General features: G+C 39.1%; 1 protein-coding gene across 2 annotated transcripts; it reads right to left on the bottom strand.

The window, feature by feature from the left end:
- Nucleotides 1-11,525: 11,525 nt before the first annotated feature.
- Nucleotides 11,526-51,736, bottom strand: PDE4B (phosphodiesterase 4B, cAMP-specific). Of its 2 annotated transcripts, none has more exons than XM_012653776.1 (10): nt 51,221-51,736; nt 28,340-28,433; nt 22,633-22,811; nt 21,236-21,334; nt 20,926-21,090; nt 18,981-19,080; nt 17,836-17,990; nt 17,618-17,740; nt 16,710-16,892; nt 11,526-13,830 (listed from the first exon to the last, which is right to left on the bottom strand). In XM_012653776.1, exons 1-10 carry the CDS (start codon nt 51,458-51,460, stop codon nt 13,465-13,467), a joined length of 1,704 nt encoding a protein of 567 aa, XP_012509230.1. In that variant the 5' UTR covers nt 51,461-51,736; the 3' UTR covers nt 11,526-13,464. The 2 variants fall into 2 exon arrangements, with proteins under 2 accessions (XP_012509230.1, XP_012509231.1); XM_012653777.1 differs by lacking the exon at nt 51,221-51,736 and adding an exon at nt 49,697-49,733.
- Between the last annotated feature and the right edge of the window lie 17,912 nt (nt 51,737-69,648).

Here is a 69,648-nt window from a genome sequence, read left to right as displayed (position 1 = left end):
CTGGAGACCATAAAGGGGGAAAAAACCCTCAAGAATACTAATCCTATCTTTATTTTCAAATTTTATATTTTATTCATCGACTTTTTCCATTAATTTTGATTTTTCAAAAAATATATTGCATTAAAATATTCTTTCTCTTGATTAATGATGGCATTCCTTTAAATTTTATATCTGATGCAAGTACCTCATTCTTCTCACCATAGTCCTGACCCTGCTGGAAATGCCCCTGTAGTGGGCTGAATTGCAGTTCCCCAAAAGATATGCCCACATCCTAGGCCCTAGAACCTGTCAATATGACCTTATTTGAAAAAAGGGTCTTTGCAGATGAAATTAAGGATCTCAAGATGAAGTCATCCTGAATAATTTAATGGGCCCTAAATCCAATAACAAGCATCCTTATAAGAGATAGAAGAGGAAAAGACAGGCACGCAGAGGAGAGGGCTGTGTGAGGACAGATGCAGAATTTGTTATGCAACCAGAAGCCAAGGAGTGCCTATAAGTCCCAGAAGTTGGAAGAGGCAAGGAAGGATTTTCTCTGGAGCCTTGAGAGACTACATGGCTTTGCCCGCACCTTAGAACTGTGTGATAATAAATTTCTGTTGTCATAAGCCACCAAGTTTGTGGTCATTCGTTAAGGCAGCTTTAATCAACTAATACAGTCCCCAAGGCAGGTGGGGTAAGAAATCTATAAGTCAGATTGGGTAGAAATTTCAATCCTTAGGTCTAAACCAGGGCAGCTGTAGATGTCCCAAAGTACTTAGAAAGAAAAACAAGCACAAAATTAAAATTTAAAGACAGCTTCTGGTAGGGTAAATGTGTGTGTGTGCGCGTGTGTGTGTGTGTGTGTATGTGTAAATTTTTGTTGATGTACCAAATGTTGGTTTATTGAGTACTTTCTATTTGCCAACCCTTGCGTTAGGCAGTGTGTGGGATGCACACACATTTGCACATGATTGCCCAAGCATAGATGTGCATGATTTAAATCAAATCTTAAAAGAACAAACTAAATTGTGAAGCAACCACAGGATTCTAATCAGCTTTCCCAGAATACTTTCCACATCCTTCTATCTCCTTAAGAAGATCTAGCAAAACCTTTTCTCTGTTATTTCTTATGCCCTCTGTTCACTGCTGTTAATAGCATTTTACTTTCCCCACTGCATTGTAATGAAAGATTCCCTTACATTCCCATTTCTCCCACAAGATAAGTTCAATGAAGCTAAGTGAAGTCAGAGATTGTCTTTTTTTTTTTTTTTTTGAGACAGAGTCTCACTCTGTTGCCATGGCTAGAGTGAGTGCCATGGCATTAGCCTAGCTCACAGCAACCTCAAACTCCTGGGCTCAAGTGATCCTACTGCCTCAGCCTCCTGAGTAGCTGGGACTACAGGCATGCGCCACCATGCCTGGCTAATTTTTTCTATATATTTTTAGTTGTCCAGATAATTTCTTTCTATTTTTAGTAGAGACGGGGTCTCACTCTTGTTCAGGCTGGTCTCGAACTCTTGACCTCTAGTGATCCTCCTGCCTCGGCCTCCCAGAGTGCTAGGATTACAGGCATGGGCCACTGCGCCCAGCCAGAGATTGTTTTTTTAAATCTCTGTTACTCTAGCAACAACTATATATAGTTGTTGAAAAACTAAATGAAACCATTTTTTAAGAACAGAACTGAAATAACATTTTGAGAAAAACTATCAAAGCCAACAATGTCAGATATATTAAACAAGAAACAAGGCCACAATAATTTTAACCTAGAAGATTTTAGCAAGCAGAATTTACTAGAAAACCGAAAGACAGAGAAAGCAGTGTGTGCAGTGACTGAACTTGCAAACTCTGGGACTAAAGTTCGGGGTTGTCTCTACTTTTTATTAGTTTGTCCCACGGTTCTCACATATAGAAAATCAGGCTCATAAAAGTATCTGCCTTACACATCTATGGTTGTATTTGGATGGATTATATATAAAGCATCAATAATTTTTAACTATTATTGTTCATTGAACATATAACTTTGAATAATATAATATCCTTATGTATCCTCCAAAATAGATCAGTAGCAAAATGTAATTCTAGAAAAATTAAGGAGTGAAATGATATAAAAAGTTGTTAGCTTTAAGCTGAATGAATGTTAAAGCTTTCCTGATAAAAAACAATCATGACATTGGTTTTGAACTTACTGTTCTGAAGATGCTCATTTTCTTTTTAGAGATAGAGTCTCACTATGTTGCCCAGGCTATACTTGAACTCTTGAACTCGAACAATCCTCCTGCCTCAGCCTCCCAAGTAGCTGAGATGACAGGTGCACACCACCATACCCAGTTCCTTCCAATTCTAAGGTTCTATGTGGCTGTGAAATGAGTAAGGTAGTTTTCTAAGAGAGCAAGGTATGTTGTAGAACAGTTGTAGTATGTTACGGATGTAAGTTTCTAGGGTAGGTTTGTCATATTAGCTGCAAAAGATCTAACAACAGGAAAAAGTAAAGAGCTAACAGAGCGAAAATGACAACTACTAAGCACACTTACATTTATTTTTGCAATCATTTGATTAATGTCTTTATAAATGGTCGATGTATTTTGTTTGTTTTTCATCATTTTATCCTAAGAGTCTAGATAGTGCTTGGCAGGTCTCAGGTACTTACCAAATCATTTTTGATTAACTGACTGACCAATAGATTGAATGATTGGGTACACTGTCAAGGTTGGCATCGATATGTGTCTAAGAGAAACAATGTAGACAGAAAGAACTCAAAAGAGACAGAATAATTTGACTCGGAGCTAGCTCAGAGTACCTAAGAAACATTAGTATTCAAGAGAACTTGGTAAAAGGAGGTCTTGGAAAGTTCACTTAATAATTAAATAATCATTTTTTATAATTGAGGAAGTAACTAAGGGAACTGCAATTCCATGTAATTACAACCAAAGGGGAAGAGTTTGTTGTTGAAGAGGAAATAACAGCCAGCCTTGGAGAAAGTGACCATGCCAACTCCGAATTTACAATAACCTGATAGTCTGGGGCAGCAGCTTAACACGTACAAAGAGTCTGGACTTCAGGGTCACGCAGATCTCTACTTTTCAGCTCTTTAGTGGAATAACTTGAAGCACTTCCCTATCTTCCCCTGACTTCAGTTTCTTATCTTTAAAATGGAGTTGGTGGAGATAATTATGACAGTGAGGATGGTAGTGGTGATGCTGTTAGAGCTAGTGGTACATTCCTTGCATCTCATGGAGTCTTTGTGATAATCACGTGCAGTGATGCCTGTGAATTGATACTGTAGAGCCTATAAAGTGCTATACAAAAGACCAATATTCTTGGATTTTAGGAAGAAAATGAGAAAAACTCATGTGACTGCACAAGAATCCTCTCTAAAGAGCTCAGGTTGTAATTAATAAGTATTAAAATGGTAGGAGGAGGACCATCTTTACCAGAATAGAAACAAAAGATTGGGGCCAGAAGAGAAGAGTCAAGAAGTTCACTTGATGAACATGAGTATGTGCTTAGTAAAAAACAAAGAAACAAACAAAAAACAATGAAAATAAGCAGGATGAAAAATTACTGAAGACAATAAAGAGGATATTCAAAACTCTGGTGAAAAACAAGCCAAACAAAACACACACACACACACACACACACACACACAAAAGCAAACACCACAGGGAGTCTTACAGCTCCGGCTGGTAGTGCAGAGATAATGTGATTCACAGAAAAACTCTGGCCTGATAACTCTTACTTCCTGTCTTCTTAAGAATGAACTTCATGTGGAAGAGACGACAAACAGTCTTCACACTCTAAAGGGAGAAAAAACAGTCAAGGAAATAGAAACTCCCAACATCCAGCCTCCCACCTTGTGCCTTTTAACATCTGAGGTTTCACCACGTCTAAAATTTTATGTTCCTTTTTGGTTAAGAAGAGTCACAAAATTCTATTTGTCTTACTTCTGAGTCCAACCAAATGTTCCCATGGCTTTCATTAGCTGGGTCCCATCCTTAGTGCAATCAAGAACAAACTAATTTTCTTTTTACATAAAAAAAATTGTTTGCGTCTTCAAATATTGCTACCATTTCTCTTCTCCAACTAGAATTATCCCTTCTTCAGGCTCAACACTATCATTTTCCTCCAACAATGAGATGGTTGAGTTCATTTAGCATCCTCTGAGAGTGTTTTAAGTCGATTTTAACTAAATATTCCTCTTGGATAAAAGAAATGGCAAGTGAGAAAAGGCCAATGCCCTTTCTTCAGAAGAAAATGTATCTGACATCAGAAGGAAGAAACTCTTTCAAGTGGACCCTCTAGTGAACACAAATACACTTATATCTGTGCCCTTCTTTTTCTGGTGTATTGGGGAAAATGACCTTTCTTCTAAGACTCATCCCTCTACCAGTGCTTTGGACACCATCACTTCTGTTTCCCAGGCAGACATTATCAATGATCCCATCTCTCTCCTGTATTATTTTATTTATTTATATTTAAAAATATTAAGGGGGTACAAAGGTTTTTGTTACATGGAGACCCTGTATAATGTTAAAGTTGGGACTTCTAGTGTGCCCATCACCTGAATAGTGTTCATTGTCCCTATTAGGATTTTACCCCTCCCCTTCTCTCCCTTCCCCTTCTTGATTTCCAGTGATTTTTAATTTTTTCTGTGCCCATGTGCACCCATCAATTAGTTCCAAATTTCTAGAGAATAAATTTGGTGTTTGCTTTTCCGTTCTTGAGATACTTCACTTAAGATAATGGTCTCTAGTTCCATCCAAATTGCTGCAAAGGACGTTAATCCATTTCTTTTTATGGCTGGGTAGTACTCCATGATATATGTATACCACATTTTGTTAATCCACTCATCAAGTGATGGGCACTTGGGTTGATTCCACATCTTTGCAATTGTGAATTGACAAGGGTGCCCACTGTGACAACTTCTATTCGACATACTACTGGAAGTTCTAGCCAAAGCTATCAAACAAAAGAAAGAAATAAAGGGTGTCCAAATTGGAAAAAATGAAGTCCAAGTATTGCTTTTTGCTGATAATGTGATCTTGTATCTAGAAAATCCCAAAGACTTCACCAGAGACTCCTGGAATTGATAAATAAATTCAGCAAAGTCTCAGGTTACAGAATCAATGCACACAAATCAGTAGCATTTCTATATGCCAATAACAGTCAAGCAGAGAGTCAAATCAGAGACTCAATACCATTCACAATAGCTACAAAGAAAATAAAATACTTACAAATATACTTAACCGAGGAGGTGAAAGATATCTACATGGAGAACAACAAACAAATGGAAAAACATATTATGCTCATGGATTGGTAGAATCAACGTTGTTAAAATGTCCATACTGCCCAAAGTGATTTACAGATTTAAGGCAATCTCCTGTATTTTCAATTGCTTTCTCTTAGCAGGATACTTTCCATTTTTATTAAAACATACTTACGTTTCCCTTATACTTTCAAAATAAAAGTTTCCCTTGCCTGTCATTGTCCTCTAGCTATCATTCTATCTCAAACTTCCTCTTCATAGCTGAGCTTCTCATCTGTTCTTACTCCCTATATGTACAGGCAGTATGTATAGGCAGTAGCTAGCTGTCACTCACTGACAGCTAGCTACTGGGCCATCACTCCACTAAAAATGCTCTAAGTTCATTAGTGATCTATATATTTCTAAATAAAATGTATGTGTTCCTTCATTTTTCTTTTAATTTTATCTCTCAGCAGGATTTGATACCGTGGACCACTTCCTTCTTAAAACATTCTTTTCTTTAGGCTTTTTAGACACCAGATTCTCTTGGTAAATGCCCTAGCTCTTTAGTTGTTCTTTCTCAATCTCCTTTTTAGGCCCACCTTTATATTCTCTGATGAAACACCAGAGTACCTCAAAGATTAATCTTATTCTCCCCATCTCATCTCATGACATACTCTTTCCATAGGACCTCCCACGGCTTCAGGTACCTTATGTATGATCTACAATCTATCTGTATGGTAACTCCCCACCTGGACTTCTTTGAATTCCAGACTGTCATATTCAACTGTCTAGTTCACATGCACTTGGATGTCACAAAGATAAACAAAAATCAACACACCAAAACTGGAGTCACACTTCCCTGCCAACTAGTACTTCCCTAGTGGCTCTATTTCCAGAGAATGATTTCATCACCTTTCCAGTCACAAAAGGCAACAGCGTGGGATTTATTCTTGAGTCTTTTTCTTCTCTAATAAAATCCATCACTGAGATCTATAAATGCAATGCTTGAATAACTGCATAGCCATCCATTTCCTTCCATCCCTCGGCCCTACTCTAGTCCAAGATATCATCCCATCTTGGTGGCACTAGTGTAGCCCCCTTCTAACTGATCCCTTACATTCTTTACTGTTCTTCCGGGATTTGTCCCCACTCTCTAATTAGGACGATCATTGGAATAGTCCTAATGGAAGTCTGATTGTATCACTTCCCTATTTAAACTTTTTGGTGGATTCCCGTTGTGTTAAAGCAAGAGTAAAATTCTCATAATGGCTCACCAGGTCCTGTGGGGTCTGGCCTGTGCCTCCTCACCAGCATCATTTCTGACCACTCCACCACCTCAAGGCCAGCCAGTCTTCTCTCACTTCCTCCTAGGTGCTGTGGTTCCTGCTGCTACAGGATGTTAGTACAAGTTGTTTTTGCAGTCATAAAATTCTCCCTCCCCTTTTCCTTATAGACTGGCCAAGGTGATTTCTTTTAATTGCTCTCATATATGTTCATCCTTTGGAGAAACTGTATCAGTTCATAATAACACATTCACTTTAAAAATTGTTATTAATATCTATCACACTGACTGCAACTTTAATGAGTAGACTTTTTTCTCTGTTTGTATATCTGTATATCCCCAATGTCTAGGAGAGTGCTTGGCCCATAGTGTGTACTCAGTAAATATTTTGGAAATAAGTGAATGTAAGAATAAGCCTCAAAAATACTCTTTCATGTCCTCTGCTCTTTTCACATACTATTCCTTCCTTCTAGAATATAGGCCTTCCTGCCCTTCCTCTCCCAACCCATTTGGTCTATTGACTGCTTCCCCCTCATCCTCGAAGACTCAACCTTGTTCTCCTATCAGAAATGCTCCATGATTATCCCCCATAAGAGTTAGGTGCTCCTACATTTGTGTTCTTTACGTGTAACTCTACTTTAGCACTTTTTAACTTTTTTAATTTTTAAATTTTTTATTTTTTTTATTTCAGCATTTAGGGGGTACAAGCGTTTAGGTTACATATATTGCCTTTGCCTCACCTGTGTCAGAGCTTCAAGCATGTCCATCCCCAGACGGTGATCATACTATAGCACTTTTTATAATGCACATCTATTTTCCTATATACTCTGAAAGGTGAGGAGCAGGGACAACATCTTATAACAGTGCCTGAAAAATATTAGGGACTCAATACATGTTTACTGAATTAATCAATTGTAAGTGCTGAAGAATCCATTTAAATTAGCAAATAGATTACCCCGTCCTCCTTCACTGCTCCATGGGCATTGTTTCTGAAACTGTATATTTAGTGGAGAGGACAGTTTTCCTCAGTTAAAAGGATATAAGCTGTTACTTAAGAGTACACAAGCACTACGCTCTTCTGTTAGACCTGCCAAGTAAAGCAAAGAGGTGTTAAGAGAACATCTATTTTCTCTAAGTAGTTTTGTGTTTCCAGGCACATGATTTCCCAGAATATTGAAAGGTCTTGCCAATGCGTTTTTGGTGCATAATTGGTGATCTTCGAGAAATCAGAGAAAACACAGAATAGAGCAGAAACCTGTGGGTGTGTGATAGGCAAATATTATCCCACTCTTCATAAAGAAAGGTAGAGTCCAGCACTAAGATTGTTGGGCATGAAATCAATGTGTGAAAAATTCTAGAACGGATTGTTATCTGTTTTTGTTATCCGGTTTTTAGGCTATTTGAGAGGGAAGTAACTAGCATTAGTTCCCTAAGGACAAGTCATGCTATCATAGACTCTTTTCTTCGTTAGTGAGGGTTAATAGATTGTACCAAGAAGGGAAATGCTTTGGCTATGGTATACCCGAATTTCAGAAAGGACTTCGATCACATTTCTCCTGACATGTTTTTGGCCAGATTGGCCTATGTGATGGTGTACATAGGTGAATATATAATTGACTCAGGGCCATTACGCATGGATCACTGACTAATGGATCAATGCTGATCTGGAAGACTGCTGGCAGCTTAACACACATCCATTCCTTGTCCTATCTTGGTTAACATTTTACTAAAGTGTAAATAAAAATATGCATTATTATCAAAAATGTGGATTACAAATATTGGTGGAGGCACAGTTAACAAATTTTCAGAATCAGAATTCATAATGATTTCTTAGGTCAAAATTAAAAATCAAAACTAATAATATGAAGACTTTTTTCATGCACATATTATCTCATTTAATTACCACCTCATGATATTATTAATAATAATATTACTAATAACTCTCATTTATTGTATGTCTGGAATGTGCCAGACTCTTCGTTTAGTCTATCTAAATAATTTTTTGATATGGGTAACATTCCCTAGTTTTACAGAAAAGGAGCTAAAGATGAAACAAGTTGAATACTTTCTCCAAGGTCATAAAAGTGGTGCTGGAGCTACGATGTAAAAATCAGTCTGACGCTCAAATTGAAAACCCTCTTTCCTATATTCTAGTGGTTTTTCAGATAAAAGTACAAATTCTCCACAAAAATTCAGAAACTTAATTGTACAAGTACAAAATGAAGAAGATTTGGTCTAGCAGTGGTTCATGCGAAAAGGTGTGAAGGGGTTTTTTTTGCCTGTAACCACCTTATGAATCATCCAGGCGAGTCACTGACATCCCCCAAACAAATACAATCGTGGGCTATGGAGCAGTGCCCAGAACAAAGAAGGGCAAGAGTCACACTGTGCCCTACCGTGACTGACGCTTGGTTCTGGAACACTCATCCTAAGAGAAGCACTGTCTATTTGAGCAAGCCCAGAATAATTTGACCAGAATGGTGAACTTAAGTTATATGAAAAATGGTTGATGTCTGCGGCCACCCCGCCCTGACCGCGCCGATCCCGTGCGCCCTCGAAAAATGGTTGAAGGAGCTACAGTATAGAAAACGTTACCTCTAGCTATGTATAGTTAACATCTGTTAAATGCATAAATGATTAAATGCCAGATGCTATTTTTAATATTTTACAACTTTAATTCATTTAATCCTAATGATAATCTTAAGCATAGGTACTGTTACTATTGCCTCTATTTTACAGATGAGGAAATTGAGGCACAGATAGGTCATATAATTTTTCCCAAGGTCACATAGTCAAAAACTCTGAAAGTCTGGCTCCTATCTCTTATTAGAACAGTAAATTAGAGGAGGAATTATATGCATAATGTGGCTGCAGAGGAAAACAAAAATCAGAGAAGGGGCTCTCTAAGAGTAAAATTTGATTTCATCTCAGAAACCTAACAATTTACATTATTTTGAAAGGATATTGCTGAGTTCCCTGTTACTGGATGTTTTCAGTCAAACATGTTTTTGGAAAATTTAGGTTCAGAAAATGTAAGTGATTTGCCCAAATTCCCACAGCTAAAAAGGTTCAGGAAAAGCCCTGGGACACAGGTTTGTCAAACCACGCTTTCCCCGGTGTACTCTACTCTTGCCCCAAGAAAATCAAGTGTATGGATATTTTTTACAAGTAATTTCAACAAAAGGGATTTTGACTGGATTTCTTGGATCATTAGCTCAACAAATATCACTGGGCACTCTTTTTGCTTAAGACCAGCATAGTACTTGGTGGCAAAAAGTGCAAAGATTTAAAAAGAGACCAAGCAAAAAACATTGTGCTATCGTGGAGGGGTTCATTGTTGAGTGGGGAGACAGATCTGAAGAAAGATCTTCGCAACTGAGTGCAAGAAACTGAGAGTTAAATTGCCTAGAATGTACATTCTTCTTGTCTTCCTATGAACTGAAGTTTTACTGTCATCAACATCCACATTTATTCAAGAAATGCTTGAACACCAACTTTGTGTCAAGTACAACACCAGGCATTGTGGACACAGGAGAAAGCACTAGGCATGGTTGGTCTCTGCCCTCATAGATGTTACAGTTGCCTTGGACCCCTGACTTCTGGCCTGGTTCTTCTTGAGATTTCCATGTAGGAAAGTAGTGAAACTGTGCAGATCCATCTTACCTGGATAGATTAGGTTAGAAGTCAGTGAGAAAGATAAACCTAGGCTGCAACAAAAATCACCATTGAAAATAGCTACATTGGGCATGACTTGTTGGCCATGGTGGGTGCACAATGAATGTCTGAAGACAGTTGGGGTGAAAAATGCCTCAGCTACAAAAATCATTCTCTGTTCTGGAGCAGTGATCCTTTGCTCCATTTGCACGTTATAATTACCTGGGGAAAATTTTACAAATCTGTTGCCAGAGGTTCCACTCATGACCAATTCAATCCGAAATCTGAGAGGAGGATGGGGCCTGAATATAAGCATTTTAAAAAATTATTCTTTCCCTCATGACTTTTATTTGCAGCAAAGGATCACTTCTTAGTGGAAAATAGACCTGCCCATGTTTAGAGCTCTAGGCATCATAAAAGTCACACCTGTAAGTATTGTAACCAATTCTCTTTTGTCACTCACCTCAGAGATGGTGAGGTGCAATCGGAAATCAGAGATGGCGGAAAGTGCTGAAGATATTAGCTTGGCAACCAGCAGGCAAGCTGGTTCTGCAATGTTAGCTCATCTTCACTTGTCTTTATAAAGAAATACAGTAATTTCAGCTTATTGAATGAAGTTCTTTTAGAGCAGACCCTCATACGGGGTTCACAGACCACTTACCTGTGGTTAAATTATCATGGTTCACCACTGATTCTTGTTTGCAACCTTCCCCACCCGCCCCCACACACCCCTCAAGATAAAATATTTTTAAATGCTGACTTTAAGATTTTGACAAAGCATTTAAATATTTGTCTTATGATATTTAAACAGTTCTTTCCAGAAAGGAAATCATAACCATATGATCATTAAGAGACTCCATGGATCACTGAGACCATGAGTGTCTACCCGTGTTCTGTGGATTGCGGTTTAAGATGACTCTTTGGACCTCAGATTCTTCGTGTGTCAAATGAATCAACAGGAGGACCTGATAACATTACGCTAATGTTCTATAATCTATGATTCATTTTTCTAGAGGACCCAGCCAAGTTGGGGATTCCCTTTATTTATCTAGTAGATTAAACGCTTCAAATTCTTAAAGAGGTAGAAGGAAACAGTTTGAGATGAACAAAGTGGTTTTGTTTGTTTTCCTTCACCAACCCCCTTCCTGCACCATCGAGCCGGGTGAACGGTTGCTAAGAAAAAAGTGAACCGTTCCAAGCTAGGGGACTTTTTGGACACAGATTTTGAAACTTCAGCTGTGATGCTGGCCGGATAAAGTGGTTGGCTTTCTCTGTGGGGAATGGTAGGAGAGAAGAGAAAGAAAAGATGTGCTTTTAATACGTCAGAACTAACCACGAAATAATTGGGCCTACAGTCTAATCTAATCATGCTCTTGTTTATTCACCTCATATAAAAGTCTCTTAAGAATGCATTTGAACAGAATATATAATAATAATACTATAACATACATCGTGAGAAACTTCTGAAAATGATAAAATGTCCACCTGAAACAATGCAGTGTTCATAGACATACAACCCATTGGTCATGCACGTTTGTGCCATTTTTCTTTAGCTATTGAGTCACAATGCTGAACTGAAAGCATGAAACATTTTTTACAAACTGAAAACTGACACCAATAAGAGGCCTCACAAGTGTTATCAGAAGAAGCTTCACATTCGCATAATTTACTACATCAGTTCACATTTTATTATAAAAATTCACATTGTTTTATTGTTTTCTTTTGTAATGAATTGGAACATGACATTCCTGCTCAATGGCAGGCAGGAGGCTAGCTCTTCAAAGTCAGTAGTTTGGGAACACTCAGAAGAATTATCTGTGAGCAAATGTAGTGTTGCTTTTTAAACCGAAGCCACAATTATAGTAGAACCCAGTTAGAACCCAACTCATGTGTACACAGATTTGGATAGAACATGGGTTAAAAACTACATCCCGTTGCCCCCTGCCCCTATCAAACTATACAAAAGTAAAAGCTCAGTATAAACCATTTAGTATCTAATGTGAGAATCCTGTTTCCAAAACCGGTTCTTAAAGGGGTTGTGCAGTGTTAGCAACTCAGACAGGGAAAGAGCAAATCCTCTGAACAGAAGCCCACCCCCGTCCTCACTGCCAAGGGGGCCGTATGTCTGTCTTAAGCCATGTTAGGGTTACATGATACACAATACAAAACATTACAAGGAAAAGTTGCAACTCTTAGGCAGAGTTCTCTACACAAATTTAACACCACCATTGGCAGGCAATGTTAGATATATAAATTAATAACTTACAAAACATTACATTATATACATTGAGTAATAAATACATGGTTATAAACAGGAATGGAGGTGTTAACGCAGAAGACAGTGCAAGAGAAAGACGGCAGCATTAAGTTGAAAACAGCATATGTAATCAGGTGGAGAGAGGAGGGAGAACAGGATGGGACAGTGGGACTGCAGCGGCAGAGGGGGTCTGGGACACGGCAGGGTACGCTGCATTATTAAGCTGATTTCTACTCAGACTCTCATGGTGAACAACACAACTACCCCTTCCTGCTCCCGAGTTTGTTCAACTTTATTCTGCTTACAGCAAAAGAGTGAAACTCCAGAGGAGAAAAAATACTGTTCGAAGCAGGCAAACAGAGATAAGTTGTAAGAACTGTGGAGCTGGACTGGAGAAGAGGGGAAGGAAGTAGAATGTGGTTAGAGGTGCATCCTTTCTGTTTGCCAGAGTAACTGTAGTAAAGTGAAAGATATTGCCCAAGAAAGAAGGAAGACGGTTTTCTTTCCTTTTTTTTTTTCCAGAAAGAGTCAAAAAAGTTATGTCAACTTTGAACGCTTATCTGTGTAGAAGTTGACACTAAACTCTAAGTATTCAACAAGCATTTTAAAGACGCGAAAATGTTTTACAAAAAAGGCACACAGGTTGGCAGACAAGGGACAGGTGAGCAGATTCATAAATGAAGTTATTAGTCAGTCAGTCAGTTCAGTCACTTGTGGGGACAGGTTCCCAAAACTTAGTGCAGAATGATCTCTCAGTTTTGTGTCTTCCGTTTTCAAGCCATTTTGTCGTGATCAGAACCGGCCTCTAGTAACACGTGAAGCTTCAGCCCTCTGCCACACTTGCAAGCAAGGCAAGTCAACCGTGGGATTTCCTGAGCTGCTATTTGCTTCATGGTCTTGCATTCTGGCTCCAAACTCAAGTAACTGGAAAGGCCAGGTGGCCCTTGTCCCGTGCAGGCCTCGGCCCCCATGGCGGGCTGGCGCTACCACACAGCTGGCATGCTCATCAAGGGTGGAATGTTCGTCTTCACACAGAGAGGGCGATTATGTGTCGACTGGGGACTTGTCTTCTGTTGCAATGTCTATGTCAGTCTCTCCCAGGGAATCCCTATTCTCTGGATCGATCACGCAAAGTGTCTTTGTGCTGCTGAAATAGCTATGTCCCTCTCCCTCCTTCTCAGGTCCTTCCGAATCCTCCTCTTCGAGGGTCAGTTCAAACTGAAACTTCTCCATCAGACCCTGGCAGTCCCTGTTCTGCTCGTCCAGCGGTGGGGAGGGACTCTGGGGTATCATGCTCTGATACCAGTTCCTGTTATCTTCCAATGTATCCAAAATGTCCTGAGCATCGGGCTGTACCAGATCTGCCCAGGTCTCCCACAGTGGATGGACAATGTAGTCAATGAAACCAACCTGGAGAGAAATAAGATTACACATCTGTTATTGTGATAGGCCTTTGAAAAACAAACAAGCTGTCCTAGTTTCCATGCAAAGAAGGAGCAATAACCATCCCAGAGAGATCAATAACAATGGATTCCATGATTCGAACACTCATTATATGGTTGGCCCTGCCCCGGATACAATAGATGTGCTGTCTCTCTGAATCCTGCAAAGTAGGATTGCCGTCAACTATTTACAAAGGAGGAAACTAAGACTCATTGAGATTAAATATCTTGTCACAGGTCACTTACTAGTAAGTGACTCCAAAGCTGTGTTCATCTCACTACAACAGACTGCTTTTCCTTTTACGAGTGCCAGATAAAAAGTCTGGATGTCATCCCGGCTGGGAATGACTTTGTCACTACTCAGATTCTATGAGTCATTCTCTGAAGAAGGAAGCCCCAGCTCTAATGTGTTCTGACTCAATATTTTTTCCCTGATAACTTTAAAATATGCCACTGCTTCAGAATGATGGGGAGCTGGCCTGTGACTACTCTGGAATTTCTCAAGTTTGGTGGGATGCTTTTGACCCATAGAGGTGCTTGATAAAACACTGGAAAATACTTCAAGCCCTGAAACAAACACGTATCCCCTCTGCGGACATGTCTGCCATTGTTTTGGATCCATAGAGCACACAGTCATTTCCATCAGGAGAAAGAAGGGAAAATAAAAACAATTAAGCAGTTCCTTTTGCTGGTGTTCCTGTGAATAAATACGAGGCTTATGGCTCTGTTATGGTTTACCCAGGGGCTATGCATCCTGCATGAGCTAGCTAGGTGGCCTTATGCTGACCTCCACATTGTCAGACAAACAGGAAACACTGGGGGTGGGGGCAGGTAGAGACAGAGAATAGGCACCAGCTGAATGAGGGAATGGAATTCCCCTGCCATGGGCTGGGGAGCTAGAGAGGTGCTGGGCTGGGATGCAGGGGAAGATGGGCAAGGGCACCCATGGGACATTACATAGGTATCTTTCCACGTTACTGGGAACTTTCCTTTGTTAACATTCTGGTGTTCGGCCAGTCATTTAATACATTCAAGTTGTGCTATATATAGTACTATATATAAGAACTTCAGTTGTATGTGACTCTTTCATTCATACATTTGTACGCACATATTCTTCTTTCTGGTGCTTTCCTAGCCTGAACAAACAAGATTTCACACCAAAGTCAGGGCATCTCTGATCTGCATTGGTTATAAGAACTTGACTGTGGATGATTCAGATAGTTCTCTTGCTTCCACCCACTCCTTTTTCCTCCCATTTACTTCTTTATGTGTGTTTCATGGATTTTAGAGACTATTTTCAAGGTGTTTTCCAGGGATCCAAAATAACAAGCTCAAGGCTATGGAGAAAATTGAATAAGCTGAACACAGTGCAGTCATTTCCTTTTTTCATTTGTTTTGCTTCTGCTAAGAAATGTTTAGGACTTTTTTGAAAGGTTGCTACTAGTTGTTTATTTCCTAGGTCATGGGATGAGAGAGCTCCATGATCGTAAGAGCACCCGGTCAAGAGAGAGCTTTACTGCTAGACTAATCAGACAATGTTCAGCAGAGCTCATCTGTGGGAAACACCAGAGCGCATGATGATGTCATGGCAACAAGGAGAATTGTCCATGGGATAGAGAGTAAAGAGCTTTGGGTGGAGGGAACTGCTGAACTGGACCAAGAGGACAGCTCTGCATCTGACACACCAGGGAAACGCCTGCTTTATCCATCTCACAAGGCTGTTTAGGGGTTCAAATGGGATAATGTAAGGAAAATAACACAGAACATCACATAAATAGAAAACAGCACTGCTGCTAATAAAAGGGTACTACTTCTCTTAATTTATTTATTTCTTGTTCCAGTTAAGGCTTTGAGGCATTTGAATTGGCCCTGTTAATGTTATCTTACATTCTTATAGCATATTAGACTTCAGCACTTTCATTGATTTTAAACTCATTTAGGTGGGTTTCTCTAAGAAGCAACAAAATAATAATTGCAAAGGAACTGTACATTAATATTATAAGTATATGCAGATTTGAGGTTTGCAGGCAGTGGGGCAGAGAGGATAGACACAAACAAAAAACACTCTGAAGGTTTTTGTAATAAAGACCTGGACAGTCTATGAAGCCATTCTCACTCACAGCCACCTGGCTCAGCCCATTTGTTATCCTGAAAGAAATGACATTTCACCAGCCCTGAAGCCTCAGTGGGGATACTTATATCTTCTAGTGCTACATATTCTGTATCTATTGGCATCTGGGACATTTCTGTACCCCCTCCTGCCTCCCAAGTATTGTCCCCTGTCCTCAGCACACAGAGAATGTGTAGCTATGGACAGACACAGCCAGAAAATGTCAGCATGTTCTTCAATGCATGGAAACAACCTTGGAAGGGTATGCCAGACAGGGCTTTGACTATGGGGTAAAAGAGAGTGACACTGTCTGGTGATGGTGACAATGGGAAATCATGGAGAGAGAGCAAAAGCAGGGGGTGGGAAACAAGGATGAGGAGCAGAGCTCCTGGATGAAGACAGAGGTAGGAGAAACCTAGAGAGATGGGGTGGGGGAGATGGCAGCATTCCATCAATCAGCTGGATTTGCTAAGGTCCTAGACAGCTATCTGAACAATTTGGAGATACACAGTCCAAAGTTTGATGGGTTTCCGATGACTGCTTTGTCCCCACCCATGAAATTGAGTGTAGTGGAAAAGTCAAATGAGTCATGAGTATAATGGAGCTAAATGCATAGTTGCTTCCTTATCATTTCATGTATATATTCTGTCAAAAGAAAAGAACTAGATAGAACACCCCCCCGCCAGTTCTACAATTATCAGAACTCACAAAAACTTCGAAAATTTCATATTAAATACCTGGGATTTTTCCACAGAAGCTGTGTGTTTATCACACATTGGGCTAATTTCCATTCCCCTCTCCCGCTCTTTGTCTCCCTGCTGGAAAAATTCCTCCATGATGCGATCTGTCCATTGCCGATACAATTCCAAGGACTTGGTGGGGTTGCTCAGGTCTGCACAGTGTACCATGTTGCGAAGGACCTGAAATCATCAAGTTTTGGAAATCCCATAAAATTAGGTGTAAATACTGCCAGAACATCTAACATCTCATCCCTCTCATACTAGTACACTTGGTACCAAACCTGAGAATATTTTAGTTGCATTATAATTACGATGCATGCACCAAAAAAAGCAGTATTACAACGGTGCTGGCCAGGATTGGTTATTTACCATTATAGAGTCCCCAAAGGGAAAATGTGTGTCTTCTTAGACTGACAATCATTGAAGTTAAAAACTGGAAGGGACATTAGAGGTCAGATGTTGCTATCATTTCCTTTCCTCAGTTTGGAAAGAATGCAAAAAATTATTCAAAGTAGATAACTTCATATTTTCCACTTGTGGAAAGAAGAGACCAGCTGATGGCAATTTGTATATCCAAAACAGACCTAACAAATTTCAAGTCAATGGAGTTTAAATCCAAACATGAGTTTTTGGGACTGACAGTCACGTATCCCCTATTACAAATAGATTTTGCAATTTATTTTTAGAACTAAGCATTTCAATAAATAGGACTATGTTTTTCCTCATAAATTAGAGGATAAACTTGAAAGTCCATTTTCTTTAGCTTGTTCTTAAAATAAGCCTAAATCTGTAGTAGTAGCCTAGGATATACAACTAACTGAATTTATGTTTATTTTCCTTTTCTAATTGTTGTTTGCTTTAGTTTGGTTTGGCTTTGTGTTAAAGCAAAGGCTGTCATCAAATACCTGAATACGATCAGTATAGTTGTCCAGGAGAAGAACACCTGAACTTGTAACTTTCTTGGTTTCTACCATCGTCTTCAGGTCTGCCAACAGGCTCATATGTTTAGACATATCAGTTGCTAACACCTTGGGTAAAAAGAAAATGAAAACTCTTAAGAAATTCCATCTATCAGAGAGAATAGCCAATAGAAGCGAGGAATGTGGGGAGGCTGAGGTCTTACCATGTCAATAACCATCTTTCTGAGTGTCTGACGCTGCTTCTTGGTGAGATTTGAAAAGATGTCACAATGTTCTTCTTGTAGCAGTTTGAAACCCACGGCAAGGTGATGATTTTCCAGCACGGATTCATCATTATACATCAAAGCAAGTTCCGAATCTAATAAACAAAACAAAACGATGACTTAATACAAAGGGATATAATTCAAACATTGGCATTATCTCAGTGTGAAATCAGCTCTAATTCCCTAGAGGTTAAAAAAAATGGTATACCTCAAACTTAGATCATTCATATATTCTGATAATAAAGAACAAGGACTGATGAAAAAGACTCCTTTATAGCAGGTAGCTCAAATCACGTTTCTATAAAACCATCAACGCTTGATGTTAATCATGACCACAACAGGATAATCAATATTCTCAGGAAAAAAAAATACTTAGATTTTTTTTAGCACTTAGAGATAGTGCATTAATTGAGAGAATGAATGAATTTTCATTAACATGTAAATCAAACATTTTGAGCATGACAAAAGCTGTGAGCATGGCTTGGGATCCTAAGGCTGGACCACCCTGATAGCCACTGAGGTCACCTCACTCTGCTACTCTCCATCCATAATCAAACAAACCTATGCAGCCAGAAGACAGTGTGTGCAACTTTTAATGATCCTTCTTTCTGAGTGGTGGAATCCCATTCCAGTGCTTTTTATGGAATCTCATTTCTGTTTGGAGGTTCTCATGCTCAGATCCAACATTTGTGGCTGTTTCCCAGCAGAGAGGGACAGTCGTGGGTTACCATGCTTTGTGCAAGAACCCTAACACTGAAAATCATTATCACAGGATCCCTAAGCCTTTCCTTGTCCTTACTGGATAATTCCACATCTATTATTCTTTCCTTACATATTATATTTTCCAAACTTTGAATACTTTTTATGGCTTCCCTCTGACCCTCTCCAAGTTCTCCATGTAGCTCAAATATTGTGTTGCCAGATTGGACACAGTATCCAGGAAAGGCCTGACCAGTTTGAGAGGAGTGGAAGGATTACCTCATTATTACCCTTGTTATTATCCATAATGAAAACATTAGAAGGAAAAAAAATTAAGCAGTGAATCATACGATTATCTCGCATGACTGCTCTAGTGGTGAACTCACTTGTGTTGATGAGAAACTGATTGGAGACTCCAGGATGATCAACGTCATGGATGGCAGCTGCAAAAATGGCCGCCAAGATTTCCAGGTCTGTGAAGACAGCCTGTGGGGCAACAGGAGCACATTTAACTCCATATCCAATTTGCCTGTCCTGCTTGTTCAGTTTCATTTTAAAGTATCTCATTTTATTCTTATTGCGAGAGAGATTGTTGATTTGTATGACATCTCAATACACTAATTTAATTAAAGGTAGAGTCTGTTCATCATTATAAAGTCTCTGATGAGGAAGGGATGATGGCCAGACCTCATTCCTATATCAAGCCTGCAGGCTGAGGCTGGGGAAGGCATTAGCACAATGCTCATGGTGTGTGTAAACACCTGATGTTTGTTTCTTGGATTGGTGGGATGGCAGCATGGTGCTTATGTAATATAAGCACACCCAAGTCAAAGAAGCAAGTCAGACTGGCTCTGCTCTGAGAAAAAACAAGCTTCATCTGCTTTTAGGCTAAGTAACAGAGAAAACTGACCAAATTCCAGATTCGTAAGATAAGCAATAAATTTTTTCCCAAAGCTAAATTTATAGTGTGGTCATGAGTTTTACACATTCATTCATTCAATACATATCAACCAAATGTTTACTATGGGCAAGATTTGAGAACATTCCTAAGAACTGAAACCTAATGTCCCACTTCTCAACTCCTTCATGCCATGTCAAGAAGGCTTCTCTGCCCCTACCCATGTACGATGATTTAAACCGAGTGTTTATTAAGTATATATTACTGCTGATTCTGGGACTGAAATGTCTTTCCTTATCCTCTGTGACTACTTAAATCTTCTGGTCCTTCAAATCCCAGCTCAGTTTCCATCTCTTCCATAAAGACCCATCTCATTACTCCAGGATACACTGAACTCTCCCTTCTGTAAAAGTTTGTGGCATTCATGGCCAATTTCTGGCTACACAGTAGGTGTACTATCAATAATAATGGATAGTTGATAAATAGTGTTGCCCCACTCTGATATTATACAGACCATAAAAACAATACTGTTTCTTTCCTTCAAGAGGATCAGATACTCTTAGTTCCATCCCTCTTTCCCAAGTCTTCTTGGATTTCTTTTCTTAGAAACTATGGAACCCAAGCAGTAGAACTGTGGTTAGTTTAAAATTTCTTCACCTTCCAAATTGATCTGCAGAGAAGGGGCTGGATAGGGTTTGGCCAGTTCCTTCCTGCAGTGGGCCAGCATGTTTTGGAATTACCTGACCACCAAGTAAGAGTCTGGCCTGCTGTACACATTGCTGATTATACTGGTATAAATAAACACATCAATCTGTGAGGGAAGGAGTCACAGACACCTCCTCAGATCTTGTCTGGCAAGATGGAACACTGTTCTTCTTTGCTTTAGCATTATTAATTCCTCTGCTCTAGATTTTCAGTTACTTTTTCCTTAACCCATAGAATCAGTTTGATGAATTCTTAGGAGAATAAGACTATAGATACTTATGCCTAATAGGAACTATATACAGCATTTTATATTCTATTTCTGTGATATCCCCCACAGTGCCTGGGGTGGTGTTGAGCAGTTCAGACCAGTACATGCATATTGAGGGTATACAATGTATCAGATACTGAACGAGACACTTTGAGATATATTGTATTCCTTACTAGGAATACATTGAATACAGGCATGATCCCTGCCCTGATGATCCTGTTAATTGCTTGATAATTACATAATTTTCCATTGCAAAGGCAAGGTTACTCTAATATTAGGAAGTAAAGCAAGTAGAAATGTCATCCATTTTTACAAATAACCCAATAGATGGATGCTATACATAATAAAGAACCAGTTCAAGCATGCATCCAATTATACTGTTTTTGTAAATATATTGCATATTGTACGGTACTTTTAAAAGAGGATGGGTAGGTATGCTAAACAGATCATAGCCACTCACATCTAATGCTGGTGTAGAAAGAAGCACGTGGGTTGACTGGGCCACATCAGCGGCGTGGAGGCTGTTATGATAGGCCACATCAGAATGGTAATGGTCTTCTAAAGTCATCATGTAGGTTACAAAGGTGTCAGATGAGATTTTGAACGTCTTTAGGAGGTCTCTTTCCTATGTGGTAAAATTGATTAGAACATAAGTAAGTGGATGTCCAAAAAGGGAGGAGGGTTAAATCAGAAAAGTGAAATGGGATGGGAAAAAAAAATCACCAAGAGCCATCCAATTGGAAAGCCAACATTTACTGCTGTTTACTCACCTGGAATATAGCATACATGATGCATGTTAGGGGCCGATTGTGTGAATATCCAGCCACATTGAAGATGTTAAGGCCCCATTTGTTCAGGTCTTCTAGCTCCTATAATCAAAAATTAGAGGAATTTAGGAATAAGGACAGTTTTGTTAGCATGTCCCATTCTTTTAATTTATGTTTTGGATGCTGGCTGCTTGGGTCTTTAGAGTACCTATTTAAGAGTGCTCTAGTGGTATGAAAATCTGAAGATGAAATGGCCTAGGAGGTTGGGTGTCCTCTTCATGATAGCTATGAGTTGTTTTTTTCAGAAAAGGGAGAATGTGTATCTATTTATAAATTCAGTTCCTGACCTATTGCTGCCATGCATCAGTCTTCAACCAATGTTGCTTTAAAGGTAGCTGCAAGTGAACAGAGATCACTCTAGCCCCATTTCCCTGCCTCTCCCCTTGCTGCCCACTGGCCTATTAGTAATTGCTAGAAAATAGTCTCAGGGAAACTCCTCTGCCCTTTGGTTATTATCACCGAGGGCCAGGTCAGAAAGACGCAGCTGCCAGAATGTGCCTAAGTCAACCCAATTTAATGTTAAAGGTCATGATGAATGCCAGTCATGAATTATATCCTAGGCTCCTGGGCCACAGAGGGACCTGGAAAAAACATCATTCAGGCTTGTGTTGTGGGATTATTCCAAGATTATCTGATTTAAGGCGTAATTTATTCCATTCCTAATAACTGCCCAGAGTGAGAGATCCAGACTCTCCCCAGAGACTTGGCCTAATGTTTAATCAACCTTACTCTAATGACAGCTTTCAGAAAGCCTCACTGACAGCATTCAGTAAGGCCTTTCAGAAGCTTTACTGCCCACAGTAAACTCATTTCATATTCTCACAAGGCTGAAAGGACCTCAGCAGTCACTTTGTGCAGCCTCCTGGAGGAAGTATAAATTCTTTCTATGTCTTCCTGCATTACTGGAGTTTGGGCTTAAGAGTCAGTGCTGTCAGTTTCTCTTTATTTCTTCTCCAGTCCTGACAATCAGTGCAGATTTTCCCATTGGTCCTTGGCATACAGTCCCCCAAATGTCCTCTGGGATAAATTTAGACCTGCCTACTGGCATTCCCTTGAATTTTTCCGGTGCTCTTTCAGAAGGATTCTCTATTCATGAGATACTGTCCATTAACAAACCCAACTGAGGACCAAAAAGAAAAAAAAAATGGTTCTTTGATATGGTGTGAAAAAAGGATCTTCAATCAGGTACCCCAGCAATGGAAAAAGAGGCTACATTAGCTTCCTTATCATAAAATTTAATGATAAAGCAAAAGTGATCCTCGCTATTTTCTAAAAGGTATATGGGCATCTGTCTGTTGTAAAACAGTGAGCTACATCACACAAACCCAGCTCATACACACCTTGGCCAGGTGATCTTCATTTTCTGTGTTGACTCCAAAGCGTGAGATGCTTGTGTTGTTTAAGCTTGAACTATGCATCAGCTTTTTCACTCCGCTTATCTGGGTCATGAGCTGCTGCTTCTTCTTTTTCTCCCTGTCTTTCTGGGTGGGAGATGGGATCTCCACATCATTCTGCTTGTCTGCAACGAACAGAGGAATGTGTTTTTCAGCACTTCTGTGACAATGAGAATCTACTGCAATATTTAAAACAACTCTAACCATCTACGATGGCTTTGAACCTTATAAAGGACTCACATAGCATTATCTCACTGGACCTCCAGGACAATCCTGTGAAGTATGCAGGGAAATATGATGATTTGTTGCTCCATGTTATTGCTAAGCAAACTGAGGCCCAGAGCAGGGAAGGAAATTGTCCAAGAACTGGCAGAGATAGGACTGAAGCCCACATCTTCTGTTTTCAGTATAATTTAGGAGAATTACACTTACACATTTTCAAGGTGAGGCATCAATATTTATATGTACTTTTTTTTATTAAAGTGAGTAACTTCTATGTTTGCATAATAAAAAATGCTCATCAATCAAACCCAAGGTAATAAAAATAGGCTTCGTGGTCTGTTCATTTTATTTTCAATTTTAAAAATCCATATGACTTTAGTAAGGTTCAATTTAAATGAGGAGTATATATATTAGAAGAATAAGTGGTTCATGATTTTCAAATAATTATTTTAAAACCTTGCTTTATTACCATGTAAGGTTTAGAGGAAGACTATAATTTCAGTTTTATTTCATGCCTTATAGCTATTAATTCTACTAATAAATAATAACAAGACCTCTTATGTGTAATAGGCATAACACTTATTAACATATTTATGATTATGAAATATTTATATTTCATTTAATATTTTTAAAAATTATAATAAGGTAACTGCAGAGCTAGGATTAGTGAAAAAAAGTGTCTACCTGCTTGTAGAAGCTCTTCCCTTTGTGTTATGCTATTAAAATATCAGCAATCAAGTATTCTATTTCACTTCACAGGGGGATGTATCCTGAGTACTTTTGAAAAATGCATTAACTCTTTCAGGCCACCAGGATGCCTGTGAGTGCACCAAGGCAATAATATATCAAATTGCTTAACCACTGCTTCACTGAACTAAATGACGCCCTGTGGCTGAAAGAGTTAATACAGCTTTCAAAAGTGCCTTACATTTATCTCTGCTTGTTACAGTGAAAATTAGTAGAAAGACAACGTCTCCATTTGAAAATGACATGCTCCCAGATGGCATGCTGTGATCTACACTATTTGCTTTCAGACTCTTGCAGATGATAGCATAGTCACATGTTTTCCCTCGAGACCTCTGCCCGCTCACAGGCCCCTGTGGACACTCCATCAAACAAAGCAAGCGCAGCAAGACAGTATAAGCGTCATGTACACCTTGCCACCTGTCTGCAGGGCCAGACCAAGGGAATTCTTGATCCCTAGCATACAAGTACTGTCTCTAGCTATCCACAAGCTCCTAGAATCACAAGCCTATGACTTTTGCTTGAGGAGGAATTTTAGTGGTCATCTCAATCAGTTTAGGGGTTTCCAACCTAGTCTAGCATCAGAAGCACCCAGGAAACTTTTGAAAAATACAGATTTATGAGCCCCACCCTACTGAATCAGTATTTTTTAAAAGACTCCCAAGTCCCTTGGATGATCAGAGCCAGGTTTGGGAACCAACAACAATCCCACACTCTCATTTTTCAGATGAAGTCAGCAACTTGCCCAAGCTAAAAGGGCAATTTATTTAACAGATATTTATTTTGCAATTACTTTGTTCCAGACACAGTGATTTAATAGCATAGAACCCAGGCCTTGAGATTCCTGTTAAAAATCTCTTTCCAGCCGTGCAATCTCTGGCATAAAAACTGTGTATTATATTATTTTTGAAATTACTTTTCTCCCTGTCACTTCATTCCTAATAATTACTACTTTTTTGCTAAAATAAAGGGCCACAATGGCTCCTGCCTTTCCGGAATACCTTTCTTCACTTCTGGTTAAACAGACTCAGATGTTCCTGTGCCACTGCACATATAACCATTTCTAGTGGGACTAGCAGCTTTTCACCTTTGTTTAATTAAAGATTCCCTGCAGCAGTGAGTAATTGAGCTGAACCACTACTGTGTCTGGAACACTGCAATAAAGAAGAAGACCATTATTCACAAAGAGTGTCAATTTGACATTAATGGGTGTTTCCCTATGCAGGCATTGGAACAACTGATAGGTTTCCCTATTCTGAATTTCCTCTGTTAAATGCTTAGCCAGCTCAATGTGGAAATAACCTGAAACACAGACTCAACAAATCATGATAAACACTCAGTGAATTTACATTTACAGAATGGTCAGAATATAATAGGGAAACAGTTGGCCAGTCTATGACAAGAAAAAAACAGATACAAAAAATGGTCTCATCCAAGCTCTGTTAATGGTATAATTTGATGTGCTTTTCTCGCAAGATCATACATTCAATCATGCAAAATTCCTAAGCTCTTGTCCTTGAATCTTGAAAATTCTAAGCTCTAGCTTTTGAGATGGTAAGTAGGGGGTCTGTGAAAATATTAACTAAACTATAACTATAACATCTGAAAATCTTGTTTTATTTATGCACCCTCTACCTAGGTCCTGCTTTATTTCCCCTGAAGCTAGATACTTCTATTTCCCCTTGTATCAGTAACCCGGAGCCAATTATCTGACAGTATCAGCAAGTGTCTTGACTGGTAAATGGTCTACTGTCCACCTTTCTTTCTGCCCACCAGGACATCATCTTTTTAGATGAGAAGAACACAAGTCCACAGATCTCCGGATTAAGGGATTTCCCTCCTCCCTGGATGACACATTTTAGCATTCGGTGGCTCTTGCTCAGATAGTGCTCTTTAGGTTTAACTTAAATTGCTAAGGTCTTCTCATTTTGTGTTCACTGAGATGGTTGTCATGTTCTTATAGGAGCCTATTGTATTACTGGAAACTGTTAATAAATATATTTTATTTTTAGGTGCAACAATCCTGATTTCCAAATACTTGTTTCTGAAATAATATACATATTACATAAATGCCCTTAAATATGATTTTCTTCTATTTGTTCTGAGTTCCTAACAGCCTTCTTTCCTAGTTAAAGGAGTGACAGGGTATTTAGGTCTAGAAGACAACAGAGCTAAGTCCTAGTCCTGGCACAGGAACACATCAGCCTAGTGACCTTGGTCAAGTTACTTCATCCCTCTAGGCCTCCATGTTTTCTCCTGTAAAACAAGGGAATTGGATAAGGCCATTAAGGTCCCTTGCAGATCTGGCAGTTTATGAAGAAGGCCTCACAGTCCTCCAGGAACACTCACTATGCTCACAAGATAGGACTAGGAGTTCCATGGCCTGCATTTGCATTTTGGAAACAAGCTTTGTTTGTTTGTTCATTTGTTTTCTAAAATTGTCAAATTACAAGGCTAGGTTTCATCACAGAGAAACCAGGTGGCCAGGTATGGCTTAGCAGAACTGATAAATCTGGTACATATCAGAGTCACATGTTAGAGTTGGAAGAGATTTGGGATGTGATCTATACCAGTGCTCCCATTTTCCAGGTGAGGCAACTGAGGCATCTTTTGTTTACATGATAATTTCTTTTTCCCTATATTTTCCCAAGAGCATTTAAAATTCTAACCTGCCTGTCTAGTCTGTTTGATGGGGTTTACCACACACACACTCAAATACATCACCCCACCCACACGCTCACACACCCCACCCTCCTGAGGCTAAGAGTCTGTGACGTTTGAGATTCTGATAACCTTCTTCAACAACTTGCTCTTGATAATTTAATATCCCATTTTTGGAATAATGGGAAGCCAAACGACTGGTTTTTCTCAAGAGATCTGCCTAAATGGCAAATAGAATATTTAAGAAGGTGTTGACATTTGCCCGTTCTTGAGATACGAATTGTTGAGACTAAGAGCTCATCTTTATCATCTTATCAGCTTTCTTTCTTGGTACCCTATGATGATAAAAAAGATTAATTGGTAGACTAAGATATTCTCGTTTTCCTTGATAAGAAGATATTGAAAGAGACTACAAACGAAGAGGACTGCTTAGTTCGGTCTACGATGATTAAGAGCTCAGAGGCTTCAAGTAGCTTTAACGCTAGTAGTGAGAAGTTGTACAAGCCCTGGTATTTTAAAATACAGTGTTTCTAAAAACAAAAATGTGGTCTTGCACTTAGTGATTTTATTTTCTTCTTTGATAGTTATTAACCTGTAAATGTCCCTAAGATAGCTCCCAGCTTATGAAAAATGATTGGGTGTTACACAGAACAGGGCATATCTGAAATATCAGCAGAAGACCCCCATCTTCAAAGAGATAAAGAGGGAGGAAGGGAGAAGAAAAGGATCAGAATGTAATGTTTTCTGTACAGTTAGATTTTAGCCACCTCTGAGAGGTAGGATGTATGAAAAATTCTTCTCCTTTGTTCTCTGACAAAGGTTGCTGCAACTGCAGCTGGAGGAAACCAAGTGCTGCAGACGCCTACATACAGTTGGAAAGGCACTTGTTAATCACACCCAGTGACCACTGGCTGCAGAGTTAATGCAGTGAGTTTTGTACTAGGCTGCTCAAAGAGAAAGCTGATTGATCTGCTGATAGCAGGAACTGCTTTGGTGTTAGAGAAATAGAATTGATTTTTAAAAATAAAACCAGAAGGCATCAAGGTAAATGCTCATTGATTTAACAATATGCGGCTGTGCCAAAAAGAAGGGAGGGTGTGATGTTCAGCTGTAAGAATGGGTCATTTCTTTGGAAAATGGGGTTTTATAACAAGGGATAATTCAGCAGCAATTGAAAGTAAACAGAATTAAAATCTAGATGCTACCCATTCACTCTGAAGCACAAATTTGCAGATTCTGTAGGCCTTATTAAATCAAAATATTCTAAATGAGTTCATTATACAATAGAATCGCCTTTAAGTCTGAGATTAGACATCCCCAATAATCAAACAAGATGCATGACAATAGCTGAGGATCATTTATGAAAACCTTTTCAGTCAGTGTCATGCGTTAAATGGCAACGTAACACAGAGAATGATAAATAAAGGATCAGATTGGGAAGATGATGCTACTTGCAAAAGAGGAAATCTTTCAATATGAAAATGTTCCCCGTCACCATCCATTTATTTTTAAGAAATAACTTAGCAAAGCAATAATCAAATTATTTCCAAAGCTTATTCTCATGGACCAGATCACTATAGAATTATTTCTCAACCATATCCCTTATAAAACACCTTAGAGGAAACCTTTTGTTCAAAGCCTAGTTATTGGAAGAATTTAAAGAATACTATGTCAGCAGAGCCAATGGAGCTGTCTCTAGGGTTTGGGTGATTGGACCTTCTCCATTACTTGAGAGGTCTTGGCAGAGATAGAAGCTGACAGGTAGACAAGGGGTGGCCCAAGGGACGTATACAATCAGCCCATAATGACCTTCTGTCTTTGATGGGTATTCTCATTCATTTTTTTATTATCATCTCCCTGCTTATTTATTTTTTCCCTTGAAGACTGCCCTTATTATTATTTTAAATGGATTTTTCTGTGACTTAACCCCACTCCAAATTTATATGCGGATGTCCTTGATGGGTTATAGAAATTAATGCTGAAAATCCCCAGTTATGAGACAGGTTTTTGCCACTTAACATCTTACCTAAGAAAGTATTTGAAATGTATTCAGACACCTGGTTCCCTGATCGGCTCATCTCTGAGAGGTGTGTCAGCTCCCGGTTCAGCATTCTTTTGAACTGTTTAAGAAGAAAAAAAATGCATTAACCATCTAAAAAATGAGTCAATTATCCCCTTAAATGTTTCCAACTTTACTCTCTAGGAACCAAGAGATGGGATGAGTAGATACTATTAAATAAATGATATTGCTTCTACAAAATATAATATCCCCTTAATCTGAAATTATTCCAACGTCACCTTGGGAAAAAAGATTTTCCTAAGATTCCTTAGAATTAACATCTGATTTCTTTTGAAGACGCAAACACAGGAAAAAAGAATTTTAATAGAGGTCAAGATAATTTCACTTAAAAATGTAACTACTTTAAAAAACACATTTGTCTGAAATTAACTCTAAAATATAATTTGAATTAACCTATTCTGTGAAAGATTATATGTAAAAAGTTTAAGAGAAAATGAAAGAAAAATAAGAAGCATCTTTTAAAAAATATACTTGAATAAAAAGAACAGGATTAAAATACAGTACAGTAAATTTAAATACAATATAATATAACATGCCCTTTTTTTACAATAAGAAGTCCCAGAGGGTTAAAGGAACACACAAATTAAATCATTGCAGATGTCTTCTACTTCACAGAAAAAAAACACAGAGGTAAATGTTTCACATTCTATCAACAACACATAATACAATCAAATTAACCCACCTTGATGTAACCCCAAGATACAGATAACAAATAGTTTGCCTCAGGCATTTTGGAATGCTCTCCTTGCCACAATCCACAAATCCCTTTGAAAGAATTCACAGTTCTGAGAGAGCAAGCCCGAAAGGATCAGGAAAGCCCTGCAGATCCAGTGGTAAAATAATCAAAACTTAGAAAAGACAAAACCTTCAAAATCTATGGCATTTCCTAATCCAAACAAAGCCCATCTTCGCACACCATTCTTGCAAGAAGCCTATGCTCCCTGCCTATTTCCTGGCAGAAGAAGTAATGAAATCAGGAATTGCGCGAAGGAGCAAGAGCCTGTCCAAATGCATTCAGCTGGCTGGTTTGAAGCACTTATGAATTATGAATAGTCCTGGTGGCCGAAGGAGTTTCCACCCTACATTAGTCCTACTCAGCTGAACTCCACAAGGAAGGAGCAATTCTTCTTTCCTGCCAGACTGGGAAACACAGCCATCTTTTAAAAAGAGAAGATTAAAATGGAGGAAGCCCCATGAATATTTAAGTAAATCTGAAGTCAGTACCCACCCCCATTTCAACTGGGTATTCCTTAACCCTCTCTCTCCACTGCAGACCAGCGCTCTGCAGAGGCAGCCTCCGCCACTCTAATTGTTTCAAAGTGATGGTGCATTTGATTAATTTACTTTCTGAACATTTAAACAAAAACTGAAAAAAAAAAAAGATTAGAATTGTGGCTGTTTTCAGACGGGGCTTCCAGTATACAAGAATTTTTTTTTTTTGACTGGCTTTTTGAAGGCATTTGCCCACTAAAGGTGTTCTAATGCATTTAGCTCTTTTTTCACAATAAAATGAATGGGAATGGAGTTAATTTATTTCATTTAAAAAGCACTTCATATACAGCCTGCAATTTTCTGCACTCCATCAGCTCATTAATATGCATATTTGATTGCATTCGACAAATGGATTAAACTCATTTAACCTTTCGATCTGGGACCTGGAGTGTGTTAGGAAATATAAGACATTGCTGAATGAATGGTGAATTATTTGGAGTTATGTGTGACTATGCTTATTTGGTATTTTAGTGTTACATCTTCTAATTCATGTTAGAAATATCGAGGAGTTACATTAATTTTACTTTATTTTAGCAACCTAGGGCATGTTGAGAAAGCCATTCCTTTCCTGTAGGTTTCTCTCTCTCTTTGTCTCTCTCTCTTTCTCCTTGTCAGCATTAGAGCGCAGGGAAGAGGAAAGTCTAAGACCAGAGCCCTACTGCAGTGGGATTCCCTACCCAGGCCCATCCCACTCTCCTCCTTCTCCCTCCCCTCTGTTACTCTAACCCTGGACTCCCAGAAGTTCATTTATAGCAAGTTGAGGTAGAGAGAATAGCAAAACACCATGGCAACAGCCCCAACTTGCAATTGGCTCTCTTTCTTACGAGGCATTCCTCTTTCAAATGAGCATCCCACACCCAACAATAGCTTCATTTCAAGCATCCAAGCCCTGGGTCATGCCATTGATCATGCCCAGGAGACCTGGCCTTTGAGGGGAAGCCGATGCAAGCCAGTATTGTTGCCTGTTGGCTCACTGCATGAAGCACTGTCCTCAAAGATGTTCAATCGCCCTCTTTCTGGATAACCCTGTTTGTGTATGTGCATGAGTCTCTCATTATACAATATGCTGATAATAGTAACCAGGGATTGCTGAATCAATCATCTCAGCTAGTAGTGTATTTTACTTGTTGAACTCTGTGCAATTTTGAACTCCAGGTGAATCACACAAATTCCAAGTTATTTATTTTTAAAGACACAACTGCTCAGTCAAAATGGCCTCTCATTTTCAGTCCTCAAAAGACAGGCACCTACACTGAAAACTTAGAAGCTGGAGGAGACAGGTTTATATGCTCTGATCTATCAGCTGAATTTTGGCAGAGAAGCAAACTTTACTAGAATTGCTGTTAAAATATCTTGTAAAAACCTTAAAGGCAGATGATTTCTTCCATAATTTTCTCTGCACTAGATTTAGCCAAATCTAACATTCAAAAAAATCATCTAATTTTGGTTCCTGTGGTCTCTCTGAAATACATAGGAATATTCTGAAGTCATTTTATAGTCATTCAATAATGCCATTTTATCATGTATTCGACAAATATTTATTGAATACCTAAAATGGCCAGGCAAAGCAGCGAAGATATAGCAGTGAAACAAACAAACAAACAACAACTCTTCTCATGCTTTTTTTTTCTTTTCATGCTTTTAATCAGCTTTCATTCTAGTAATACTAGTCAGATATATTAGGGCATGTTGGTTAACCACAACAGTTGACAGCCTGAAGAGAATGGGGACAGTTCTTTATTAGCCATATTCATCCCTCAGCTTAGAAGATAAAAGCAGGTAAAAATTGAATCATAAAAAGCTAGAGCAGGAAAGATTTTTTTCTCTTTATTTTCTTTCTATAGCCACCCGTTGCATCAGGACACTGTTGAGTTACTTTGCCAATCAGTCCTGATATGGAATCAGGGAGGTTGCTCTCAGCTACAGGGCTGAAAATAAACCAAACTTCTCATCTTTCCTGCATACTTACAGAAGGGGTCAGTGTACTCATGTAAGTCTTTAACAGATGAATATCACCTCCTTCCTTCCCATGCCTAAACTAGTTCTTTTATGAGCCTTTTGCTAAGGGCATGGCAATGCCACCAAAACACAGTCATCTTTAGGCAACCATAAAACACACAACATGATGAAGTACGCAAATGGAGGTCACTCAGTGTCAGAAACCAACCTAGTGCTTTAAATGTTGCTTAGCAACAACCATTGGTTTTCCTCCTCTGTAAGGGAGGGCCCAACCACACTGACTAAGGCAATCATTGCTCTCATCAAAAAGCACTTATGAAGGGCCCATTTATGTTGTGCTCTGTACAAACTCAGGAAGGCAGACATGGCCTTCAAGGACCAGACAGGGGGTATCGTTTACATTCTAGTAACGTAGATTCCAGTTAGTATGATTATGTTGGCCTGTGTGACGAGACACACCAAGGAGTGGAATAGATACGAATTATGTTTGACATTAAGGATGAGGAGACAGAGGAGGAGCTAGGCTTAGCTGGGCTTTCAGCGTCTGACTCCCATATAAGAGTTGTTTCTGGTGAGCCAGAGGCAGCCATGATGTAGCAGATGGATCTTGACTTTGATTCTCAGCTCTCACTAACAGTCCTGTGAAGTCATGTCACCACGCATGTGTAAAATGAGAATGACGCATGATTTTAGGATCTCAGCTTCTCAGCCCTAATCTTTTATAATTCTATGATAAATTTTGTAGCAGCCTCCTACAGTTTGGACATATTATTTACCAGCAACCAACATTTCCCAGAAAACAAAACTCCTTCTATAGTAATGAGAAAAACAACTCAAAATGGAAATAAGAATAAGTCATCAACAAAGGAAGAGAAGCATTTATCATCCCTCGGAGTTTCACAGTCTAAGACTTTCGGAATCTCCCTGTCTATTTATCGAGTTAGGCGTTTAGTCCAGATATGAAGGTAAAATAGCTCCTGAGTGAAACTATGTCCCAAGGAGTTACAAGATTGCAAAGGAACGGACATTATTTACTTTATCAAATGCAGTAGAGAACTCCACAAACAGGAGCACACTATTTCAAAGATAAATGTGTCTCATGTACACAGATACTATTTTTCTGTAAGAATTTGCCTTCAAAGAAAACCCTGTTAGAGCCTAACTAGAAATAATGTCCCCAGAGGAAATGGCCAAAGCCCCTTTTCAACACAGACAAGCAAAGTTTGTGAATCAACCCTTAGTAACACAAATTCTTCCAATACCTTATTAAGCTTATGGCCAACATTAGATTTGCAAACACTGCTAGAAAGTGCAGCTATTTTTTGAAAAGGTAAGAAGGTATTATTTTCTACCTAAATGATTTAATGTTATTTGCCTAGAATATACCTTCTCCATAAAATCATCTGTGATGTTTTAAAAATACTTTCCTTTCATAGTGAGAAGTCATTTAAAAATATAGGATAACCTGAAATTCAATTCCACTCCATAGGAACATTTTGTTTGATGGCTTTCATTTTTCTTTAGTTTCAAAGCTACATACAGAGATTATTTTCTCAAAGCCAGTTTCTTCTGAAGTGATGGAATACTTCATCATTTTTCTGTGTTTCTCATCAGAGGACTAGTTTGAGGTTTTTGTGTTTTTTTTGAGACAGAGTCTCGCTCTGTTGCCTGGACTAGAGTGCCATGCTAGAGTGCCATGGTGTCAGTCTAGCTCACAGCAACCTCAAACTCCTGGGCTCAAACAATCCTTCTGCCTCAGCATCCCGAGTAGCTGGGACTACAGGCATGTGCCACCATGCCTGGCTAATTTTTTCTATATATTTTTAGTTGTCCAGCCAATTTCTTTCGATTTTTTAGTAGAGACGGGGTCTTGCTCTTGCTCAGGCTGGTCTCGAATTCCTGAGCTCAAACGATCCTCCCGCCTCAGCCTCCCAGAGTGCTAGGATTACAGGCGTGAGCCACCGCGCCTGGCCTAGTTTGAGTTTTGTGCGAAGATCCATAGGCAAGCTAAATACAGTCTTAGTTAAACCAGTCATACAGGAGGGATGAACTGGAATGACCTCCAAGTCTTCTCAAATCTAAATTTGGTGATTTTATGTTTCTAAGAATAAAACAATCCAAGAAGCTAGTATCAAGCACACGAAAGAGCTACTTTTAAAACGAATTAGGTTTGTTGGGATGCACTGGAAATCACTCAGGCGTGAATTCTAAGTGATCAGCCTATGGAAGATTAGATAAAGCAGACACTTTCCCCTCATTGATAACTTCCTGACGAAGACAGTAGGATAAAACTCTAAGGACAGGAGATAGAAAGGTGTCAAAGAGAGGAAGACAGCCCCAGCAGTTACTCTTGTGGGTGGCCGTCTACGCAGGAGCCCAGCTGTGAGACAGGCGCCTTATTGTGTAGGATCTTCCTGTTTTCGCAGTATGAAACAACTGCCGAAGTCATTAAAGTCACAATGACTTTATTAGGAACTAACTTTTGACTCATATTTTATACTTTGTTAGTCACAGCTTAATAAGAATTCCCAGGCATCAGGAAAGCAAAGGGGCTGAAAACCCCTCCTGAAGTCACAGAATGCTAACAGTGGTAGGAAGAAGTCGAAACTGCAGTGGCGCAGATTAATAAGAAGTGAAGTAAACAGAGACCGTCTGTGTCTTAGCTCTGGCACTAACCAAATGCGTGATCTTGGGTAAAACAAATTAACTTCTTGGGGCTCAGTTTCTTTAGTTGGCTAATTTCTAAGATCCCTCTTGACTTTAAGAAACTGCCTCTTCTATACCTCTATTTTGTATGGGAAGAAACGAAGACCCAAATAAGTGAAGCAAATCTGACTTTAAAATAAAAAAGAAAAACTAGAATGGGGATATAGTGTACTTTGTCTCAAACCCCTTATGAAAGTCACAATTTCCATAATTCTTAACGTTTCGAAGTATTTGATAATGTGCATCTCATGTCTTCCCTTCTTTTCATCTTTCCCTATAAACTATCATTCAGTTGAAACTTGATGTCCAGCTTCTTTAATGGTCTTACTTGAGAGGCAAGTGAAGTTCAATCAAGTGAGTTAATAATAGGGTAAAACAAGGAATAACGGACATGTCATTGTCCATTAGCATCTACTTAACCAAAGACTAAAGTTCCATGATGGGCCACGTTAGCAAACAAGTTCTGCTGTACTAATACCTAGAGCAAACCCCTGGAACACCAGGCAACACAGTGAGGTCATTCTCACTGTCCACACGCCAAATCAGAAAGAAACTCTTCTAAACATATTAGAATTGAGTAATTAGCTTCTTACCTTCCCAGTGATGTAATAATCCATGATAAATAAGTATCTCATGAAAAACAAGCATGAATTTATCTACCATAATTCTACATCAAAAATTATAATGAAGCAAAAATAGAATCAATTCTACTTGCTGGTTAGAGGACAAGTATCTGCTCAAGTGACATATTAAAAGGCAAAGGAGGGACAAACTATTAGTGCCTTACTACAGAGAGTTGAAAAAGATCAAAAGATTAAAAGAATTCAAGTATAACTGCTGTACAACTTGCGACTGGGTCTTGAATAGCTCTCATAATCATTAGGCATTTCTTGCTACCTATCTCCTTTGCTATTGTCCGTTTTTCTTAGAATTTCTGAAAACTTTTCAAGAGGAGTTATGACACACACTATTGGAACACTAAAAAATTGACCTTTTCCAGACCCAAAATAATTTCCATAAGAGTGTTTTTAGAAATTTCTCATGGCCCAACATTGTCTTAACTCTGAAAGTTGCTGTAGATAACACAATTAAATAGACAAAATACACTGTAACTATTTATACCTGAAGACTGATATATTCACTATGCATTTTAAAACTACATATATATAATATTTATAAACTATATATGTTTTCAAACATGTAGGGCTTCTAGATTTAGCAAATAAAAATTCAGGGCACTCAGTTAACTTTGAATTTCAGAAAAACAATTTATTTTTTTCCTATAAGTGTGGTCCAGATATTTGCATGTCCAAATATCCCTTAAAGAGATAGGATTTCAAAGTATACTCATCATAATGTGTCAGGGGTACTATATATTTGTAGATAATTTAAAATTTTCAAATTTGTTATTTTTGACAGAGGCCTTTCCTTCTGGTGAGAAACACTAGAAGACCTGCAACAGTTCCTGGAGCTTCCCAATTTCATTTTGTGTACTTGGCCCCTCCCTTTTAATCTTAGAGACTATGACAAAAAAAGGAACTTTGGCAGATTTGGGGAGCTGGCTTCATAATTAAATATAGCAGAAGCCTTTAATAACATATCACAGAAATCATTAAGGTACCTGAGAAAAGTCAAAGAATCAAGGAATATTATTCAGTCACTCTTTGGTTTTTTCATTTAAGGCTTCTACAACTTTTTCTGCACAGGCATAATGGCTAATGTTTAACCTCAAGCTTCTAGAGACAATTCTGAGGCCACAGGACATTAATGTGATTTCAAAGCAGATGACTAAGGTTTCTTTTGAAACGTTTCACAGCCAGGAGCTCCACAACTTAAGATATTTTTAAAAATTAGAAACCTTACCATGGATCAGACCCACAGACTATCCAGTGCAGTGTCCTCTCCTGACTAGTGGGAAACAAGACCTATGTTTGAGGACCTTCATGTCTGACTTGAAAGCCATTACACAGAGCAGGGAAACCACCACCCAAAGGTTCTACTTTCTTTTCACAACCCATAAGCATTGGTCATGATTCTCTTAAAGAACTGATTTCCATTTTCAGTCTGTAACACATCTTGGGTTATAAAAATTTTTTAATTTTCCAATATTTTTGCAGCCACAAAAATCCACCATAACTTGTGTGTGTGTTTTTTTTTAAAGTGGCTGTTGCCACTACCCATAGCTTGTTTTTGACATTACTGCTCCACCCCCTTAAAAGCACCATGTGGCATATATTGTGTTTAACATTAATTACATTGATTTCAGCTAGTGACTCTCACATACCTCTTGAGGCCATGAGATAAAAGGCAATGGGATGCCACAAAACCTGCCTTGGGAATCACTGCTTCCGGATCAGCAGCTTTTCAGGGCTGGCACAGCCTACTACCCTGGCAATTTTCAAGATCAATTCTGGTGCCTATCAAATAAATAAAAGAAAATCTTGGGCTACATGAACTATTCTTTTCCTCCTTGAAAGCATATGTGCAATCTGTTTTGGTGTTTTGATAATCTCCATGCTGGAGTATGAACACGCAAGTTGAGAACAATCTGCCATAGGTTGGAGGTTTGAACATATTTTTAAACTATAAAGGATGAAAACAGTAGACTAATGTAGTTTTATGCTATTAAAAAAAGATAGTTATACTTGTTTTTTATGTAGTTTTCTAATGTTACCTACCATAATTTAGAAGAAATGGATAGATGCTTTGAACAACAATGTACCCCAAGATGTTTAGGTTTGTTAGGTTCATTGAAGGCTTATAGAGGCAGTTTCAGAGTTGGCTGTATAGCTCACACATGAAGTAGAGGGCTGCTGGTAGCAGGCTCGCCTTACCAGTGGGCTCTAACAGCAAATCCGACATCATCATAGCATGACATAGGAGCATCTGAGTATTCAACCGGAAATAAAAACCTGTACTGTAACTTAGCTGAGTAGCTGGGCAAGTCATTGACTATGTTTTTCCATCTTTAAAAATGGGAGGATTAAGAATAATACATGTAAAATGGTTGGCAAGGTGTCTGAGACCTAGTCGCTGCTCTTTAGTCCACAGGGTTTGTGCTTGAAGCTAGAGTTTATCTCTGGATTTTAAAAGAATCCAAACGCACGGTACTTTCCTCACTTTGGATTTGCTTTTGGGTGGAGGTTTTGGTTGATTCTTTGGCACGTAACCTCCTTTCTTCTAATTGTTGACAGCAGGCTACAAAATTAACTATGAAATTCCCACAGCACGCCACTGCAGGTGTGATGCAGTGCTATGTCATATAGATTATGTGACACACGCATTACTCACAGAGGTTCAGACTCGCTGGCTGACATTTAGATTATTCACCAGTCTAAGGAGTGTAAACCAGAATTGCCAGAAAGATAGATGAAGCATGCCAAATGAAAACCATAACTCAAAATGGACTTAAGAGTCATACCACAAAAAAGCCTATTTGGAGGGGTCCAGCTGTTGGTAATTCTATCCATTCATGCCTCCTTGATTTAGCCAATTTTCTCAAATTAAGAGACTTTAGAATTCTTTATATATTAACTAAAAGCCATGAATGACCACAGATTGCCTGACATAAGGAAAACTGCACCAAGTATGCATGCATTTTGCTCAGATTTTCACAGTTGAGATCAAGTTGGTAACACATATGAATTAATTAAATATGTGGCTGGGGCGAGAGGAGTGCCCGTAGCATGCTAGGAACAAAAAACATAACCAAACGATGGCAGAATAATTAGGCTGCTATTCTCCAGACACAACAGATATGGAGAGTGGCTGAGTTACAGATGCAATATGTGCTCACGAATATGCTCCCAGAAGAATAATAACCATTGCCCATTTCTGAAGTGCTTAGATGCTTGTCCATAGGATGCAGACTTTTCGAGAGAACAATAAACCAGACAATGCCAATCTGAACCAAAAACAAAAGAAACAAACAAAACTGTGCTTCACATTTCTGCCCACAAGAACTGACAACTTTGTTCTTTGTTATTTGACTTTGAATGTAGGAGAAGACTCAGGAGCAAGCTTTCACCTTTGAGGGTACTTTGAGGAGTCATTGTGAACCAGATGAGGGTTTCTCATCTAACCTAACAATTAGAAAAGCTGGAATTAGGTATGGCAAACCCCTATGTGTAGCCCATTGCAGCATAACAGGAAACAGGATTCCTGGATTCTAACGGATTTGCCACTAACCAATATTTGGTTCTGGACAAATTAGATTAAGTTTCTGAACCTCATGCAATTGATCGAAAAATATTTATGCAAATGCCTACTATGTGCCTAGAGCATTTTAAATGCCGGGGCTACCATAGTGAACACAGTAGATGCAATTCATATGTCCAATAACTTTACAGTCTAATGAAAGAGGTAAGTAAAAACCAAGTTCTACAACCAAAACCAAAAATCATAAATTGTGATAGTAAGTTGTAAAATCAATAAGCTGCCAAGTTAGGGTAATTCAGGAAGGTGTCTCTAAAGAGAATATCGAAACTGAGTTCTGAAAAATAAGAAGGAGCCTTGGCTGATCTCTAGCTTTAAAATTCTATGGTTATATGTTTTGTTAACAAGGTATATAGAAGATAATAAATTTCCCTGTGGATTTCCCCTTAATTTTTATTTTTAACTTATTTGACTTGGGAGCAAAGAGAACAAGATTTGACTCTGAGCCTTGCCATTAGTAGCTAAAGGGCTTGGGAAAATCACATCTTTCTTAAATCTCAGTTTCACATCTGAAAATGGGCATGTAATAAGGTATTTCAGCGAGTGTCATATGAGAACATAGGTGAATGCACTGTGTATGCAGGAAAGGGCTCTTAAGATACGTGTCCTCACCACGCCATGCTGCATCCAGCAACACGAAAATAACAGATAGCTATAGACTTAAAGGGAATGACTCTCTATTTAATGCTCTATCCCAGTACCACAGGATGCTTTGAGAACAAATGAGCTTTAAGTGAAGAAATGGGCCTTAGAAATCTCTACATTGCCTCATAACTAATGTTCCCTCAGGCAGGTGCAGAGTGTTCTGGTAAATGCAGACCTGGATCATGCGGTTCGATTTGGAAAGCAGTGGTTGAAAAAGAAAAATCCTTCCCGAATTCTTCCTAACTAATATCTACTCCTCCTTTCTTACCTTTCGGAAAATGAGCCATATTTTACTCATTTTAACCCAATCTATTTAAAACAAAGATAATCTATTCCTACAAAGGGGTTCACTTTTTTTTTGTTTATTTTGGGCAAGATTCTTCTAATTTAGGACTTTATTAAAGGCCCTGAAGAGTCTTTCTTGAAAAGGAATATATGACCTTTTTCAATTTGCAAATTTTACTATGCTAGACATATAATACAGCATTAGACAGTGAACTTATTTTACTACTTTAAATATACGAAAGCAAAATATTAGTACAAAAGTATTTTTAATTAATTCCCATAAAGACAAAAAAAATTCTATGAAATTAAATGATAATGATTTTAAAATGTTTAAAAAATGATACTAGTCAATCTTGACAAGATATTCTCAGGGAAGCTCCCATGCAATGCATAAGGAAGATGCAAATAAGCCTTGTGCAATCAGATCCTGAATGTTAACATATAGCAGGAAAAAATTTAGTGGCAGCTCACCCTGTCAAGAACACAAATAATGTACTGGGCCTGGCCAAGAAAAACATACCCATTACATCAGTAAACACAGACAGATCTAACTCATCTGACTCAATTACAGAATGGAGCCAGCAGTACACTCACAATGGAAGGGGGCTACAGACAGGGAGGACGCTATGCCATTTCAGCTTGGTAAATGGGCAGCGTATGGCCAGTTAAATGGACCCTTGGGGACTATGAGTAGGAGATCCAGAGTGGGAGATGAAGTCCATTATTAGTGACCCATTAGAGGTCCCTCGTTTCTCACAATCAAACACACATGCAAAAGTATACCGGAAAAGCACATTATCACTGGATGATTGAAGGATGTTCTAAAAATTTAAATTTTTTGAAAATGCTAAAAGAATTTCCATCTTCCGTATTGTGCTGTGCCCCCCAGTGAGGTCATTACCCATCCTAGCATTGGTTAAAAGCGTGGTAATCTATCAAAAGGCTCCACGTCAACAAATTTCTTAAATGACCAAATCAAGCAAGAGAATTGCAGACAGCTTTTTAAAAATAAAATAAATTCCAAATCAACTACCACCAACTGACAAAAGCTTTCATTTGCTTTTCACTTTTCTCCTTACAATTAAAGAGAAATAGAGCTATGTCTCCTTGATATATTTTAGTCCTGACACTATAAGCTAAGTGGGGTCTCAATCATTCAAAATGTGATTTCAAGTCTTGAGAACTTGCAATCAGAGCAGACATAAATAAAATCCCAGAAAGCTAAAATGTTAGCAGTGGTATTAAACAATAAGTTAGGTGAGAGCATGGTCTTTGAAAATCTTACGGAAGGTAGAGGAGCTAAGGCAGGATTTCAAAAAAGAAAGCCACGAAGTTTGGAATACCAGGAACAGGGTCTAATGACATGTTTGAACCAAGAGGAAATTTTCTAGGCAGTGAAATAACAAGAGAGGGATAAAGGCCTGTATTTCTTCATTCTCAAGTGATAATAAACTCTTACTTAAGCCATGTTTTCAATAGATTTTCTGACATCAAGGGTAGAGAGGAAGTTGGAAGTCCATTGTTTTGATCAACAGAGGTACTAAAATTTTAGTCTCTTTTTTTCTAATCTATGTCCTTTCCTCTTATATTCAAATGCTTATCCTGGCTCTTAAATGGTTTTTTTCCTCAGTAGAATCCCCGTTTAAAATTTTTCACTTTTTAATTCAAGTTTTCCATGTCTTATTTCCGTAGCCAAAACACCTAGCTTTCTTACCCACTCAAGAATTAGGAATCTTTTCATTTCTTACATTATATGCTAAGTAATTTTCACTTACTTTGTCCTACTTCATAACATAAATAATGATTAGAAATGGTAGAGACCAAAATAGCTTAAGTTAGACTGTCAAGGATCTTTTAGTCATGGAATAATTTCCCTTAATAAACAGTATACCAAGATGATCAATTCTCCCTGAATCATTTTTCCTTATTTTTTTCCTGCATCTACTCATTTTAAATAATTAGATTAATAGTTTATTATTTATCCATACTAGATGGCAAAACAGTTGGAGTATCTGCTTAGCTCAGAAATCTACAAATACTAAAACTTATCTTAAGCTACTTAAATACATAAAAATGTGTCTCTATATGCTGTGAATGAGATTTATTTGATTTAAAACATTTACATGGGATTAATTACATTTATTTTGTTTCTCAATAGGTAGCTGCCAACACCGTTGTACCCAACTCCAATAGGATGTTGGTAACAGGACTCGAGAATCAAGAAATCATATGAGTTGTGAGAGTGTCACATAATCTGGGCCATTTGGCAGAAACATTCCTGAGTGTAGGAGGAGGGTCAAACGAGATCACCATCTTGATTTCAACCTTCCCAGTTAACAGCTCTGCTAAGTGGCAAAGAGAATACAAATCTTGGCTATTTTTTCAACAGTTGGTAAAACTTTCCAGTTTATTATCTTCAGTTTCAGAGAGAGGAAAGGAAGAAATAGAAAGAAGTTAAGTGCAGTTACATTAACAACAGAGGATTTTTAAACTTTGGCATAGGAATTAGTGAGGAAGCAAACAAGCATGAAGAGCCTTAACAATGTTCATGCCCTTTAACTCATTAATTCCATTTGTGGGAATCTCACCTAAGAAAATAACCAGAGATGGTATGAAGTTAGAATGATGAAAAACTGAAAACATTCATTGTAAATTGGGTAAGTTATTAATAGTACATTTTGCACACTGAATATGAAGCAGCCATCAAATATTAGTAATGATAATTCATCACATGAAGAGATAGGATATTTTGTTGATGGAAAAAGTTGCACATAAATTATCTATAAGGCATCATTTCAATGGAGGATGAAAATTCTAATCCTGGTTGCCTTTGTAAGATGAAACTTTTTTTCTCTGATGCTTTATATTTTTGTTCTTCTTTTTTTTTTTTTTTTTGGTTGATACAAGGTTTTACTTTGTTGAACAGGCTGGAGTGCAGTGGGGCGATCATAGCACCCTGTATCCTCAAACTCCTGGGACTCAGCCTCCCACTTCAGCCTCCTCAGTAGCTGGGACTACAGATGCACGTTACTGCACCTGGCTAATTTTTAAATTTTTTGTAAAGATGGGATCTCACTATGTTGCTCAGGCTGGTCTCGAACTCCTGGCCTCAAGCAATCCTCCTGCTTTGTTCTCTCAAAGTGCTGGGATTACAGATGTGAGCCACCATGTCCAGGTGTTATATATATATTTTTAAATCCAGAAATTAAAACAGCAAAAAGTGAAGAAAAGCAACTAAGTCCAGAGTCATTTAAAATAACTCACTCCAGCTATTTCCTTCTATATTTTGATCAGCAAATTTTCAGGTATACTAAATTAGTTCTCTTTACTTGAAAGGATTAAGACACTTTACAGCTTTTACTCAAGAAAGGTAAATGGAGAATGAGATCAATGCAAACTAATGAGGGAATGCTCCACGCCTTTCTTAAGGGTAGTCAGCCTTTTGCTACAGATGAGACCTGTATTTTAGTATCTTAATCCCACTAATTAATCTTACTGCTCTGGAGAAGTCATGCCATAATAAAATTACTTTTCAGGTTGTGCTTTACAGTTTACAAAGTTTTTTGGAGTACATTATATATTCAATCCTCACTTTTTATTACCAAGAAAACCAATACCTCAGTTTTCTCCTCTGTAAAATGACTTCAAATAGATAATACTTAAGACTCCCTTTTGGGCTTAAAGTTCCAGGATATTGTTTAATGCAACCACGCAGAACTCTAACTAGAAAGAAAATGTTTAGTTTTTTTTTTTTGGTTTGATTTACCAAATGACACCATCGATAGTGACCAAAGACATTAGATAGTCGCCAAATTTCACTTTGCCCTGTCCGATTGGCTTTTGCTCAGCCTATGTAGTTGAGTTGGAAAGATATTTTGACTTAATGATAATTTCTCTTCTGCTTGTTTTGTTTCCAAAGTAACTACTCAAATCTATTTTTTCAGTTATCAAACGCCATCATCTCTTGTCCTAAATCTAAAATTTTTAAATTGGCTTAATCACTTTTACTTCCTGAAATCTGTACTCAAATTTCATTTTTATAATTGCTACAGGTTATAATATTATGCACTATGCTATTAGCAAAGAGTGAGGGGAATGTGGCCATTTACAGTTTCTAATAATCAATTTAAAAATTACTATACTTTGAATAACTAAAAAAATTAAAAGATGAAAGTGACTGAGCCAGAAAGATAAATTTTGTTTTAATAAGTTCACTAAACTTTAATCTTTTAGGGCTTTAGTTTTCAAAGTGGTACATTTTTCAATTGCAAGTAATTATCAGAAGGAAAAATATTGCAACTGATGAACAGAATTGCACGATTTATAGATTTAAAAATCTCCATATAGAAGAAAAGATTATCAGGCATTTCCCAAAACAGAAACAAAAGAAACAGGAGTTTTACTTTCTTCTTCATTTTCAAATAACTTACCAGTCTTTTCTTTGTGGGAGCACTTGGCTACTTTAAAGCAAATCAAACAAAGGAAGTTACAGTGAAATATCCAAGAGACTGAACAGTTTGGCACCAGTGGAGGGAAACATCGCGTAAAAGTGGGCAAGACAGAAAGGGGCTGGTAGTTCCCCGGAAAAAGCTAAAGGGAGGAGATGTGCAGGGAAGCACATCGGCAATTGACACAGCGCCTTCAAGAGTGTGAGATCTACTGATTGTGGTCTCAGTTTGCCCTGCCATCTTCTGGTTTAGCTGTCCTGGCTCCCAGATAGCTCAGCTATCCCCACTTGCTGAGCACACTTTTATATAGAAATATGTTTTAGAAGAAGAGCATAAGCACAAGGTCCACGCTTGTTTTTTCTTTCATACATAATGATGGTATAGGACACGGGAGTCTTTTAGACTGGGACATAGTCAAAAAAAAAAAAAAAAATAGACAAGAAAGAAGTATACAAATGGAAACCAAACATTTATTCTGTTAATGTATTATAATTCTATTATTCAAGACTAGTGTTCTAGATTTATATTTGACACTCTGAACAGTTATTTCCCGCCCCCCTTGTGGAAAGAGGCTCCCCTTAAAATGACTTATTTACCAGACTTTGAGCTATTATGCTGTGTTATCAGCTACTCAGAGGTACAACAATCAACGGTACGTTCCCTCACTTCATCCCTGTTTGTCTTTTAGAGATTTGCTCACTTGGGTAAGTTAGCAGAAAGATTGGACTAAGCGGATTAGAACTCAGTGAAGGAAATGGTTTTGTAAAAACCAATGCAGAAATATTTAAATAAAGCACTAAATAACTTTCAAACTCGTTGATTTGTCAAGTTTTTATAGGACTAGAACTTGGAATACTGAATTGTACTCTTGATAATACAACTCTATTTTGTCATAAAGTAATTAAGCAATGATAAAGAATAAACAACTTAACCTTCTCTTTTATCTTTATTTGAAGACAAAGTCCAAGGAAAACAGTCTACAAGGTACTTCCAGAAAATTTCCCTATATATTACTGAATTATTAATTACCTGTTTTATGGTCATGTTGCATGCAATGGAAAGGATGTGGTATATAATGAAATTGCCCCAATCATTTGAATGATAATAAAAGTTTTTAAAAAGTAAGAATGACTTCTCTACATTTTCTTTTTTCTTTCGGAAGCCAGGCAAAAAGGGAATTTGGGGGCAGGCTAAGGTCCTTTAAATAAAACCTTCCTATCTTATCTTAAGCCATGTCAGAGAATTTTAAGAAACAAATCTTGAATTTAGCAAACTGATCCACATTAGGCAGTGGATTAGTTTAATATTGTTATTTACATGTTTATGAGTGCTTTACACCCGTTCTCCATAACTGTGGTTATTCTTCCCCTGATCTATGCTAGTAGACATTGCTTCTCAGCCAAGAAGACTGAGTTTAGGACAATTAATGGCTGGCCTAGAAGTTGAGAATGTGGGAGTTGCAGATTAGGACTTTGAACCAGACCCCATCCCGGATGGCCAGAGTTACCAGAATAAGATCTCTGATTGACCGCTCCAAAATTCCCTTAGAAGAATTACTAAAAACCTCTAAACTTTTCTCTATATTTATTTGTCTCACTGGGATCATCGATTGTGAGTCAGATGGCCTGGGTGTGAATCCTGGCTCTCTTATTTACCTTGGGCAGGTTATTTCAACTTTCTAGGCCTCGCTTTACTCGTCTGTCTAACAGGGATAATAACGGTACCTATTTCAAAGGGTTGCTGTGAATATTAAGGACAGAATATAGGTAAAGAGCTCAGCACAATGCCTGTACATGCAGCATACACCTGTACGAACAGTCTGCTTATTCCCTGTTATTATTCTACCAATAAATGCAAGAGCTGAAGGAGACCGTGGATAGAGTCTTTTCCAACTAATTGGTTTTAGAGACAAGAAAATGTAAAGATTCGAAATGTTTAATAGTCTGTGATAATACATCTAAATAAAGGCAGAGCTGGAACTCAAACTCATGGCTTATTTCCAGCCCTTTTCACTTTACTTTGCTGCCTCCATACTTTATTTTTTATAAATCTGAGCAATAAAGAGAGAAAACTTGCACCAAAAAAATGTGAGTGCCCACCTGGCTGTCAGAACTAATTTTCATTCTATTCTGCCCTCTAATCCAGGGTCACCTCTAATATATGTGGGGCCACATACCATAAGTCTAAATATATAAATAAAGATTATAAATTGAACTATCTCCTATACGCCTACCTCGACAGATATACCTTCATAACAGCCTGGAAGGTCAGACTGAATTTAGAATTGTTGAACTCCCTCGAGATGGAAGTGCAGGGGGACGTAGCTCCTGGACCGCACCCAACCCTCCTCTTTCCCCAAGTCCTGTGTGCAGGCCTGTGTGAGTGAGCCCTCTGCCACAGTCTGCATGTCCAAGGTCCTCCCACGCAACTCTCCTCACACCCCAAATTGCTGCCTCTTGGCTACTCCTTAGGCCTAAGGGTGTGCGCTTCTGTAGCACGTCCAGGGAAGAGGTCTCTACAGGCCCAAGAAGTGGGTTCAAAGCCATTTGGGCAGAGAATGTTGGGGTCCAGCAGATGCAGAGTGTGGTCTAGAGAGGGGAGTAGAGCTGCTCCCTTGACCCAGCCAACTCCTCATTTCCTGGGCTGGAGGGCAGCTGGGGGAAGGCCAGGCAAAGGCTCTCTTAAAGTACAGGGTCCAGGAAAAGGATCCGTCTTGTGCTAAGGGTGGCACTGCTCTAATCATATCATTGAATTTTGGGCAAAAGTGGCATGAATTCCTTTCAAGTATTGGTCACTAGCTTACCACCTTTCTGACAGAGTTCTAAGATGAATCTGTTGGCCAATAAGATCTATTTCCTTTCAGTTCTGCTGAATCCAACATTTTCCAAAGTCATTGATTGTTCTGTTAAATAGAAAATGACTCACCCAACGGAAGGGCAATCAGCTTTTCACAACCACCTTCCAGTGCCATTCAGCCTGGTTCTCAACTGGCTCCAGGCAGGTAGAACTGTGAGCCTTTGTTCCCTCCCACCCAAGAGCACAGGTGATTGATTAGTTGCTTTTACTCTCAGTGTTCAGTACTACAGTATGGCTCCACCCGAAGAACTGGAAAAATAAGCTGTGTAGCTAGGAGGACTCACTTCCCTGTGATGGTATCTGTAGCTGACTTCACAGCGCCTTAAGAGAAAGAGGACCTCCTATCTCCCATTCCTATCTGATAGGTTTCCTTAGCAAACATTTACTGAAGTGCTAGGTCCTGATGCTTCATTCTAAGAAAGTATTAATATACAGAGCCACTCTTCTCAACAACAGAACATTCATTTTCCCTGGGAGGGTCCAACCTTGGTGCTGCATGCAGCATAGGTGCAGAGCAAAGCCTGTAGAGAATGAAAAGGACAGTGGAGGGCATTTTGGGGGAAGTGAAGACAGCGACTAGTTGCTTGAACATATCTCCTTGTTGAATACCACAGCATGTTGATCTTTTGAGAAACAGTCAACGTGCTGGGTAAGAATGACACTTTTGACGTTTGTCACCTGCAAATTCTAGGTGACAGACTACGTTTCTCAGTAAAATGGAGGAAGGAACAGCTCCTCCTTCCCTGTCAGTCACAGCTGTGCCTCCTGGGATTGTTCTGGGCTGGTCCTTCCTCAGCCACTGTTGTTGCAACCCTGTACTTTTCTGACTGCGTCTGTCAGGAAGGAGACAGGAAATTGTCGTCACCCTCATAGCCCCTGCACCGTTCCCCCTATCCTCCTCCAATGACGTTGGTCGGCTTTGGTGACACGAGGTCAGGAACTGAGCCACAGTGGAGTTCAGGAAGATAGGTCACTGTTTATGCCGTTGTTGAGCTGGGGATCCTGCTGAGGGGACTTGCTTTCTTCCTTTCTATACTGTTTCTCTTTCCGTTCCTCTTTTTGTAATGCAGGGCCAAAGCATCCTGTTTTCAAAACATCTGACTGTTTTGCCACTGAGGAACTCATGCTCTGATGCATTTTGCTGGAGTGTAAGACAATTTTTCTAATTCAGAAGGTGATGAAAATTGAAATGCAAAAATTAATGAACAAATCTAAGAAGGTAATCTATTGTTAAGAAAAACAGCTCTAACACTTCTAACCGAATTTAGGCAGCTTGCAGAGGCTGGCTAGACAACCTTTTCATCTTGAAAAACAATGCCATCACTTTGTTAAACTCCTGCTAAACGTACCCCCCCTCTTTTTTGGTAATTCTTGGGGGACACGATAATTTACAATACTAACTTACCTAGCTGCATTGTTCTCTAAAATTCTGGAATTCCATTTGACCTGTGGCCAGCATTAAGGGATCAGGGAACTTGGGCCAAAGAGAAGACTATGTTTTTGTAAGTCACAGAAACAGTTCCTTATCTAACTCCCTCGGTTGGGAAGCACTTTTGGGAAAATCTGCTGTAATCTTAGAACCACTCAGTTTTCCTCAGAATGTAAAAGAGTTAAGGAAAACAAACAAACAAGCAAAAGCACACCCCCGCCTAGATGAAGTAATATGAAAGACCCCGTGCTTTTCCTCCACCAGACACAGTCAACTGTCTACCAGTTGCATGCAGACTGCACAAACATAATTCCCAAATACCCCCTCAAGCATAGCACTCTCTCTCCCACACCATTCTTAAGTAAATTCAGACACTGCAAACAAAACTTAGTGATCACTTAGCCGAAATAGAACCAGGAACACAGAGTCTTTGCAGAAATGTAGTGGCTGCTGCTAATAAGTATACTATAAAATGTCTATAAAATGTCTTCAAGCTTGCTTCCAGGTCTGCAACACAGAGATCTGCCATGGCTCCTCAGTTTAGTGAGGACAAGCAAAATATGACCAAAGAAGACTACATCGTAATGACAGTAATGATGATGATGATGATATTTTTAAATGGCAAATTGGATGGAAATCTCCAATAATTTCAACAGCATTTAAAATTCAATGTGGAATATCATTTATACTGTAGATAATTCAGTTTCCAAAGAACTGGTATAGATCACTTTCTTTTTGGTGGCCACAAAAATATTCTCACTGCATTAGATTATACAAGCCATGATTTACGTTATGCTTAAGCTTTACCTGAGACAAGTATCTGAATAATCAAGACTTTTACAAAAAGGTAGCTGAGTAAAAGATCTTTTTAAAAATTGAAATTGACTTTAGCTGTCAGTTGGGAATCATTCATCCACTGGATAATTGCTTCGCCTGACAACCTTTCCACCGTAGACCTGCAAGATGGGTGAGGCTCCATGCCTTCTGCTTAAGCTAACTGTGTCAGCATTAAGGGTTAGCCTTTTATTAGGGTTAGCTCTATTCCACTTTCATTGCTTCCTGCACACAACACCATAAAGGAGGAGCGGAAACCTGAGGGATTGGGATTTTTACCAGGACCTACAGAGTGCCTGGTCTCAGAGCCTCATTAACTACGATGCCGAATATGAAATCATTTTTAATAAATTTGTAAGACCGTCAATGTTTAATTTCAGCACTCCAGACACAAATGGGATTAGAATATGACAGGGCATCAACACCACTCATGACGAAAAATAATGGCAATTGGTAGTTTCCCAGCGAGTGTTCTTTTTCTCCTCCTGGAGTTAGTTGCCTGCTTTATCTTGGTGACTATCATTAGTTTATTTTGATGACTCTGGAAGTTTTCCACATCCTCTATGCTAAAACATGTTGAAAAACTACCCTCTAAATATTGGATCTACATCTTGCATGGATATCAATGATCACAAACTGCAGAAAACAGAGTACCTGCCAATGCTCCAAAGTAGGCTGAAGGCTGTCGTGAAAATCCTTCTACATGGAGTCCCAATGTGATTTGGAGAAGTTGTGTAGCTAAGCCCTCCCCATGGGGAAGCAGTTGGGTGAGTTTTAGAACAGCCTAAAAAAATCCCTGAATTTAGCCTTCGATTGAGAGCTTCGAAGAGAAGTCAGTAAATAGTTAAATCTCAAATGTGTTCTTTTCCTTCCCCCTTCCCCCCTAACTTGAACTCTAAATCAAAATTTTAGGAAGGGACTTACTTTTGCACTTTTATTCACCAATAAACAAAGAGTTCCAAGTCAGAAGAGTCCCACGTCCCCTCCCTCAGGATCTCCTGAGGACACATTGCTTCCTCTGTGCAGATCCTTTGAGCAGGAGACAGGGAGCCTTGATCCAAAGGTGATCCTTTTACCCCAGGGAAGATGGAGGAGGGGCACAGGCTCACGAATGCACCCCAGAGCGGCAAGGGGCATGCTGGCAGATGTGGAGCAAAATCCCTTTCCAGCCCCAGAAACTTAAGACAATTAAGATAACACCTCAGGCTAGAATGACTGAGACTCTGAGAATGCGCATTATGAGGGCACGGGGTAAGGCTTTCCGTCAAAGTACGTGTGTATGTGTATGTACACACACATACATATATATAACTTTACTTGAGTTTATATATATATGTCACATTCTTCAATGTAAAAATACAAACATAAAGCAACAACTCTCACTACATAAATTAGCACTCTAAGTCCAGGTGTTAATTAAACAAATGATATAATGATAGATAATTAAAGCTCTTCAACACTAAGTTTTGTCTGGGGATTGTAAATAAAATCAAAATTTTTTTTTTTTTTTTGCCAGATGGGTGAAACTTAATTTCAAATGATTCCACTACGAAAATCAGCAAACTTAAAAAAAAAATAACTTTTTGTTTTTGGAGACCCAGTATATTGTTTCTTTTTTATCTCAGATCATGCCAGCATCACAAAAGAAATGTTAGAAAAGTCCCAGAATGTCCTTCTTCTCAAAAGGAATCTATCAAAGTTGAGGGCAAATCATTCTCTCCCATTGATATGCAGAGGTCAAATTATTTTCTTATTTAAAAAAAATATGTAACAACTGATTGCAATGCAACTTGTTATACATTTCACCCTATGGACTCAGTCAGATTTTAGTTTTCTGATAATTGTAAAAAAAAGGGGGGGCGGGTATTTTCAATTGTGTAGTGATTTGGAAGCTTTATAGACACCTCTCATCTTAAACATATTCCAAACTGCATCAACAAGAGAGAAGTTTGGTTTCCAGGAATTAAAGCTTACTGAAGATTTTAAACTTTTGCTGTAGCATCAAGACACAAGCAAAATTTGACACTTTGGAAGAGAATCTTCTGAGACAGATCAACAAACATTCTTACGACTGCTGGTTGGTCGTGTTCCCCGGTGCACTCTGCTGCAGACAGGGGTGAGAGGAGCCGGAGCTCCTTACGTGGTCACACTTTAATGAATAAAATGGTCATCTCTTACCTTGTTAGAAGCCATCTCACTGACAGAGCGGTAGGTCTGTATGGTCTCTAGCTGGTCTAAACACCAGTCTAATTCTTCCAGCGTTTCCATTGCTAATTTTTGATAAGATTCTTCTGCAAACAAACACACAGACATGTAGTTAGGCTGGAGTGGCTGCAGGCTGTCCATAGCAGAGTCACCGCTGCCACCGCTGATTCCGCTGATTCCGGCGCTACTGAAGGTGCCCCCGTGCTCCTTCATTATTTGCACGCCGACTCCTTCCTTCCAGCTCTCTCCACCAGGAGAACAAATCACAGTGGTGCTCTGCCTGGGATAGCTGGTGCCAAGTTTTCATCCCCCCGCCTGGATGAGGTGTCAGTGATCTACCAAGAAACTTCCTCTGAGGAAGAAGGCGGGGGAACCATCTCTTATAGCTCATCTGCATAAATGTGTCCTGAAACTAAAGGCAGAAGCAGCAAAGAGTTTTCTCAGGCTCACTCTGCCTTAGTCATCTTGGGGTTCTTTAGGGTGCGTGATGTCATTTCTGAGTGTTTGCAGTCTTGAGAAGAGATGAGGAAAGCTTTTTCTCATTTTGCTTTTCTTCTAAATGACACAGCTGAAATTGGGGGTATAACTGACCATTATGTTTCAAGGCTAGGCAGTCATTTATTCCAGGGAATGTGTTCGTGTTGGAATAACTTACTTCAGCAAACATTGACCCACACAAGCAGCAGGCGTAGGCTATGCCTTTTTCTCCCTTGAATCTTTCCTCTAATTAGAGGCAAAATAAGGTCTCCCAGATAAGACTTCAGTCTAAGAGAAACTGTCTGGAGTTTTACGTGAACACATTTATTGGGCTGGGAGTCCTGCAGCTCTTGTTATACTAAACAAAGCTAAAACTTCCCTTCTGCAAGTGCCAGGATCACAGGGAAATTCTGAACCGGACTTTCAGGTGGAGCCAGATGAGAGCGCTGCGGATTTTTCATTTTGGTTAAAGCTGGGAACTCTGATTTGTTGCTCTAAGAATCTAGATTTTAGGGATCCATTTCTTGGGGGTCCATATGAAAAAGTATTGTTTTCAAGATGACATTTTTGCTAGTTAATAAAAACTCCTTTTACAAATTCTCAATCTGCCCTTCCATATTCAAAAGTTTGTGAGTCTAAATACTTCAGGTTATTGACTTAAGAAATCTTCGTTAATAAACACTGAATTAATTTTATAAACGCTAGATGAATTAAAGATGCTACAGACAGTTGTAAACAGCAGACTCTTCCACATACATGACTGTTTTTGAGGGGAACGATATCCATTAACTCTACCAAGATTTCTGAAATGCAAGCACACAATAGGCACGAACAAAATTAAAAACCTTATGTGGAGTTCTAATATAACATTCCTGTCAGATTTAACCCCCCCCTTTTTATACATTTATACAAAAATCCTAGGAAGACCGCATAGTTTTTTATTATTATATGAATAATTTTATGTGTGTGGTGCTCAAATACTTGAAGCAGAAAAGAGAATAAACAGAAATGTGATTCCAAGTGCCTGGAATCGCTTGGCCACAGATGCACATTTCAAAGAATAGTTGCTTTGTTTATTCCCCAAATATTCATACACTTCAGGATAAACAGGGGTTAAATTCAATATCCTGTATGTCATACTTGAAAAGCCACAAAACCACTGGAGGTAACTTCCTCCATTTTTTCACACTCCTCAAAAATGTACAGACAAGAATTGAAGTGTTTTTAATAAAACTCATTTCAAGCCAGACTTGCACATACCTTCCCTTCTTTCTTCCTCTTCTACTTTGCAATGCTGCCTCAACACGAACATTCTCCTCGCTTACTTTCTAGTGCATCCAAAACACCCTCTTGCTTCATCTGTTTCCTCCCAGAAGAGCACTTTTTGCAAGGAAGCTTTTTCTGAAGAGTCACATTCATCCCATTCTTATTCTTTGCCTCTAATAGAAGAAGTCCAACCACTTCTCAGCTACTTGGGCTTTGCACCTTGGTGTCTTCCACATCACAATCTGTGGTTCTCTGTAACTAAGATCAGACCTTCACCAGGATGGTGAGGAGTAAGCGGTCTGTTCAGAGCTTTTTGAATCAGCTGATATGCAAAAAGACAGTAAGAGGATATATCAAATTTCCCCTTCATGAAGCGGAAAAAAGGGATCTGATTTCCACTCAAGCTTGACAAAGAAAATACATACCGGCAGAAGTACCGAAAAAAGAGAAGGACTCTTCAAAGCTAGGAGTTACCACCGCAGCTCATTCATTGCCTGTTACACAGAACAAGCACACATGTGCTTCTAGAGTTGGTACAATACGAGACGTGGGTGACTGGTCAGTGGATATGATAGGACCTTGCTCCCTCGCCCTCTCTTCTTCAGGTCAACTATAATATTTTTTAAGCAAAAATTATTACATTTTGAAGTTTGTTAGTTATGCTAGCTAGATTGTCACTTTCCAAATTCTTAATCCACAGTCAAGACTTTCTTTGTGTCCCATTTTATAGTCTTCTTATCATGGTGACTAAGGCAGGAAGCACAGATGTCAGAATGGGCTAGGAGGCATCAGACATTTGCTACTTATGGATGCAACCAAAGAAAATGACCAAGGCAGCTCCTTGCTGTAACTTCATAGCTCTAGAACCACATCCAGTGATTGGTCCCTAGCAGATACTCAGTAAATACTTGGAAGAATGGAAACCAAATTGCCAGTCTGCTTGTAACTGGGCACCTGGAGGTTGAATGGTACATCTGTAGCACTGTCAAAAGAGCACTGGATTTGGAGTAAGAATGAGGAATACAGACTTTTTCTTCTACCCCTTACTGTGTGGTCCCGGATCTCAATTTCCTCTATCTGTAGAATAAGACTAAAAATATTTATCTCCAAGTTATAAAAGGATTAAATAAAGTATATAAAGTGCCTGATATGGTGGCCAGTTCTTAGTAGGAGATAAACACCTAGGATAATTACTACGGCAGTCAAAGAAACTTCAAGGCCTGGCATTGAGGGGTGGGGAAGAGCATGAGGGGAACAGAAAGGGAGACAGCAGAATTGCATACACAACAAGAGATTTTACAGTCAGAAACAGAAATGCATAACTTGAAGGGCCCAGTGCAAAATGAAAGTTCAGGGGCCCCTTGTTCAAAAAGCAGGAAAAAGTGCTATTAAAGGTACTAAAGTATGAAGCCTTTTCCTTTATTCTGCATTCTCTCTCTTTCGACCTGTTAGAGTGGTTTTCTTAAATATACTTTTTATTTTACAATACTTTTAGACTGACAGAAAAAATTGCAAAGATCATACAAAGAGTTCCCACATACCCCCCATCCTGCTTTCCCTGTTGTTAACATCTTACATTATTATGGTACATTTGTCACAATTAATGAATGGTTTGGTGTGTTTTATTTAATATCATATTCTTTCAGGCATAGGGATACCAAGAAGTAAGTGCAGACCCTCACAGGAGGCTGGAGGCTCCGTATCCTATGTTTGAGGGCACACACACAGCTCACCAGCTCTTGGCTACCCTGTCCTGCTAGCTACCAGACTCAGGTACTATGTCCCAGTCAGGGGTGAGCCCTGGGAAAGCTGAGTCAGACATTTCTTTTTCCCATGGTCCCAATGTCTCAATCCACAGAAGACAATCCCTTAGGTACTTAAGTATTTTGCTAAGGGTACTGCAAACTTTGTATTGGGATTTGGTAACTACCTGGATCAGGGGTGGACAAGAGGCTCACCCCTACCAAGACATGGCCTCTGTCTATGATATTATATGCCAGCCTAGGGCAAGGACAGCTGCTACCATGCCCTACCTGAGACTTTGCAAGGCACACATGCCTAACTCAGACTCTCCCGGTACCTGTACCAAGGCCCTGCTGGGGATAGAGAGAGGCAGTGGTCATGGTAGGCATGGGAAAAAGGAGGCTAAATGATTCCTGGGGTGTCAGGGATCAAATAAGAGGATGGTGAAGAGCCTGTCCAGGGGAGAAAGGCAGGTGGCCAGCAATGGGACGGTGCCGGAGCCGAGGCTCTAGGCCACTGGTGTATACTCCATCGTCCCATCAGACTTCACTTACAAAACACGAATGCAAAGATAAAAGTATTAACAGTTTCAAGACAGCAAATATGGAACCCTTCTGAGCAAGAGGCCCTATGCCACCAAACAGGTTGCATGCCCATGAGTGTAGCTCTGTTCCTGTCTCACATAGGATGGCCCTGAGAAAAAACAATGTCGAGGGGCTGTTCTTCCCAGCAGGGAGAACTAGCCTCTTCTAAAAAAAAAAAAACAACAATGCTCAACACCACAGAAGCAAGTCTCAAGACAGTAAGAGCAGGTAATAGGACCATGTATGGCCATACGGTAGACCCTAGTTTTCAAATATTTCCAGAGGGAAGGAGCAGGGAGAACCAACCTCCCTACTCTTCCTCCCCTCTTTCCCTCTTTCACTTCAACAAGAGTGGCAAAGGAAGATTTTCTTCCTTCTGCAGGTCTGGTAGGTACTGCATTTGACCCTGAGAAACAGGAAGAGAAAATGGAGAAACAATTGTAATTAATATTAATCTGGTAATAATATGTGGCAATCAAATAGTTCTTTTCTCAAAGGAGCTCCAAGCACACTATTCATTAATCCTTGCAACATCTCTATGTGATAGACACAGAAGAGGTATGATTATCTCATTTACCTTTAGGCGCAAACTAAGTCAGAGGTTAAACTATTAGAGCAAATAGTCCCCTCCAGATTCTTGGCAAGACTGTATCTGGGTCTATGAAATAGAGGATTCAGTTCAGCACTGAAAAATGCTCGTATTCCTGAAAATGCTGCATTTCAAGTTGCATCCTACCCTTAGGTCTTTTCTATTTAAAATTGTGTAATTACTCTCCTCAATGATGTCATTTCTTGAGTCTCCTCTTCCCTTTTCTGATCTACCTACCATAGCCCTTAGCTGAGGGAGGCTGTGTCATGTTTACTCAGAAGACTTGGTATGGTTCTCATCCTGAATCTTTCTTCAGTGGGTGACCTCAGACAAATTACCTAAGGCCTCTAAGACTAAATTTCTTTATTTCTAAAGTGAGGGCAAAAACAATATCCTATTCTCACAGGGAAGGTAGAAGAGGAGAATACACACAAACCTGTAAGTAGTTTTGCAAATATCTCATTTATTGTTACAATGGAGTGTTGTTACAGATGTTGCATTGTAGAAAATTATGGAGAAGCAAAAATTTGAAATAATAAAAATATCACATTTTTCCCAAGCAGAGATCACCACTGTCAACCCCTTTGTGCATAACCTTTTACGTACATGTGTGTGTATGTACATACATATGTACATAATCGAAACACACTGTACAAACTGCTGAGCAACATTCTTGTTTTCAGTCGATGATCTTTCCTTTTTTTCTGTTTTAATAATTTTTCAGTTCATCTAATACTTAGGTTCATAGTCCAATTTCCCCAGCTTTTTCATGTAAATCCAGTAGAAATGTGTATGTATTAGCAGAGTGGTGTTGGGAAGAAAAAGAGATCCAGAGAAGGGTGACAGGAAAGGGTAATTAGAAACCTCTGCCTGGCCACAAATAGCTAGCTGCTCGTAGTTAGAAAACATGGGAGCAGATTTTAGCAGTTATGAAGTCACTGGCCAAGCTGGTAACAGGCCTCAGGTGCCCTAAAAGCTGGCCTGGAATCTGTGCAACGAAGTGTGATCTTGTTACCCTACTGATATCTTAGAAAAGTGAGGATAGAGGCCCTTTACATATTTCATGCCTTTGACTTTGAAACCCTAAGTTCCATCACTCTTGATAGAGATGAGAAAACTGAGGCTTGGAGAGGTAAGTGCCCCGCCCCAAATTACACATAATTCCCAAGTGAAAGCGTAACAATATACCCAAAATACATTTCCTACAAATTATATCTAAATATAATTTTCGCATAGCTCTGTATCATCAGAACATATCTGCCAAGTGTCCCCCACTTTCTACCCAAAGAAAACACCTAGAAAAGAATTGTACATAACCTTTTGTTTATGAGCCTCATATAATCAGACTCTCTTCCCATCACAGAAGGTGGTTTGTATTTGCAAGGTTATGTTAGGGGTTAAATCAGTCGGAACAATTGCTGCATGCAAAAACAGGGATGACTCTCATAAACATAAACGTGGAACAAAAGAAACTAAATGTTAAAAAGCATATGAAAAAGGAGCATGGTTCAATTTACATAAAGTTCCAAAGAGGGAAGAACTAATCTATGATACTAGAAGTCAAGATGGTTGTCACCTTGGGGGTTAGTATAGGAGGGACTTGAGGGGCCTTCTGTGGCACTGGCAATGATCTATTTCTTGGTCTGGGTACTGGGTATATGGGTGTGTTCATTTTATGAAAATTCACTGATTTCTACACTTGTGATTTGTGTACTTTTCTGTCTTCCTGATTTTTTTGTGTAGGATTTTAACAGACAGTCCCATCTAGGGAAGTCCTGTTTAAAAAACAAGAGCTGGATTTCTAAGAACACATTTCCTTTCCTTTTGTTAAGCTACAGCAATGTGTGTCAACAGAGTTTAAGTCCCACACAGCTGAAAAACTACAAAAATGTTAGTTTTGATATGACATAGACCCAGACGCTCAAAATTCAGTAGAACATGTGGGAGTCTGACCCAGCTGTTTATAAACCTTGACTGTGCGATTTACTAGCACTGTGACCTTAGACAAGGTAATTAGCCCACTGTGCCTCCATTTCTTCCCCTGTAAAACAGGAAGATATTGTAAACTAGCTGTGAGAATTAAGCTAATCGACATCTGCTTTTGGTACAGCATCTGGCATGTGTCAGGAACTTCCTTCTCCTTCCCCACCACCTCTCTTGTCCTGGGTCACTTTCCTGAGGAGATAATTGACACATATTTGACAGCTGAGTCTTGGAGTTTTGTTCTGGCCCTAGGGAAGGGACCGCATGTAAGGTTGGCCCTGAAACCCTGAAATGCCTCTTCCACTGCATGACTTCAAAAAACTGCCTTGTTGGTACTTGTCTTAGGTTGGAGGTTGTTGGTTTTAACTTCTAAAATATAGGTCTGACCTGTTGGATCATTTGGCTTTCACCAAATCCTGACTGACATACAGGTTAGTGGCCCTTTGGACATGGAAAATTATATAAGAAAGCTGTTTGTTCATTCATTTCATTTAGCAAAGTACATTTAGCATCTACTATGTGCTGGGCCTGCTGCTGGCTGGGGTCCAGGGTTGCAGCAATGAACGCAATACCTCAGGTGTGGTGTGGTCCACTGCACTGCATGATTATATTGGAAATCCCTTTTCCATTCTCCAAATGGTAAGTTTGTGAAGCTGGGTGCCTTATCAGCTTCCTCTCCTACTCTTCTGATATTTGGAAGTGAGAAGTGTGTATTAATTGGGTTTTTACATCCAGCTTTATTCATAAGCTTCAAGCCCTGTCTTTATGTCGGGGCTCCTCTCTACACTCTAGGTACTAAAGTTAGCATGCTTATTTCAATCTTGTGTTCCTTCCCATAGTGCAATAAGTACATATGAACACTGGCCTCTCCTTACATAAAGGTATTAGGTTGGGGCTATTGGCCTATTTATTTGGTGGTCTTGGTCATGATTTTTTTCCTTATAGTTATCAGTATCTTTTATTCATCATAGGTTATTATGTCCAAAACTATACAGTTTATTGTGATGAATACTTGGTAAGTGAAACACACCCATTGTGCCACATTTCAAGAAAGCTTGCTGTTTTAACCTGGAATAAAACATTCTTAGAATAAACGACAGGAACTGGAGAACAAGTATACAACTGTAATGCAATTCTTCCAAAGGCAAAGCTTGCAAGCCCTATGTGGTCTTTCTTTAGGCAGGACTTTGTTAACATGTCTTTATAAATATGGAATTTTGCAATTGTATTTGACAGGGATTTCACTCTGGGAGTCTGGGTGGATTCGTAGGAGAAGAGGTTCACTGCCCTCAAGGGAAATAATAGTGAAAAGTAGGTCATTTTGATGCCGATCTCTTTAGCAAACTCCTCTAAGACTACAAGTGAAAAAACACTCTTAATCACAACTAGCAATTGTATATATAACTTGACAGTTTACCAAGCACTTTCTCTTGCATATCTCAGTGTTTCCTTGAAAAATAAATCCCATGGGACAGAAATTATTATCATTATGACATACATTTTCCATTATGAATGTGGGAAAATTGAGGCTTGGACATGGTTAACAATTTGCTCAAAGTCATATGATATGAGAGAGAGAGAGAGAGAGAGAAGGAGGGAGGAAGAGGGAACCTAAGTTCTCTGATTCTTAATACTATGGCCATTTTTTACTAAGCCATGAGGCCTGTTAGAAACACATGGTCTAAGTGTCTCTTTCTTTTACCAAGGCAGGCTTAGACAAGGCAAAACTCATCTTTGATGTGCCAGCCTCAGCACTATTTCCTTTTGGTCTACCTCCCACTCTTTCAATGTCTTTACCCTTACCCAAACTTGCTCTCCAGGAAGACGGCGACTTTGGCATTAACTTACTGATGAGAATGTGTACCCATCCAGTTCAAAACATGCACCACCAATGTGAAAGGATGTTCAAGGAACTTAATTATCTACCTGTGTTTGTATTAAAGACCAATGGCACAGGAAATTGGTTGGAGATAGAAGAAAGTTTCTGTCCAATTATTTTTATAACAAATTAAATATGTAGAAGAAAGATTTATTAAGAGTATAGAGTAGTAGTCAAGAGCTTAGTCTCTGGAGCTACACTGCTTAGGTTCACATTCTAGTATCACTACTTACTGTTACCTGACCTTGGAGAAGTTATTTAACCTCTCTGTGCCTCAGTTTCCACATCCATCTAATGAGGATAAAAATAGTATCTATTTAATAGGCTGTAGTATTTAATTAAAAAATAAACGTAAGGTGCTTAGGACAGTGCATGCTATATTACAAGTACCAGATAAGTGTTAGTTATTATTTATTGAATATGATACAAAAAATATTTAACGAGTAGATTATTTTGATTGCTCATGTTTTAGGCACATTATGAAAGTCTAACGGTATATTGGTGAATATTATAGAGTTTTTGAAGCCTATATCCTAGCAGGGATAGACAAATTATTATATAGAAACTTATTACAATTCAGAATGGAGCTACTAAGAAGTATAAAGTGCTATAAAAATTTATAGAAGGACTAACAGGTGACCCAAAAGACTGAGACGTGGAGACGTGGTACAGAGAGTGGAGGCAAGGCCTGCCTTGAAAAGTTATGAAATTCAAAGGAATAAGAATTAGGTACCAAGGGGGAGGAAGGCATTCTAGGCAAGGAGACATCAAAGTATGCTCAGGAACATAGAGAGGGAAAGACTGGCAGAAGTTGGGATCAGGTCATACACGGCCATGGAAGGCCCTGGAAAAGGAGCTTAGACCTTATTCTAGAAGCAATTGGGAAACTTTGTGAAGCCCTATCGAAGGAGTAGCCTAGCCAAATTTGCAATTAAAAAGATCACTTTGGCAAATGAACTTGAAGGCAAGAATTAATGTTAGAGACCAGCAACGAGATTAGCTAAATAAGAGCCCAGGATCTAGACATACATAAGTTTGATTTCTGGCTCTGCCATTTATTAGCAGTGTGAACTTGGATGAGTTACTTAATTTTTCTAAGTCTTATTAATAATTTCCTCATCTCTAAAATGGGGGTATGTATATCTTTCATATGGGATAGTTAAGAAGATTAAATGAGGTAAACCACATTAAAGCATATAACACATTACCCAGCACCTTATAGTAAGTATTCATGCCAATTGATGGTAGCATTTGCTATTGTCTGAATGTGTCCCCCAAAATTCATAGGTTGAAACTTAATCATGAATGTTTTAGAAGGTGATTAAGTCATGATGTCAAGAAATCATAAATGAGATTAGTAGCCTTACAAAAGCACTACAGGAAACTAGCTAGGCATTTCTGTCCTTCACTCCCTTCTGCTACATTAGGACACAGTGTGTTCATTTCCTCCAGAGGATGCAGCAACAAGGTGCCATTTTGAAGGAGGGAGAGCTGCTCACTCCAGACACTGAACCTGCCAATGCCTTGATCTTGGACTTCCAAGCCTCCAGAATAGTGAGAGATACATTTCTGTTTTTCACAAATTACCCAGTCTCAGATATTTTGTTATACCTGCAGGAATGGACTAAGACAGCATTATTATTTTTTTATTGCAGTAGCTTATGCAGAAGATGGTGATGGCTAGAAGTATATAGCAGCAGTGGAGATGAAGAGAGGTGAAGGGATTTGAGAAATTCATAGGTTGAAACCATATGACCTCTAGGGTGGTGGTAGTTGGTTGATGACCAAAATTCCCTTTAGTTTTTCAGGTCCATAAATGTGATTTTATCAGTGTATTTTTAGTTGATTCAGCTTATACTACTCCAACCCACAAGAGCTCAGTGACAAATCAGAAGCCAACGAATTAATATAGAGAAAGCAATAATTTCCAAAAAACTTTTCATGTCTTCTGGTCATCACATGTTCTCCTCCGTGGGAAACCAAACTCTAATCATAAGATTGCTTGGCAAGTATGAAGTCAGAGCAGGGGATTTAGTTGGATGGTTTATATGGCTCCTTTCCTCAAGGCTGATATACTCATCTCCACTCTTGAGACAGATTGTAGTTTTTTCTGCTCATACATTTCCATCTGCCTGACGTCCCTTTCCCAACTTTGTTCACCTGGCTAATTCTTACGTATCTTTTAGGGCTCAGCCTAGAGTCATCTCCTTTACAAAATTTTCTAAGTATTCTGAGGTTGGATTAAGCTCCCTTCCTCTAAGCTCTCACATCACCATGTGCAGGCCTCTATTTCCAATGCAACATATTTCATTGCAACTATTTCTCTTAGTTTTCTTTACCTATTAGATGCTAACCTTCATGAGAGCAGGGAACATATCCTTTTAGGCTGGTCTTTTAGCAGCACAACATCTATTACCTAGTAGAAGCTCAAAAAATATTGCTTGAACTGTTGACTTGCCCAGCATATCAATAGATGGGTTATCCATTACCAAAAAGAAAGGAGTCTTTGCCACTGAACAGTATTGGAGACAAAATTTCAGGAATTCTTGTTCTTTTGTTGCTAGTATGCAAGCAACCACCTTCTTTTTGCTGATTTATTCAACAGTACCAGAATTGATGAGCTCTGTCTTTCTTTTGCTTTCATGTCCTTATTAGATTAGATTTTTACGCTGGCTACTCTTAATATAGGTGACATTCTGCCTCTCAACAGTACTTCTGCAAAATCACATGCAGATTTCCTTATTTAAGTCTCACTGAGTACCCACATTCAGGCACCAACCATGACTAGAATTCCAAATAGATTTTTACAGTTGTCATAAAGAAGATACAAGCCAAGTTCAGAGGCAGCACAGATAGAGCTGGGGGAAAGAAAGATCAGGAGAAATTTGGAGGCCAGGTGAAGAAGAATGGGTGGAATTTTGAAAGATAAATAAATGAGACAAGGCAATGGACAGCATGAAGAAAGGTATGAAATTAGAAATATGTCACTCCATTTCCTATTTGGGGAAGACAAAACTGACAGTCCAATTTGGTTAGAACATTTGGTTTGGGTAAGGGAGTAGAGTGGGAGAGATTTGCAAAAGCAGTGAAGTCAGGGCCAGATCTTGGAGAGTTCTTTATGCTAGACTAAGGAATCTGACTTTATCTGGCAGGCAATGGGAAGTCAATCAAAACTGCTCAATATAAGAATGGCATGCCCGAAGTGGTTTATAAATCTCTTAATATGATTTTATAGTTGTCTAATGCTTTGTAGTTATATATCACTTTCTTATGTGTCATCTCTTTTAATTCTCATCATACCTCGTGAGAGACGTATTATTGTCTATTATTTTATAGAGGAAGAGGCTGAAGCTCAGGGAATTTAAGTGTCTCACCTCAAATCCCATAATTAGTAAATGCAAAACCTAGAAACTTGGATCTAGGCTTTCTGACTCCAACTTCAGTGCTCTTGCTATATACAATATAGCCTACAAGAAGATGAGTTATTGATCCGATAGCAGAAAGTTTGAAGAATTATAAGATGGTGTGTAGAGAATAAGCAGGTAAATTATTAGCATTGGAGATTATTATTTATAGGAAAAGTTAGTAGGTTAGGAAGTAATGGGACCTCAAATTAAGGTGGTATTAGAGGGAATGCAAGGGTTATTTATACCTTAATTTTATCTTTATTTTTAGAAGGAAAGTTGTCAAAGGAATTCCAAGAATCGGTGGAGACTAAAAGTAAATGTGTTTGCTGTTGAGAGTGGAGATGGTGGATGGGGAGGAGAAGAAGACAAAAAGTTCCAATCTCTTGAAACTTTACCAGCTAAAATCTCTTCCATCTGCCTGTAGGAAAGTGTCTCTACCTGGTGCTATGCTGGGCAATGTCTCAGATCCCACAGGACTTTGGCACATAACCTTGTGAGAATCGCATTTGCCTTTGACAGTGCAAGTATTGTAAAGAGCAGAAAGCCTGCTAGGTACAGTCTTTTCCAGTTGACGCAGCACTTTCAAGTTTGCTAATTTTCTTCTGCAAACAAAGTCATTAGAGTTATCTCCATTTTTACAAAGGAGATAATTGAGGCTAATCTAGGTGAGAAGACTTGCTTTAAAATCTGACATTTCTGTACTGTCCAGTATGGTAGCTACTAGTCATATGTGGCTACTGAGCATTTAAAATGTGGCTAGTCCTCTGTGCAGTGTGCTGTGGGTATAACATACACATTAGATTTCAAAGACTTTATATGAAAAACAATGATGTAAAATAGCTCAATAAATTATATTTGACTGCATGTAGAAATGATAATATTTTGGATATATTGAGTTAAGTAAATTACATGATTAAAATTAATTGCACCTGTTTCTTTTTATGTGTATACTGGAAAATTTAAGATTACCTATGTGGCTTGCATTGTATTTCTATTGGGCAGCATTGTTCTAGATCATAAAGCTATAGCCAGGACTTAGACACTCCAAGGCCAGCACTCATCCCATTGTAAATGTTGTTTTAAAAGAAGTGGTAATAAGAATAATTATTGTAGCGAATATTTATAGAGTAGCAGTCACTGTTTCTAAGCATTTTATATCCATTAACTATTTTAGTATTTATCTTAATTTGATGACCTGAGTATTTTTTTTATATATAATAGATCATTTTATTTTATAGATGAGAAACAGAGAAATTCAATAACTTTCCCAGGGTCACTTATCAGACTTAGCAGAGCCAGTATTCAGACTTAGGCAGTCTGCTTCCAGTGCTACCAGGAAAGCCATCGTGGCTGTCTCAGTGGGGTAAGTCCCAAGGAGACATTTGGATTGGCTTTATTTTTGAGTCAGGCAATACATGAGAGACTTTGCATATTATCTTATTTAATCTTTGCAACAACCCCAGTAAATAGTTATTATCCCTATTTTATAGATGAGCAAACTGGGCTCAGAGAGGTTACACGATTTGACCAAACTCACAGCACTAAGTATATACTGGAACTCAGTTTCTAATCCAGTCTGAATTCAAAGTTGATACTTAACACAACATCTGTCTACAGAAGAGCTGCCTTTGCATTTCCTGGGGGCAATCCCAGGCTGCATCTCCTGGGGGCAATCCCAGAGAACTCCAGATGTATAAAGCCATCTCTCCAGGTGGGTTATGGGAATTTGTTCTTTCTGAATTGCTCCAGGGGATCCCCATCCTCAGCTGGGTTGGTGATAACTACCCGACCTGAGTCTTTCATTTTCAACATTTCTTTCCTGGGAGTCCCACCTCCTCTCTCTATCCTAAGAGCTGATGAAAAAAAAAAAAAAAAATTAAAGGAAAATAAAATAAATAAATACAAACAACATTTCCCTGAGGCGGACTTCATTAAGACTGCCCATTCATCTCACCGTATCCCTGCTTTTCTCAAATCTTGTCATCTACCGCATAATGTCGTTTAATTATGGGGGGATAATCATAGATTTTAGAGATGAAACAACCAGTCCTCCTGAAGATTTTCTTAGCAAATATCTAAGCAGCCTAGGGCTGTGTCTGAAATGGGACTTAGGGAGGGCAGAGGTGGAGGAAGAAACATTTTAGCAGGAGACTTACAGGCTCTCAAGATGATTTATAGGGTTTTGGATTATTTAATAAGAGCCACTAGATGTGAATGAAGACACAGAACGAAGGAAGCCAAGTGACTTTTTTGGGGAGTTGGGGTTTTATGTGTACGTGTGTCTCTGTGTGTGTGTGTGTGTGTGTGTGTGTGTGTGTGTGTGTGTTAGGAAAGGTTAACAGTATGCTTTTTGCAGCCTCTGTGGGTAGACAAACAGTTGCTTTATATGACAGCTTCAGAACTTCCAACAAAATATAAAATTAGGCCTCAGGTTTCATGGCAACCCAACTCAACACAGTAGCAAACAAGAATTGTTTGAGAATCAGAGAAAGAAGCCAACACTGTGTATGTCACAGCTAGCTTGCTTTCCTTTGGCCAATTTCTCCTAATTTAGCAGTACTTCCGTTCCTGCCCTAATTTCCCCTGGTCTGTAAACTACGTCACTTAACTGAACTCAGCTCCAGACTTTACAAAAACAAAATTTTGTATTTTGGCAATGGTTTTCTTGGCATTTCTCCCTCTGAAGAATTTTACTTAATTCTGATTTTTCCTTTTTACCCTGGAAAGATCGGAGCTATCAGCTGTACTTACTCTTTCCCTGTTTCTCCCTTTCTAATGCAGCGTTTAATGCAGTATAATGCAATGTCTGTTTAAATGTGATTAAAGATTTCAGTGTTTGGTTTAAACCAATATTTACCAGTGAAATCCTGCCAACATAAATGTGCAGGCTAGGTAGAAAATATTGGCTTAAATCAATCTCTCCCTGAACACACACATACAGACAAGGATTGTAAATGATTTGTATGTCAATTCTGACATTCTGGTCTCTTTCTGCAAGCTTCACACATGTAACAATTGGATACAGATTTAGAACAGTCTTAAAACTGGCATAATCTAGATAATAGACTCCTAAAGTAATTTTTTTAATGTTTTCTTGTTAGCCAAGGTTTATTGATGTTGTTGTTTGTTTTGATGGTTCTTCTGGTTTTTATCATATAATGTCACATTATCTAGTTTAAAAAGTCTCCTTGAACTAAGAGAATTTGTATTATTTGAAATGATAGAAAACAAAGGAATATTGACTGTCCTTTTAAAAAATATATTATATTATAAAGCTTATTGCAGAAACAGCAGACATTTTGAGATTCAGTCAGTCTTGCTGAATGATTGCTTTAATTTAGCAAACATTTACTGAATAGAATTTATTCATTGATTGAATTTATTGAATGAGTGAATTACTGCTACACTTTGAATGAATTTCAAATAGTTGTAGTTTGGATTAGAAATTATTTTTCTAAAACTGAATAGCCTAGCTGCCAGCAGACAGAGGCCCCAGCTGGCACCTGGCAGCCATAACCTCAGGAGAAGAACCCAGGAGGGCGGAGGGTGAGTGAGGTTTATGCGGTTGAGGCTAAGGACCAAGCCCTCAGTGAAAACTCTGAATTGCACAGTTCCCATACTGCACTTCCTCTTAGATAGGGAGGCCTGGGTCTGAGATGAGGAAGAGGGAATGACTCACCTACAAAAAAGGTCACTGAAATTGCTAATGGTAAGCCCTGAACAGTACCTGGTAAACAGCAAGCATTTAATAAATGCTTGCCTATAAATAGGTGACATGAGATGCATTGACCTACTGTAATTTTGGAGTTGAGTGTGGAGTTTTACAATCAAGAATAGGGGTTTCCTTAGCCTTTACTTTCTGCTGAAAAAAAAAAAGAATTATGGGTAGGAACAACGTCTATGTCTTGCAGTGATAAAATCCCTTTTGTTACTTCCTCTAACTACAAATGCTTAACAGCCTCTGCATGAAAACCTGAAGGGCCATGGGAAGGATGCATAAGAAGGATAACGTTAATCATGGCAGCCATTAATTGAGGGTCCACCCGGAACAGATATCTCTAATCTTTAAAACAACCCTGTGAGGTAGATTTATTATCGTTAAGTCACAGATGACAGAAGAGGTGGGAAGGAAATGGTGAATAAGACTAGAAAGGAGGCCTGGTTGTCTAGACTTAATAGCAGGTTCCAGTAGGGGATTACAAAGAGCAAAAGATACAATTGTTGGCGTCCTCAAGGAATGTGTGTCCGGGAGGGGAGTGGCTCAGACAGGGAATGAAAACATCAAGAGCAAACTGTGGGCTGCAGGATGCATCATCAGAGAAGGACGGGGGGCAGCAAAGGTGTACTTGTGCTTTGAACAGAGCAGGTGCTTTACGAACGCTTGTGGAGTGCACTCAACTAAACTGAATTACAAGCCAGGCGAAGGTAACCATGGGAGGAAAGGCAGGGGGGCCACAGTGAAAGGTAACACAGAGAGGAGACAGGTCTCACTGAACAGAGAGTGTTGAAGAAAAACAGAGTCAGAGGGGGACCAGATTACGAAGTGAGGCAGAGAAGTTTGGGTTTGATGTAGGAATAGTAAGGAGCTGTCGTAGGTTCTTGAACAGGAGGGAGGCATTAGGAGAGAGGAAATGTGGGACACTTAGGCTGGCAGGAGTATGTGAGGTGGCTCTCAATGGGAAGAAGAGTGAGAAACCTCAGGAAGACCCTACTATTAGGATCACCTATGTAGGCTGGACTAGGTGGTGACAATAGAACGGGAGAGAAGAGTTAAGTTCTAAGCAATGTTTGGAAGGAAAAAAATGTATCTTCAAAAGAGAGGGATATAGAGGACTGGGGAGAGGAAGGGGTCCGAAATTGTTACCAAGGTTTCCAGCCTCGGAGTGGGACATAAGAGCAGAACCACTGACAGGTGTGAGGGAGGTAGAGAAGGAAGGGAAAACGTGTTAATTTGGGGCACATTGAGTTTGGCCTGATTCCCACATGGCTACAGGGATTTAGCATAGGTCTCTAGCAAGTGGATAGAGCTTCCGGTGGGGACTGCTGCAAAGGATTATGACTCTCCAGGCCACATATGCTACCTTCTAATCAGTTCCTGGAGAAAGGTCAAGAACAAATATTTATAAGAGATCCCCCAAGGTTATCTCAGCAACTCCTTGCTCTCCTCCACTCCCTCCTCCCCCATTTCCTCAGTCCCCAGTTGCCACACAGTCAAAGCAAGGCATGAATGATATACGTCTTGGATGATTTCCAACTCGGCAGGGCACAAGCTTAATGCAAGAGATTTCTCTCTTAGCATCTATGAGGAACCAGGCCAAACCCTCTGGGATGGAAAGGATCATGAAAGCTAGGGGCCTTAGAGACCAACTGTATTTCATCCAACTCCTTGGTTCACAGGTGATGAGACCAAGGCCAGGAAAAGGAAACTGATGTCTCCAAGAAAATACAGCCATTCCCTCTGTGAAATGGAATGAACCAGTCTCCCCAGTTAGGTGCAGGGGTTACCAAGAAGAGTCAATGTAGCAGACATTGCCATTGAGGCACGTACAGTCCAGAAAGACTGTTTCGAGACTAGGAGGAAGTACTTCTCCTTGGATGAGGCTGTTAGGGAAGAGTTCCTGGAGGAAGTTTTATGCCTTGGCAAGGTTTTAAAGGATGAATAAGAGCTTGCCTGGCAAGAGATAGAGAAAGAAGGGAAATGCATTCCAAGCAGAGGGAACACCATTTTTCAAAGTAAAGAGACTTCACACTCTATGGTGCTTGGAGTTACTGCAAGGGTTCAGTAGTTTTAAGGATAGAGGAGGAACAACTGGAGAGACAGGCAGAGCACTATTAGAATTTAAAAAGTGAGATGTGGGCATTGGGTTGTGAAAAAAGCGTGAAGAAAAAACACGAAGAAGATGTCCCTGAGTGATGTTCTATAAAGTTACAGTCAGAACCAGAGATATATGGAGTGCTACAGAGCAGAGGTCTGTAAGATTTTTTGAAGGTCCAGACGATTAATATTTTAGGCTCGTGGGCCACATGGCCTCTGTTGCAAATACTCAACTCTGCCATTGTAGCATGAAAGCCATCACAAACAATGCATAAGCAAATGGTTGTGTTCCTATAAAACTTTATTCGCCCAAACAGGTGGCTACTCCATGGGCCGTAAGTTTGCCAATCCTGTTATGGGGGCATTTTCAGTCACTCTCAATACCTGTAATAGGCAGAATAATGGCCTGCCAAAGATGTCTGCATCCTACTCCCTGCAACCTGTAAAAACATTATGGTTCTATGGCAAAGGGGAATTAAGGTAGCAGATGGAGTTAAGGCTGCCAGTGAGGTAACCTTAAAATCAGGAGATTAAATTGGATTATCTAGCTGGGCCCAATGTATTCAAAAGGGTCCTTAAATGTGGACAAGGCAGGCAGAAAAGTCAATGTCACAGTGATGGGACATGAGGAAGATTTGACCAGCTCTTCCTGGCTTTG

The sequence above is a fragment of the Propithecus coquereli genome, unplaced genomic scaffold (assembly GCF_000956105.1).
Source record: "Propithecus coquereli isolate 6110/MARCELLA unplaced genomic scaffold, Pcoq_1.0 Scaffold427, whole genome shotgun sequence".
Classification (NCBI taxonomy): domain Eukaryota; kingdom Metazoa; phylum Chordata; class Mammalia; order Primates; family Indriidae; genus Propithecus; species Propithecus coquereli.
This window is presented reverse-complemented; position numbering and strand designations above follow the sequence as displayed.

Coding starts and splice junctions, on each gene's coding strand:
- PDE4B (XM_012653776.1), bottom strand. CDS start 51,460: ATGAAGGAGCACGGGGGCACCTTCAGTAGCGCCGGAATCAGCGGAATC. Junction 21,091..21,235: donor TCATGTATGCTATATTCCAG/GTGAGTAAACAG, acceptor TTTACCACATAG/GAAAGAGACCTCCTAAAGAC. Junction 13,831..16,709: donor CTTCTGTGGAAAAATCCCAG/GTATTTAATATG, acceptor ATTTCTCTCCAG/GTTGGTTTCATTGACTACAT.